This window comes from Astatotilapia calliptera, chromosome 11 (assembly GCF_900246225.1).
Source record: "Astatotilapia calliptera chromosome 11, fAstCal1.2, whole genome shotgun sequence".
Classification (NCBI taxonomy): domain Eukaryota; kingdom Metazoa; phylum Chordata; class Actinopteri; order Cichliformes; family Cichlidae; genus Astatotilapia; species Astatotilapia calliptera.
The window spans coordinates 22,806,339-22,858,934 of record NC_039312.1 but is presented as its reverse complement, the minus strand read 5'-3'; the positions used below and the strand labels follow the sequence as shown (position 1 = coordinate 22,858,934).

Here is a 52,596-nt window from a genome sequence, read left to right as displayed (position 1 = left end):
ACAGGACCGGGGCACCTTTAAATCTTTGAGCTGACCATGAACTCTTTTAGATATAAAAGAGAATCCAATGTGAGGTCATGTTCTTGACAGCTAGAGCTTTTTATAAACTGAGTCACGTAACAGGACAATTGTCCAAAGAACAGCAGGGAATCTACAACACTGTGGCTTAAAAAAGCAAAGAGTCACTGTGTTGCAATGGTCCAGTCAAAGTCCAGAGCTCAACCTGATTGAAATACTGTGCTGAGACCTTAAGAGAGCTGTGCATAAATGAATGCCTACAAGCCTCAACTGTTTAGTTTTTGTTAAATAATGACACGTGGTGGGTTTTTATTCATCTGAGTTTGTTTTTACCTCGTTTTAAGAACTGCTAAGGACTACATTATTTTTTATGTTCTGATATAACGCCTTAGAACTGAAAGAGGGTGTTCTTTCTTTTAACCATAACCAATGTTTTGAAATATCCAAAACGTGCTCAGATTTTTAGAATTTTTGACTATTTTATCATGTATTTGAATTTTTCATGTAAACCTTTAACTAAACTTCCAAAATTGTTATTTCTCTGAGTAGTTCTCTACTCGAGTTACCTTTTTAAAGTATGTCTATTTATTTGTTAGCTGTTGTCTAGAATTGCTGCATGAATGATTTTCTATATTTTTCCAGCACTAAAATCTTTTGTTATTCCACTGATGAAACTTTCTACTGACCTTCCTGTTTCATTTTGATTCTTTTTTGTAATCGGTAAATTATTGCGTGAGCTACTTTTGTTGTTGTTTGTTTGTTTTATGGTTATAGCTTTTGCTTTCTTCTTCAAACATCTGGATACTTCATAAGATATTCTAGTATTGACTGTTTGGTCCTTGTTATGACTTAATGGTTTTTCTGGTGTTGACTGTCAGATTTGTAGTCTTGTCTTTATTATTAGTAATATTAGTTCTAGTTCCCCAGTGTTTCTCTGCCAGGGGCGTAATTTCCAGGGGGGTTAGAATAGAATAGAATTCAACTTTATTGTCATTGCACATGTCACAGGTACAAGGCAACGAAATGCAGTTTGCATCCATCCAGAAGTGCTTTAGCCACGATACAGATATATTACAAATATATATTAGCAATAATATAGATATGTAAGTATATTACAGAAATGGGTCTATTATGGTATGTTATAATGTACATGGTATCGAGGTATGTTATGAATATGCTATAACTATAAGAATGTACAGGCTGTAGTGAGTATAAACTATGTACAGGATATAAATATGAAAAACTATACAGAAATATGAGATATATAGTTATACAGAAATGTGAACTATGCAGGTTATAAACAGCTGTAGAATTAAAAATTATCGTATTGAACAGAATGATTATTTACACAGAGCTATACAGTAGTGCAGTTAAGATAAGTGAGATATGTGGATAATTTCTACAGAGGCTATATAAAGTGCTAGTGGTTGTGAGTGGTGGTTCAGTCCATATTATTGTGTGTTTGAGGGTACAGTTGTGTGTAGGTGGTTGTGGGTGTGTGTAGGTGGTTGTGGGTGTGTGTATGTCCAGTCCATGTGTTTAATGTGAGTCAGATGTCAGGAGGCAGAGTTCAGGAGTCTGACAGCTGTGGGGAAGAAGCTGTTCCGGTACCTGGTGGTCTTAGTCCGGAGGCTCCTGTGGCGCCTCCCAGAGGGCAGGAGGGTGAAGAGTCCATGTGATGGTTGACTGGGGTCTTTGATGATTTTCCCAGCCCTTTTCAGACACCGCTTCCTGTAGATGTCTTTTATGGCAGGAAGTGGTGCTCCGGCGATGCGCTGGGCAGTTTTCACGACCCTCTGCAACGCCTTCCGGTCCGAGGCAGAGCAGTTCCCGTACCAGACTGTTATACAGTTGGTCAGGATGCTCTCGATGGTGCAGTGATAGAAGTTCACTAGGATGTCTGAGGACAGGTGGTTCTTCCTCAGAGTCCTCAAGAAGAAGAGGCGCTGGTGAGCCTTCTTAACCAGCTTGGAGCAGTTGGTCGTCCAGGTGAGATCCTCGGAGATGTGGACTCCCAGGAACTTGAAGCTGCTCACACGCTCCACAGCCGTCCCCTTAATGTGGATGGGTGGATGTGGGTCAGCATTCCTCCTGTAGTCCACGATGAGCTCCTTGGTCTTCTCAGTGTTAAGCAGCAGGTTGTTTGTGTTGTACCACTCAGCCAGACGATCCACCTCCTCACTGTAGGCGGCCTCATCGTTGTCATTGATGAGGCCAATCACCGTGGTGTCATCTGCAAACTTAATGATGGTGTTAGAACCATCGGCAGGTCTGCAGTCATGGGTGAAGAGGGAGTAGAGGAAAGGGCTCATCACACAACCTTGTGGTTATCCAGCCAGACATGTTGGGGGCGGTTGGGTTAGGGGGGTTATGACCCCCCCCGATAATCAGACCCAACCAAAAAAAACCCCCAATAAAATTATAAATTATCTTGCATAAATAGGCTGTTGATTTTCTTTACTCAATTCGGTTAATACCAGCAAAATAGTTGCATGTTTAATCATATGGGAATTTACCCAGATTTATTTATTTATTTATTTAGACAGAGATCTTGATCCCCCCCAATTTTCAGCACAAAGTTATGCTGATGTTCTACAATAGATTTTATAATCATATCATAATCTGTAATATAAGATTCAATCTTCAGGGTTAAATTTCATGTGCAAAGTCATACTTACAATATTGTTATTTCCAAGAAAACCCTCTCATGGAGACGTCATATAGTGTTTTTATTATGAATTTCGCAATGTTTTCCGACAGTTCTCAATAACAATTAGTCAGGATATTCCATGTTGTCATTGTATCAATAATTACAGGTAATGTTTGAATAGTAACATAGTAATAATATAATTTCTTAATCAATGCAATGTTTATTCCTTCTTAACATCACACTCAAAAACAACAGGCTTTTATTTACTGACAGCGTTAGCACTGCACATTGATAGGCTACACAGACGGACAGCAAGAGACACAGAGGGACAGTGAGGGAGAGGTGAAGGGAAAAGGCGGTGGGGTAGGGAAAGGTGAGGAGTAGCACACGGTTGTACATTCATTAAACCGAAAATACCGGATGTGGTGGAAATCAAATTCAAAAAGAAATAATAAAGAAATATTTTGAAATGTGAAAAATAATCGGCAAGAAGTGCGCGAGATGAAATGAGTGAGACGCTTCTTGGTATCACAACAATGTGCCCTCCTTTTTCTGTGATATCGACAAGTTCTTAAATTACAACAATATTACACACAAATTAATAGACACTCATCAAGCCAGGGATTATCATCCTTATCACTACTACTATTATTATTATTATTATTATACTGTTTTTCGATGCTGTTAAGGGTGATTACTCAAATGGGGAAAAGTAAATGATGATCAGCTTTCTCTCCAAATGTGCAGATAAAGAGAAGAGTGGCTGCAATAATAATAGTAATAACAATAATATCATAATAGTCATCATCGTATGTACAGAAAATTCATTACAATCAATACAATCAAAACTGCCCAAGCTGAGCGGACATTCTGGAAACAGCACGGGTAGCGTTATGGAGTGTGTCTGCGTGTTTCTGTTTGTGTGTGCATGTGGCGTCTTGCAGTTACTGTAAGAGCAGTGTGCAGTGAGTCAAACAGTGCAGTCAGAGTCATTTAGAGGCATTGCAGCGGTCACTGTGTGTGTGTGGGAGGGGGGGCTCAGAGGTCAGGTTACACCAGCTTTATTGTACGAGGTGATGTTTTGTCATTTTGTGTCACGAGCTGAAACTTTACGAAGACTCGATTTTGAAGTAGAAACCACACCGAGCGGCTCTCAGTCTGCCTTCTTGGAGAGCTGCAGAAGTGCCAGCTTGGGTTAAGGATGAAGTGGACGCTAAATAAGTTCCTAATAAAACATAAAGTGTTCTCACAGAAACAAAAGCAAAACACCTGCAAGCTTATCATGAATACGTGACCCCGTGATGTCTGACCCCACTGTCTTTACTCTGTGTTTGGACTTGGCCGAGGAATGCGTCAGGAGAGGATGCAAAGAGCGAGAAAAGAGCTTGTGCAGACTTCTCGGGTTAGTCTAATGAACAGATGTGTCAGGATCGAGGCTTGTGTCTACAGATCTACTCGAGGCCTACATGTTGCAACAAATTGTCCCTGTTTCCATTTTGTAAAGATTTCATTCTGTGTTCGAAGACAAAAGATAGAATACAATCTTATTATTACTTTTTTTTTTTTTTTTTTTTAAACAAAACAGTCTTATTCAACCAGTATTACACTATACAGACACATGACCATTTTGTGATTTAGCACTGGTGCACCACATACAAATTTGGTGGGGTTTAATCAGGTGGTTAAATTACATTAGCTGTATACATTGTGCCACTGAACATTTAGGTGGAGGCAGCCTGTTGTCGGCTGTAGGTCACATATGGCGTTGGGTGTCAGGAGTATTACGGTGACTGCATTGTGCGTCGTGTTTGTAAGCTTACATTCCTTATACTAGTCGTTCGTTGATATTAAAAGTGTTGGAGTGTGTGACTGGTGAGCTGGGTTGTGGTTTCCATGAGAACGGGTGCAGAGATACATGTGGCTCAGTAGCGACGGGCGTTGCCGTCTCTGCCCTCCTTCTTGATGATGATTCGCTGGTCATCGCTCGCGTCGTCAGGCGACTCTGCTACCTCCTCATCCTCCTCCCCCTCGCCCTCCGTGTCGGCAGAGATGCCCATACGAGACTCGTAGGACTGGGGGAAAAAAGAAGTGGATGAAGAAGTGTGATCACATCAATAATTATTGTTTTTTTTGGAGGGAATACTCTGAAAAGTTCACGCGTGTGAAGGCAGACGAGCAAACACTTTTGGCAACATAAGACAAAGAATGAAAATCAAACATCTTTATTACCTCCATTGGGTTTACGATGATGGTGAGCGCAGAGTCGTCCCATTGACTGCTGCCCTCCTTAGCCCCGCCTCTGGCTCCTTCACCACGGCGATGGATTGAGCGGATTCGGAAAACTCCCAGGATCACCATTACAACCAGGAAACCTACGCACACCATTATGATGACGGTGGCTGCTCCTGGGACCACTGGAATAAAATAGAGCAATCAGATTAAAGAATCACACCACAATTTTCCAATTATCACCCTTTGAAACAACAAAGTCCCACAGCAATTAACTGATCACAACTACCTGGGCACCAATGCCTCGTGTGGCTGTTGTTCTTCAGAATTATTAAAACATGCGATGGATGGGGTACATGGGGAGCACTGTAGTTCAATTCTGAGTCATGTGTATGTGTGCTGTCCTCCTGCCTTAAATGCTCACTTCCATATGTACAACCTAATTTTGTTCATAGTCATAAAATTAAGTTTGTTTGCTAAATGTTAAAACTATACAGGTGCCGTACAGTCATTTTAGATTATGGTTCAAACACAGGCTAATTTGATCTCAAGAGGGCTGGAGCAGTAAAACCATTACATAACACCCTACAACGAAACATTCATTTACAAAATAGATGACGAATAGCCCGAGGTGTTTTAAAAAAAAAAAGAAAAAGTCAAAGATGTCTCAATTTTTTTCACGTTCAGTCAGTCTACTGTCATTGTAGAAAGAAATCCTGCTGTGGCAAATCACATAAAAGCCTTTGTGTCAGTAAGACGTCTACAAAAGCCATGATGATTCAGACCTTTGAATGGATAAAACAGCACTTTAACCCACTCTCATGACTTGCTCAATCCTTAACAACTTGGAACAAAATGCTCCTGGTGCAAAATACGTGAAACGGTGCCAAATTTGCACCCAGGCCAGATGTTTGACACCGGATTAGGTTACACATTATATCTGTAACCAAATCCAAAGGCTCTTTCATCATATAGATTAAATCCTGGTGATTACATTCAGAGGTCTGCGTGTTTGGACAGACTTTCAAAAACTACTGCAGTATTTTATCACCAGTGTGATTTAGTGTCTGTGACTTTAATTAAGGTAGGAAGTGTTTTTGCCATTGTTTTTTATTAAATTGTAACATCTTTGTAGATCTTAGTCACCTTTAAAAGAAATATTGGAAAAAGTACCCACTGGGCTGTTTTTAAGTCCAATTTATATTTACTTTAGTTTTAATTACTTATATGTTTTGGTATTCAACATTATTTTATCTTTCATGCTGAAAGATTTTAAGACATCTGAAAAAGGTGCTATTAAAAAAAAACCCCAGAAATGTCACCTGAGTTGCGATGTGGATTAGGTAGGGTGTGTCCACTCAACTCTCCAGCATGGTGGGACGGATGGAGGAACTGCTGCTGGGAAGCGAGCAGGTGGGATGGGTGGTACAGACTGTCCAAAGAGTGGAGGAAGTTCACCTACAGAGAATTAAAAACAGAGAAGAAGAAAGAATGACTTCACTGGCTGTGTGGTTAAACTGCGTTGCTCCCTCACAACATCTCCAATTGCAGTTATCATTGGAACATACACTCGGGTGTTGTTAGCTACACCTGATAAACTGCTTGTTAAATAAAATACATATTCAGCCAATCACGTGGCAGCAACTCATTTGGGTACGCAAACATGCTCAAGACGACCTGCTGAAGTTCAAACCGAGCATCAAAATGGGGAAGAAAGATGAAGTGATTTTGAATTTGTCATGGATGTTGGTGCCCAACAGACGAGTATTACAAAAACTGTTGATCTGCTGGAGTTTTCCTACACAACCATAAGTGTCAGTTCTCTGGGAGAAAATGCCTCGTTGATACTAGAAGTCAGTGGAGAATGGTCAGCAGTAACTCCTTATCCACAGTTTTCATTTGATATCAGAGCTACTGGTACACGTCCACCCGGAAGGAAAAAACAGTAATGTTGTCCTTTGCCATCCAGCCATCTGGCACCAAATTGTGAGCACACGTCTCCTAATGCTGCCTTACAGGCAAAATCATGCAAGTCCCTGCTTCTCCACAGCAAATATGGCTGTTGGTGGTGGCTCATTTAAACTGTAAGAATGTAGGTCTAACCTGAATTACAACGGTGTGTGCATGTAATGATACAGACAAGCTTTTTATGTCATTTCAGATGTTACGTGACCATCAGTCTTTGGCATTGTCATCTCTGACAGCTACAAAGACTAATGTGACTGGCTGATGGTTATCTTCACCTCCAGAGTCAGCTCGTTGCTGGTGTATCTGCCATTCATCTCAGAACAGGACAGGCGGAATCGTCTCTCAAAGCGAGCTGAGCCTTTAGCCAGTCGGTAGCGGACAGAGCGAAGGACGTCCTCATACACAGAGATAGATTCAGCACCTGTGGAGGTGCAAAACACAAACAAAGGAAAAAGGACAGCACAGAAATAAAGACAAGAAGTCAATGCAGAGACAAAGGAGAAATAACAGGAGGAGATTAAAAAGGAGTGACTGATTAGTCGCTCTCTCTTATCAGATGGTTAGCTTTTGTTTTAAACTTCATGGCAACCTAATATATTAATTATAATGAGGGTTTTTTATTATAAGGATTGGCACCAATCAAGACTTAGCAATATTTGAATCACAATGCTATGACGTGTTTTCCTTTCCTGTGACATAAACCAAGTTATACCAATAAGAAGGTTAAGTTTGAACTGTGAAATGCTAATATGAGGAACATTAAAACAGAGACATGGGAACAACTAAATTCAAATTATCTAATAAATTATGGTTTTATGGCCCTAAGTCTGCCTAACTTTTCATACCTAATCAAAGCAGGTCTGGTTAAAAACAGAGGTGTATGCACAGCTGTACCTGTGATGGCAATATAAGCAGTAGTATTGATGATTTCTAGTCCTCTCTCTCGCACAACATCCATGTCTACCAGAAGCTCCTCTCTCTCTGGATTTAGCTCCTCCCCCAGTGGTTGGACCTCACAGCCATCCAAAGTGTGAGCGACAGCATCGGACATCAGAGCTAGCAGACAATGTTGGAGGTCAAACTCAAATAATGACACAATTAACGCTTTTCAGACAGAAATGTGTGCAGACTACAGAATCTGCTGTTAAATCTCCTTAAATCAGACTAGAGACGACGGGTGACTCACCTCCACCTTCCATCCCTTGTGCAGCTGTGTTGACAGCATGAGACAGGGAACAGACGATCCGGAGTTCGGGGAAGAGAGGGACGCCGCGGGGACCTTCGAACTCAGGAGCTGGACGGGCCAGATGCGGCCCAACCCCAGACAGAGAGATCTGAGGAGCGTCAGGCTGAAGAACCACCAAGTATCCTTCGAGCTGCTTCAGGGACAGGCAGCTCTCCTCGTTGAAACATCTGTCAGGAAGTCAGAAGGGTAAGAGGGAGGTAATGTCGTTGGTGTATGCTAAATAAACTTCCACTGCTTTGGTCCAGACTCAAATATCTCTGCAGGTAGTGGCCTGGTTTACAGAGGATGAATCTTAAGTTTGATGATATCTTCTCACATTTTGTGTCACCATGTGGCAGATATTTTGTATTTCAGTGAGATTTGATTCACACATTCCTGCCCATCATCCTCACAGGTCACTGGTTATGGAGTACTCCCTGGATAACACTGTCAGACTGACAATCAACACTTTTTAAAAAAATATCTAAACAGATGCATCAGATCCAGATATATTTTTGTTTTTTTATTCCACAATTTCTTTCAGCGCTACATAACACAATGCCTACATTACCCACAAGGCACCTTGACTGCCAATAGTTCAGGTGGAGAGTCAAGGTTCCTTTACTGACATTAAACCTCCATCAGTTATTAAGTGTGCCTCGTTTTTTTTAGAAGTCTTCAGGCTGTTGAACATTCAGTGAAGAGGCTGTGATTCAAATTTGTGTGTAACATGACTTTGCTTCTTTTTAGTTAAATTAAATCATGCAGAGATGCAGCTGAGACTTTTCAGTCCACTAACATCAGTAATTACAAAGGTCTCAGTCACAAAGGCTGAGAGGCCGGTTGGCAACCCCTCGAAACCACCATTCGCAGGGGAATGGCACAACAACTTTTACTTGAAGCTGAACATGCTCTGTTCTTGGTTTGTGTCACACTGTCAAGTTTCAGTGGTGCTTGTGAGTTTTTACAGACAAGTTGGCATTGTTCACACGATTGGGACTATCTGCTAGTGACCAAAGACCTCAAAAGGAGGTTTTTAGCTCATCACCCTCTTTGAAGTAGAAACAACCATAAACCAGCTGGGAAATACAGACTTTTGCCTATGATCTATGGTTGCCAGAGGGTAAACGACCATCCCTCTAGACCTGTGCGACTGAGGCCTACCTCATGTCAAAATGATGTAGTTTATTCCCTAATGTTGCAGTCACTGTAGGAGAAACAGTGACTGGAGACTGCAGCATGGCCACAACTATTGTGAATGTGTACATCGAACTCTCGCTGGCACTGAAATAGTTTCTTTGAAGATGGGGAACAGATCTGTGACCACGTGCAGTCAGTTGCTGTATTCAAAGAAACTTTGGTGTGTCCAAATTGCAACAAACCAGCAATAAGACAGAGTGAGTCTGCCATGAATTCTCAACTGGATGTGATCTGAAATGTAATCTTTTTGTAATATAATATTCATATCTTGCCAAATCATAACAGTTGCCTCAAGATAAAGGCCTTACAGTAATACACAGAAAACACCAACAATGAGGAAGCACTTGGTGACAGGGGGAAGGACAAACTCTCTTTTAATAGGAAATCTGCAACTGAAATACACAGAAACTCAAAGTAACGCCTTTTATTCAGAGTCCAGCAGGAACCTCAGATTTGAAACAAAAAGTCAGAAATTTCTCCTTATTTTTAGACAAATGTTATTAGAATACAACCAGTTCAATCGAATCCTCTGTTGAAAAGAAAAGTGTCATTAACAAGTTTTGCTCATCTGCTTTTATAAATTAGACTGCAAACCTTCTGACTCAGGTTGCCTCCATGAAGGCAACCTGTACCATTTCCCTCTGACTAAAGGAGACTGCATGTTCACTCTATGGGCAACCAGTTGGTTTCTAGCAAAAACATTCAATGCAGTAAGAAACTACTAACGTTTCCTAGTTGCAACTGAGCCGTGCGACTGAGCCATTCAGTACAGTTTAATGGGGCAGAAGTAAGAAGTCTGAGTTTTGCTGTCATTTTTAAATATGTCACTGTGTCCTGTTTTTTTTTTTTCAGGCCATAGTTGTTTCTTTTGACCATACAGTTGTGGACTTCTTACTGATCAGGGGATGTTTTTTTAAAAGTGAAATTCACAAAAAATAGTCGAGGTCCCAAGGGTTTGGGACACTACTGATGCAGACTCTAGTAGCAGGAGTTAAGACAATTTATCAGACATTGTACAGAGTATTCTTTCACTTCACTCATGCAGTAGTTCTCTCACACACCTCTAGAGAAATAAACAACAAGCTCTTTGCGCCCTGCGATAATTGTAGCTAAGAATTAGCTTTATAATTACACAAATTTAACTAAAATAAGTATTTTTTTTTCCTTTGCATAAAGTGTCACTATAACACCAAGATCTTTTTTTTTTTTACTGTTTCAACTTTGCAACATTTCCATGTGCACGGTGTGAACTGATGTCTTGGGTGAACATTGGGCTTGGGCTTTCCTCGACATCAATAAAGAGTGAAGCACCATGGGAATAAAATAAAACAGACTGTGCCACACTTTTTTCCTACTCTTAGATCTACTGTTAGTGATCACCACCTTTCTACAACCCTTGGTGTGCTCTGCTGCTGCACGACTGAATTTGTTCTCTTGTCCTGACATTTTGATCGCCTGGTGTTGAGTCACAATGATTGTGTCAAAAACATCTAAATCTACAGCTATCTCCTTTTGCTATTTCCACCACAGCCGTGTTAACTTCTGTCTGTTTGTGACACTAAAAAAAGAGCAAATGTCAAACTTCAGCGGCTCCGCTCTTACAAATTTAATTTTCCTGCCAGAAAAGAAGAGCAAATCAGATGTATGGCAGACTGATAACACATATTTATTCATCTGCACTAAAATTCGGCATCGTATTTGAAAGGGAATTAAGCTGCACGTAAGTGTGTGTGTGTGTGTGTGTCTGTGTGTTATATTTCCGCTATCAGAGGGAGCAGCTGCTTCTATCAGCCTCTCCAGAAGGGCCTGCTGTTCAGCCATCTGGGTAACTCCTGGCCTCAAATCAGTCTAATCTTCACACACGCAATAAAACATGCTCCAGTAAAGAAAAAATATAAACAACTCCAGCACACTAAAGCAGAAACTAAGAGGGAAAAAAAATCTGTGCATGACCTTGAATCCTTGGGAACTTAAAAGCAGTTAGTTGGGGAAAATAATCTCCAGTGTGACTCTTGGTCTGATAACGATGATAATCTTATAAACAAGTGTCTAAAACAGCAGCCGATAAAGACGGCAACAGGGATATCTGCACTAGAGTTTGATCAGATGGGATTTGTCAGGAAGGACGCTATTTTGAGTATAAATTCACAATATACCACCAAGTATATGTGCCGCTCTGCCTGACTGAATTAAATTTTCATCAGCTAAAAGTGGCTGCTAAAGCCTGGGAGCTGGTTCACAGTTGTTAAGCACAGCGGAGCACTGACCCGGAAACAGAGTTTGTGTGCTTTTCATCTCCAAGCCAGGTGACTCAGTATGATTAACACTGAACCGATGTGGGTTATTTTTCAGGCGGACTATGCAGGAGCTGAGCAGCGGTGTGTTGTGCATATCAACGACAACATCTACAGCAAATAGTAAAGATAACGTTTCCATTTGGGTAATTATTTAATGGCTGCTTTACAATAAAGAACAACGATTAAAACCCCCCCCCCCCCCCCCCCCCCCCCCCCCAAAGATTTCGTTTACCAAAGCAGTTACTGGGTGGCTGAATGGATAAGAGAGATAAGATATTCCCTGTTATCGCTTGTTTTGAGACACCTTGTTCATTACGTAATCGCCTCTTTAATCACACGTCAGTCCTTATCACCGCCGAGGCGTGGTCCACGTTTGATGAGTTCAATGTCAGAGGAGAAGGCAGCAGTGAGTGACACTTCATCTGACAAGTTCAGCTGCTCAAACTCAATTTCTGCTGTTGGGAGATTTCCAGTGTGCTGATTTACATTCCTCTCTGCCTTTGTCATCTTTCACTGCCCCTCTTTGTTTCCTGCTTTTCTCCAATTCTGTTTAAATAGCACGAATGTTTTGTTTCCACTCAAAGGACAATCTGAATGTAGTCAGATAGCAAATTTGTCTTGCAAGAGGTTCCTGATTGCATCCTTGCATTTAAATTACATTCTGGCCTAGGAGTGTGAAACCAGCACGTCTTTATAACTCAGTCTTACATGTAATATTACTGAGGTTCATGCACACTCATCTTTGTGTTTTTGTACCTGAGGGAGGTGGTAAGCTTGAGCGGACGAACGCCAGGGGTGGCGAAGCGTAGAGAGTTTCTGTACGTGACCTGCTGCACTGCACGGTTAAAGCTCTCGATGTCGTCTCCTTCCAGCACTAACACAGACTGGCTGGGATTCACGTGAACCTGGAGGGTCAAAAGAGAAGGACGCTCATATTAATTTACATCAAAGCTCCCGGCAGGTATGGACCGTTCATGTTAACCCTTAAACAACAAGTCTATTTTACTCACTAGAACGACAGAGTGGGCACATTTATGACCATTATCCGACCATTGATTTGATAAAAGAACACTTTTTCATCATAATGTCATTAATTGTTTTCAGCAGTTTTCATACAAAAAGGAGTGACCCCGACTCGTGTCCAGCAGTTGAGCTGTTTTCGTCATCATTTTGGGCATTAAGTATCTGCCTCAGTGCTTTTGCAGCAGTAAATATTCACTGTAAAACAATGTAGGGATGTCAAGTGGAAAATTACAATGAAGTCAAAATGTATAATGTAACAAAAAACAAAAGAAAAGCATTTTCAGGGGTCAGAAATGGTACTACACTTTCCATTATCCTTGCAACATCAGTGGTCAGGTTCCTGTAAATAATATGAAAGGTTGCAGGAGAAATAGAAAAATTCATGGTTGGAATTAATATGCTGAAAAAAAAAGTCACAATGGCACGCAGAGAGTCATGTCCATAAGTATCTGGAGCCTCCTTCACTTGCATCAGCATCCCTTTAGACTTTAGACAATAATGGCTGTAATTCCTAAATGAATGCAGTTCTTTTGTCAAACCACTTGATTTAAAAGTGAAAGTCTGCACTTCAATCACATGCTGATTGTTTGATTTAAACACAATGTAGTGGTGTGCAGAGGCAAAATTACAAAGGAAAAGTGTCATTGTCCAATTACTTATGCAACTAAGTGCAAATATATTGTAGATCAGCGGTCCCCAACCGGTACCGGTCCGTGAGTCGTTTGGTGCCGGGCCACGAGGGTAGAGGCTCAGGTGTGAAATGTATGGTTTTGAGGGTTTTTATCGGTTTTCAGCGTTATTTTGTTATTGTTTTTATCGTTAACTCGGTTTTCCTGGGTCTTTTCACGTGTGTTATGAATAAATCTTCTTTTTCGGTACCGGTACTAGTTTTATTTTGTTGTATTTATCCGCGACACCTTAAAGGCCGGTCCGTGAAAATATTGTCGAGCATAAACCGGCCCGTGGAGCAAAAAAGGTTGGAGACCGCTGTTGTAGAGGACAAAAATCACACTCAGCTCTTTGCTTAGGTGTCTGCAAGCTCTGCTTTCAGCATCAAAGCAAACAACATGCACATGTGTATGGTTGAGCAGTGGCTTGTTTGTAGAGTTAAGTAGCTATTGTTCCTTTGGTTGACATACTACACAAATATCAATGGACCTGGTGCAAAGTATGTTTTTTTTCCCCACATCTTTCAGCTGCTCCCTTCGGTGTCGCCACAGCACATCATCTACCTCCATCTTACCTTATCCCTAGCATCCTCCTAATTATTTAAAGCACATGTTGCTGCTTTTTAGTCTTAAAAGCTACAGAATAGAGGAGAAAATGACTGAATTACCAATTCTGCTTTAAAAGCAAAGACCATAGCATTTAAGGTGGATTTTTTCTTCATAATATTCGTAGTTTCTCACGTGGCCTCTTAGGGAAATTATTTGCCCACCCCTACTTTAGGTCAAAATCATAACTTTGGGCAGTTATTGAACATTTATCTGCTCGCGCATTACAAATGTTTGGTGGTGAATGGAGCTACTAAAGCTTAAAAATCAATATGGATTATCCAACCAGCAAATACATGGTTTCAATTCTTATTGTTTTGTTTCATTTTGTCGTTAAACAGCAAAAAAGTTTAGGAGCATTGCTCAGGTGAGCTGTGAAGATGCTACACCTGTGTCTTCAACCAAGCAAAAAAAAAAAAGACTTAAGTGTGTGCACATTAAGTGTGGGATGACCTCATTTGCAACCTTTTTTTCTGCACCGAAGATGCAACCTGCTTAACAAACTAAACACACAAGTGTGAATTATAAAACATGACGTAACACGCTTGAATTTATACAGTATTTTTCTGGACTTACTGAGCACTTAAAGCACAGCCTAAACATATATTCATTTAGAATCACTAATTAACATGTCTTTGGACTGTGGGAGAAGGTTGGACAAAACCAAGTGTCAAACAGTGAGGCTCCAACTGAGGGTTGAACCAGAAACCTTCTCACGATGAGGCGACATTGCTAACCACTCCAATGCCACGCTGTCCCAAACACAGGGAATGTTGTAAAGATGGATAAACTGATGTGATTTTTCTGTAAATGGTCGATATCCAGATGTTTTCCTCAATAAGTGAACATTTGGGATTTTTATATGAGACACTTTAAGTTTGCAAGGATTTCGGGACTTCAGAAGCCGAAAAAGAGCTGAATTATACTGTATCGTTATTTTGATTTTATTTAAATGCAGGTCTAAAAACTACAGTATTTGTCTTTTATAGAAAAATTAAGATTCATCTTCCACATTTAAGGAATTTTTTATTTTTTACAGTTTACTGTACTGTTATACGATTTGTACTTTCAAGGATAATGTTGTTTATTTCCATGCAGTGTCTCTGTCATATCCCAGCTGCACTGCATATAAAGTAACCATGAACCACAAACAACCTCAGCCATCACGGCATCAGCCAAAAAAGATTTGGAGAAGAGATGTGTTTGAAATGTGGATATTAAGTGACTTTCCCAGACGGGAATAACTGGAGGTGTGTGATCTGGCAGCCTAGAGCTCCCTTAGCTGTTACCTTCATGCCAGAGCCCAAAGTCTCCAGGTCGCCAAAGTCCAGCCCCTCCCTGCATGCGTACAGGCACTCGACCACGCTGTGAGGCTCCACGCTGCCAGGACGCACCGTCACCCCAGACAACAGGCCATGGTAACTGCCAACATACTTCACTAAGGTGTGAACACACATAACATCATCCCATGAAACTTCAACTACACCAGCAATGACACAGCAAAATGGCAGACCGCACACCATCACGCTGACAACAGTGTGAAACAAGAAGGTCACCTGAGTCTTTACCCTCTGGGATGGTGTTGTTTAGTATCTCCTTCTGCTTCTCCTCAGGCTCTGCAGGGAAAGCGGCGCAGCGGGGAGAGAGAGGGGGAAGAGAAAAACAGAAAACAATGAGGCGCTCCAAGAAATACTTTTCAGTCGAGAGGGGCTTGAAGAGCAAGCGAGAGGAAATCTGAGGGTACCAAAGATTGACAGGGAGAATAAAAAAAACACAGGCAGCAAGAAAACTGTTGACAATCTTCAAAAATTGCAGCATCTCCTCATTATCCGGCAGCAGCTGCTGCCACGCAGGAAACGGAGTGACTGTGTGTGTGTTTTTCACTGCTAATTGGCAGCCAGAGCTTCCCATTTTAACCAGCGGCTCGGGTGTAAGTGGCTGATGGCTGTCTGGCCTTCGTGTTGTTCTGCTGCCCTGAATAATTGATAAGTCAGTTATATTATTAGCCCTCAAAGACAAGATGCATCAAGTGAATTATAACTGAGTGAAATGAAAGGGAGAAACGGCGCGGTGTGAAACGTCTCAGAGGCCTGTCTCGAGATGCCTCACGAGGACTCGTAACTTGCCAGAAATTGCATCCTGCTATCTCTGCTGATGTTGGGTTTAAACGACATTTCAGGGATGGAGAAACGGAAACGAGGATTCAAACTGCTGCTAGCAGCTTTCAGACAGGAAGCAAAGCTTTTCTTTGAGCTGAGATGAAACGCGCAGCATGTTAGTCTCACCCCAGCAGGCACCGATGAACATGCGCTGACGCGGGGCGGGGTTCGGGATGGCTCCGTTGTCGTGGATGAGGGCGGGGTCAAAGGTCACTCCATCCACGTAAAGGGTCACTGATGGGAACTGGACGCTGAGTGAAAGATGATGCCACTCGCTGTCACACACCTGTTGGAGGGAGATAACATGGAGTCAGCATGAGTGCATTATCTGGGTGGAATGATTACTCAGACTCTATATTTAAATAAAAGTACCACTACAGCCATGGAAAAATACTGTGAAGCCCTACAACCCTGCAGAGTTTGCATGACTTCTCCTCTCATCAAACAGCTTGGCTCAGGTATTAGCATTAAAATGTATGTGAAACAACACTCTGAAGACGAAAATGTCTCCTATTATTGTTGTAGCTGGTTCAGGAAACAGTTTTAACTAATAAAAATAAAGTAATGCTAGTAATTTGTAAAGTTTAGCTCAGTGGTTCTGAACAAAAAGCTTGGAATCGTTCAAAGGGTCACAAAATGGGGAAAGAACCGTTTTTTATGTTCTAATTCATTTTTATTTTTATTTCTTTTGGACAGTTTAAATTAGTTTAGTTTCATTTAGTTTCCAGAGTGTGTTTGCTTATTTCAGTTTAGCTTAGATTTAGATTTTTATTAGTTTCTACATTGGCTTTAGTCTTTATTATTTATGATGTTATTTTAAAGAAATGCCAGAGGTAAGATTTAGGAAAATCAGTACAGATCCCAAAAATCCCTAATCCCAAAACTAAGGACATTTGTTCTATACTTTTAGTTTAGTTTAGTTTTCCAAGTTTGGTTTTTTTAAATTTTTGAATTTTATTTAAATTTTAGTTAACCTAAATGTTTTGTCCACATCCAGCTTTACCTGTAATATCCTTGGTAGGAACATAGACTGTATAAAAAGACGGGTACACCCCGCTATGACATCACAAACTGGTTTGAGAGACCCTTTCTAAAACGTTAGTGCTGGTGTTGTGTTGGTTTTCTTGGATAAGAAGGAACCACATTTGGATGAGACGGTGGAGTGGTAAGTTTGAACCAGATCCATAGACTGTATGGGTTTAATACACAGACACATATACCTGCTATTTAGCACTAAATAACAGACTAATAAAACCTCACTGACTAAAACCAGGATGGACATATTGTCTGTTATTATAAATAATTACACAACAAGACGTAATACTTGTCAGATAAATCTATTAAATAATGCTTCAAAAGACACCAACAACTCAAAAACAGCAGAGAGGTCCAGTTCAGGGTGAGGCTTAGCAGCTACCAGCTACAGCTGCAGCAACCTCGACCCTCATTTTAAGTCATGATTCAGTACAAAAGTTATAAAGAAATTCACCCCTGTACATGCAATGAAGGAAAAGCTGTAAGGTGAAGTTGGGCATGCTAACATGTGTGTGTGGTGTGACTCGTGTTTCGTGCAGTTTCTTCTGGGGGGGTTTGGGTTGGTTTTCCTATATTTTTAAGCCTTGAAGGTTGCCACGTTGGTAGGAAATGAGATAAATGAAATCCGACTATGCAAATTTTCTTTGCCTTTGTGGCTGTTTTTGCCACTTATTGAATACTTGTTAAAATTCAAGTCAAAGTTTTGAGGTGAAATTTGCTTTTGGAACTTCTGAAATCCAATCAAGTGACAAGTTCCCCTGACAAGACATTTCCTTTTGTAAGCTGCAAGTCAAAATTATAATCCAAATGATTCTACTACTTGAGTATTTATATATATTTATAAATGTACTTTCCACCACAGGTGAATTCCTGCAGACATTTGCTGTGATAAACTTTCTTTATCAGTGATGTGAAACCTGAAGGAATACAGCACACAAATGACAGGGGAATTACAAAGGCAGAGGGAGTAGGAAAGAAAGACAGGGTAATAAGATATTGAGGTCCAGACAGGGGGATTTAACAAATCTTCTCTGTATCAGCTCAGCATCCTTTAATCCATGTGACTTCAATCTGTCTGAGACTGGTGGCTTCCGTCAAAACAAACCCCGATCACCCTCCACCACGTACACCAAACCACAGCCTCGCATGCATCCAGGTATACAGGTGTGCCGAAAGACCTCGCTACTTGTATTCATGTATTCTGATGCATGCTGGACTTTTAACCTCACAGGTAGCTTTATGATGAAAGATATAGATTTAGAGTCGAGAAGTATGTTGTGATACATAAAAGGTTCGTGCAGCGACACAAACATCTTCATGTACTCGGCTGAGACTGCGCGTTTCACCACGGTGCTGAAGATGCGATGTGATCAGAACAGAAAATGAGTTCCATTTTGTTCCATTTCCTTTTTACTGGGAACGGACTGCACAAAATAGTCCGAACAGAAATTGATTTTGTAAATACGGATGACGCACAGATCCTCTTCATGCATGAAACATTTAAATGATCTCGTTAGAGAAAGCCCGGGAGATGAAAGAAAAAGCCTTTTATCTAAATAAACAATAGGGTTGTCATTTCACTCACTCTGCATATATCCTCATCTGTAAAATAGCTAAATTTCCAACGAGGGACGGTTCTGATGTTTGACATGGCACAGACATAAAAAGTAACGACTGAATTTTCTTCTATTTCAGCTTAATTTCGAGCTTGAGAAACAGAAGAAACTGTGCAACCGACAGCATCGAAGCTGAGCATTGCACTTCCCTTCAGTTACCTGCTCCAGTTTCCACAAGAACTTGACGGGGCGAGCGGCTGAGACGTCGGGCCAGTAGAAGAGGGAGAGGCGGCAGCCGTGGACGGAGAGGGAGTAATGGGAGAAGGAGTCATCTGTGGAGCAGGAGAGCAGAAAAACAGAAGATAATTGGCGCAGGCCTGTCAGAACTTCTTAAAATCATCCAGCGTTTCTTTGGGAGAATAAAGAAGAAATGGGAAGAATTACTGGTTTGCTGTGGTGTGGATTCACCAGCCAGTGGAGCGGCCAGTGATTCTGACAGTAGACGGTGCTTCATAATATGGATGTGGTGGCAAATAAGCTGTATTCTAATACATGGAATCTGTATGCACATCCTCAACATGGTAGCACAGAAGATTTACAGTTGGGGCAATCATTTGTTGGTCAAATACCCAGTTTCTGTAGTTTTCCCTCTGCACAGTGGATTATAAATCAATCAAGATGTGATTAAAGTGCAAACTTCCAGCTTTAATTAAAGGGATTTTGCAAGAATTTGCATTAAGTGTTGTTGGATGAAAATCCTTTGCAGTCTAGAACCCATGGACATCACCAAATGCTGCATTTCCTCCCTTGAGATGTTCGGCCAGATTTGGTTGTTGCTGTTTGTGGGTCTTTCTGCCTTTTGCCTTCAGTTGTTACAGTCTCTGGGTCTAAGAATCAAACTTTTGAGTTTTGTGTCTTTTTTTTAGATCATTTCCTGATTTGTTTCTCCGTATTTATGTTCCCAGGTTTAGGTTTCGCATTTAATTCTGTTCTTGGTTTCAGTTTGTTTTCTTGCCTCCCTTATGTTTCTGTGTCTGGTCTAATCCAGCCTCTGTGTTTTGTCTTGTATCCCTTTGTGTCGAGTTAGTTATAATTCCTCAGTGTTTATCCCTTTGTTCTTGGTTTCTGTTCTGATTTAAAGTTTGTTGTTTTTTGTCCTGTCATGTTTTATCGGCCTCGTCTGTGTTCCCTGTGCTTTGTCGAGTTTTCCTCTGCGATTCAGTGTGTAGTATTTTCCCGTTTTATTTTGTTAGTCCTTGGTCTCCTGTGCCCTGTGTCTAGCTTTACTTCCCGTGTCTCGTTATCCATGATTTGTTCCTGTTGTGTCTCCCACCTGTTTACCCCTCACCTAAATGCCTTGTGTTTAAATTGTCCGTGTCTTCCTCCTGGTCCTTTGTCACATCCTTTTGTGATATCCCATTTTGTGATTCTGAAAAGCATTTAGAGTTCACGTTTGCCTCTCGAGTCCTTCATACTGGGTCCAAAACCTGCCTCCTGCACAGTATTAGGTGACATCAGCAAATCAAAAACATACTCTGATGACAAATATCAACTCATTGATATTCTTCAATGAATTGGTCATTGATGAACATAACATTTCTTTGCTTTGAGAAACTCTTTATTTGCTTTGACTCATTATCCATTTGCACTGTGAAGTGCTGTCTGATTAGTTTTGCAGTCTGAATCTAAACGTGTACACTTGATAATTCATCCTGCTACTTCTATCTGTGACCACATCATCAATAAACACTAGCTGCCATGGATGCCCAGGCCGTAACATCGCCTCCACCATGTTTAACAGATGATGCTTCTGTTTTACCGTCATTCTACTACAAGTTCATCTTGGTGTAATCTGGCCAAATTTTCTTTTCAGGCTCTTTTACATGTTTTCTGGGAAAGTCTCACCTGGCCTTCGCGTTCTTTTACCAGTGGTTTGCAGCTTGTATTTACATTAATGAAGGTTTCTCTTGGTTGTGGACCTTTGAGAGTTTTCATGGCTTGGTTGTTCTCCTTAACCATGAAAAAAAAAATACTGTCATCATCCACTTTCATTGGCTTCTGTGGTGTTTCATAACGTGTCAAATTGTCGATTTAAACACTCCTACGGCTTATTTAATCTCTCTGATTTATTTTGGCTTTTCAGCCCAGTGATGGCCTCCCTCCCTCGTACTGATATGTCTTTGGGTCTCATATTTTTTTAAAAATACAGTAAAAAGCCATAAAATACAAGGTAAATGCTTTGAATCAACTTCAGATATTATGTCTGCTTCATTTATTATGAAATAACAGGTGAACAGGCCTCACCTAGCCGTGAAAAAGCTCATCGGTCAATTATCCAATGATTTTAGAGCCTCTGAAAACAGGGCACTGTGTGTAAACATGGCTGTAAAGAGTTAATGTAATACTTTTGTTAAACCCCTTGAATTTAAGCTGAAAGTCTTCACTTTATTTGTCATATATGTACATAGAGTCTTTGTCCAATCTATTATGGCTCTAACTGTATGGAATAATTAGCATATTAATTCTTGAGTAAAACACAAACACATTTATTGAACTTGTTTAAGAACAGACAAAAAAATGTATAATTTCATCTTTGAGTCAAAGTGAATCTTTGTGCCAAATTCCCTCAAACACTGCTAAGACATCACGCTCACGAGAATGGGACACACGGACAGGCGGACGAGGTGAAAAGAAAAAGGACCAGCCAGCTTCTGCTGCTGGTGCAGACGCACGACGTGAGTTTACATTCAATCTGAAACTCCACCATGTTTTTCTCACCTGTGAATTTTATCAAAAAGGAAAGCTTGCTGAAAACTGCACCCATACAAAGTCACACAGCTGAAAATATTCACATTACCCATAATATTGTTCCTGGCACAATTACAGTATTTTACTCTTCTTCTGTTTTCCACTTGGCTGCACAAGCAGAGCAGCTGGAGGTTAAGTGCCTCTCTCAAGAGCACCTTGATAGTAGCTTTAAACAGTTTTTTTTCAGGGCATGATTTTCCCCGAAGCTCACGTGATAAAATGGTGCCCTCTAAGGGTTTAGATGACTGAGGAGTGGATATAAAAGTGAAGAAGCAAAACCATTTCTAACCACAACATCACTCGCAGTCCCAAAGGCTAAATTAATGTGCAAGGGACAGCGCTTACCATTCCTGACGGTGCTGCAGACAATAGTCTCCTCCTCCTTGCGATTTCCTCTGGTTTGCGTGGTCGCAGGCTGGATGTTGGCACCACCTCTGCGCATCCACAGCTGGAGGGTGAAGTGGTCGCCGGATAGTGCGGACACAACCGAATCGGGCACGACAGCAACGTGGTTGGAGCCGTTGAAGGAGAAGATCAGAGATGAGTCGGAAGACGGGAGAGTGGGCAGCGCTGAAGTCCAGTTAGCGGCAGGAGATGGAGGTGGGAGCAGGTCGACTTCGCCCCTGACAGCACCTGATACAAAAAAGAGAGGTGATAGAAATAACGGATCTGATGTCAAAAGGTTAACATGTTTTCAGTCATAAGCCTGAACCCACCACACAGACGTCGCACAGATCTGTCGGAGTAGCTGTCTCTGTCACAGCCTTTCCCGATGTGGCCGGTCTGGAGCTCTACGGTGGCCTGGATGTTCCACACGGTCTCTTCACAGGTCTCCAAATGCAGGCTGGGGAACAGAGGGATGCTGCCTGACCCAGGGGTGTACTCTACACGCTTGGTCCATCCTGAAAAAAAAGTATCAATACCCGCTTCACCTTTAACATCTGAGCCCTTCTGACCTTTTCTACACTCCTTTAGCATCAAACGCAGACGACTCAGACATTAAATGTCTCGAACCATCGACTTCCCCTAGCACAAGGTATGCCTGGTGTCTGATTGCGGCCATGTGAGAATTACCACGGGTAATTTGTGGAGTGATTTCCCAGCGAGGGAGTGGGCGTCATGTCTCGGCTAAACCACGATAGTGAGAATAAATATGACGCAAACATTCCCCTGCTGTGTGATACATGTGAGAGAAGGCAACCTCAGACAATATCCCAACTTGATTCTCCAGTTTTTCCCAGAGTTCATGTCTGAAAACTGCTTTGGAGTTAACTACCCTTATCTTTAAAAAATGTCAAAGCCGACTGACTCCAGCATGCTAAAAAGGGGAAAGTGTGTTAAATTTATACAGCCCATCTATCCCTAACGTCCTCCTTCACTACATCCATGAACCTCCTCTGTGGACTTCCCCTTTTAAACAGGAAATCTACTGTCTGAAAAAGCACGTAACATTGCTGTAGTCGTATGTGTGATCTAAAAATATACTGTCACAGTTTAACTATGCAGTTACCTTCCCTTGATATTACTAAGATTCAACACCGCCTCTTTAAAACACAGTTCTTTTGATCTAAACATGCAAAGGTGATTCATCCAAGTGGCAGCCCACACACTTTCTAAATCAAAGTGAAAGTTTCATCTCCCCCATCACCACAAAAAAAGGAAAATATTAAACAACTAAAGCGCACGTATGTGTAAAGTCTCATCGGCCTTGTTCTGGGATCAGAAAAAGAGAAGTGCGTGTGAAAAATTACCGATCCAGCCGGGTTTGCAGGACGGCTTGACCGTGACAACAACCTGAGCGTCAGCCTGAGCGCGGTTCTTTCCACAGTCGAAGGCTGTCACCCAGAAGGTGTGAATGCGCTGCCGCTTTGAATCCAACGGCTCTGTGTTCTTAATGTTTCCTAGGAGACACAGAAAAATAATGAAACAAAAAATAAACCGGGGAAAAAAATAGAACATTAGTCACCCAACCACAAGGTTGTTGCATAACTGAAGCTCGGGTCAAATAAAGACCCATTGATAAAACCGGCACATTCCCAACAGCAGAGCCACTGCCCTGTTAAACGCGTCATGCTCGGTGATATGAAAGCGAGGACAGATTGCACACAACAGGATAAAAAACTGAAGGGTTTTCCTGTTTTTAGAGATAAAGATGAATAAACAGCGAGTATCCGTGATAGGCTGACAGCACTCAGCATGCCAGCTGACAAACAATGCTAAGGAAAGAAGATGGTGTGACATGGTGAGAGGGAAAAACAGAGGGATGAAAGAGACAGAGGTAGAAACAGGAGCAGAATAGACAAATTGAAACAGAAAATAGACAATAAACAGCCCACAGCGTTTGAGCAAATCTGGAACAAAAGGTTGCTGTGCTGTTGTATCAGTCTGACCCCTAAAGAAAGGAACCGCTCATCCTCGGCAAAGCCCTCCAAGTCTGGGACATTTCTGCACAGTCATACCAAAACAGGGTCCTTCTCAGTTGCTGTGACACTCTGTTAAACAGCTGCACTTGATCCCAAACCAACCAGTCAAAGGATTCAGCCTAAAGCTCCAATATTCATTCATTTTCAAGGTTTTCATTGTTGTTCTAAACAGATTGTTTGGAGCTTTAAATCAAACAGAGACGAGAGACAGCACACAACACGCATTCAACCGCAGGGCAGAAGATATAGATGTGAAGGAGAACGTGCTCTTTGTGGGATCATTTTACATGTAAATGTGACCAAAATCACAAGACAGCTGTTGTTTTCATCTTATTTTTTTAAATTTATGTGTATAGTGATTTTATCGGAGGACCTCATAGTTATAAAATCAAGATTTTAGCAGTGGAGAGTGGCAACATATGGCTTGTTAACAATGTAGTCTTAATAGGCCACATTTGTGTCACTTTTCACAGTCTTTTCACAAACTAACAGCAGAAACAGGAAAAGTATGTGGATGAGATCAGCTTAATGTGAATTAATCTGTATTAAAACACACTATATGTGAGCACAGAAGAAACAAACAGATGTGACCGATGGCAATGAAGCACAACAACCCAAACCCAGCTCTCGCTTTTTGGCCAAATCTGTGCTAAAGTTTGCACGCCTTCTCACGTCATCCCTCCGCATTACAGCTTGGACATAGTGATGGAGCATAATTAGGTCCCACGCCTGAGGAGGAAAAACATCTAATGGCTCTCTTAGGTTTGTTTTGCGTGAAGGTGCCTCCTCGTCGATTCTGTCTGCTGGCAAAAACTGATAAATGTGTAAATGCTTCTGTGCAGCGGGACGGTCTACCAACAAGATAAAAAATATATTTTTAATAAGCTGTCAAACCAAAAACACGAGCCTTGCTCTGTGGAGACCAAAGTTCATAACGCTGGCAATAATACATGGGGCATCAACACCAAGAATGAGAAAGCTTTGGGACTCTGTTACTCAAAATGCCTACACCAGCAACAACACAGCAGCTTGTTAACATATAAATAACCTTCACAGGGTAGTCAAATAATCCTAATATAACTATAATTTCCAGCTACAGAAAGGCACTTTGTCAGGATTCAAACCTCCAGTTAGTGAGTATGGTTTGTGCTCTGCGTTCTTATGAATCAAAGCTAAAGGTAACATCAGCCATATTTACTGCTCCGCCTACCAAGGAAAACAAATCAGTGCCTCCAACCCAACTCCCTAAAAATCAGCTCTTTCTTTTTTGTATAAGAGTTTTAGTTTATTTAATAACGTCACCTGAAATTTGACCGTTATATTCTGATTACTTTTTAACTTTCAGGCTCTCAGAGCACATATGACAGGGTTGAAATTGTTATTGTTTCCAGCTTTATTTACTTAAAAACGTGCAGGAGGTGGTCACATGACATCCTTGGAGCCTTTAAGCTTCACTAAACCAAATCAGTTTTACACCCAGTTCAAGAAGACAAAAACTTGTTTTTGTTCAGCCATATTTAGGCATCAGTTTCATGTCATAGTTCGAAAAGCAAAACTCCAATTTAACACCAATTTAATGTCTATGACAGAGACCAATAAGCACTGGTACCCTCCATGTTTTTGAAGTGAATTCTGGTCAAAACCAGGACTCCTTTTAATCTGCAGTTTGAAAACAGCCTCACGTTCTAGCAGTGATTTATTTGAGTTTATGGATAATTAGCGCAACATCAAATATCCACAGGTCAAATTTATCAAATTATTAAATATTCAGTTTAAGCGATGATCGGTTTTGTACGGCAGCAAATTTCTTTTTAATTAATCCAAAAGGTCCATGGGTTTTATTATTTATTTTACAGAACATGTGCCCGCTGTGCCACAATTTGCTTGTTTTTGGTGCTGTCTGGTTTACTAACTATCAAGTTTTACTATTCAAATTAACATTAGGATACACGTCTGTTTATTAGTTTCATCATATTTTTAAGACAATAATTAAAACATGAGAAAGGTATTTTAAAACTCACTGACAAACCCTCATTATACAGCAGCAGTTTGCCCCAAAGTGGCACAACAGCCAAACAAATGATGGCGGAGGGAATTTAAATGCTTCTTCTCCTCTACAGTATTGTCATCTGTATAGAGACGGTTAATTGCTTGTATTGTATATTTGCTTAAGATGTTATTTTAACAAAAATGCAGAGAAAGTTTATTTAAACAGCTCCTGAGATGACATGTTAGCACTTAGCACTTAGCACAGGGGCCTAAAATGAAAGAAATGGCTAACGTTTTCCATTTGAGATCGTATCAGGATTTGGGCCCACCATCATAGCTTATGCTTTTACTGAGTGTTTCTGATTTTTATAAAATCATTAAATATGAGTTCTTTTTATTAGTGATGCAATTATACAGAAATTACATGTGAAATATAAAAAAAGTGCAATTATATAGTAAACATTACTTTTAGAACAGATTAATATAACTGATCTGAACACTGTTATTGTCTGAGTACAGGATATGGTACACCGAGTAAATAAACTGGACTCAGTATCATTTTCAGCAATACTCAGATCAACAAAGCAATGATTTCATGATACTTGATATAATTCAGTGGTTTGAAAGGTTCAGTAAGGTTGGAAAACTGCAAACTGCTCCTTTAAATCATTGTGATCACACTGCAGTGTTGCATAAACTATTAAACAAAGTGTTTTATGTTTCAGGGAGATGAAGTTATGTTCTGCTGAGAAGCAGCATTAGATAAGGGCTTCATATTTATAGAAACACAGAAAGGAAAATAAAATGTCTTCTATCTGAAATAAGGGTTTCTCTCTTTCTCCTAATGCGTCCTGTTAAATGTGTTACTTTGTCAGCTGTGTAATGTGTGCTTTTTGTGTCATAAATCTTTTAAATGCTGGCTGAACGACAATAAAAATGTTGGGGTACATTTCTAGGGAGGAAAATCTTACAATCTTACATCTGTTGAATAGCTGTAAATTCAGTGTAATGTGGATTTATGTTGAAAACATATGTATCCCTGATGGTATCATGCACAGGAAATCCACTATAAAACTCAAACTTCACATTTTCAAATCAGTTTAACAGAAAACCTCCAAACTCCCAGGTGACAGATTTGAGAACATTCAAACTCAGTTGTTTTTTAAATCTATCGCATAAAATAATGATCTCAATGTTTATTTCCATTTAAATATTTCCCAAATCATTAGCACTTAAGCTAATGAATGGATGTTGTGGAAACAACTCGATAATTAGGCAAAAATAGTTGATATAAAGAGTACCTGTGATTACTGAATCGCTCTTGTATGGGATCACCTCTGAGGATTTTGTCATCAAAACATATGTAATCCACTGGGACACTGAGTCCTCAGGTGTCTGGAGTACATTACACGTTGGTTAGGAAAAGTTGCTTGAGCGAGGGAATAATAGTTGCGCTTATTCATAATTTAAGGGGAAAGGTCTTTTGACTGCTGAGCACTGTGCTTATCTCTTTTTGACATCAAACAGGGCAGTAAATTTTGAGGCTCAGTTCCTGATCTCTGCAGAAAGAAAAGAAGCAAGCAAGCGGTCTTTCTTCACAGTTTTGGGGTTATACAAACCCAAATATACTCAAAAATACAATTAAATAAATAGGTGGATTTTGCACAATAAGCCCCCTTTAAGCCGAACAGCTGTTGCGATGTTGATGCAGAGACAGAACAATCGTCCGCCCACACAAAGTCTATTTTAACATCTTTCGGTTTCTACCTGAGAGGAGAAGAATCATAAGTGCCTGCAAATCTTTTCACTCTGTCGCTATGCAGCAGCGTCTGGTGTGTATGTTCTTCATGTATTGAGGACATCCGGAGTTTAGCAGTTGAATACTGATCCGAATATTGAATTTTGTTATTCTATTTGAAACCACGGCCACCCAAGAAAGAGAGAAAATAAGGAAATAATATGGTGACTGGCAGGCATATTGTATTTTTCTTGGAATCAAAGGGGAAATATGGATTAGTCTATGAGGCTCTAATTTGCAAAATGAGATTCATCTCACCATCGTTGTCAATAGCAAAGGGCACATTGGGAGTGATGATGTCATAGAAGCAAATCTGGCTGTACTGCGGGGAGCAGTCGGCATCCAGAGCCTCCACGCGTACGATTCGGTCAAACAGACGCCCTTCTGGGACAGAGGCCTCGTAGCGACGCTCAACAAACACGGGGGAGAACTCGTTGACGTCGTTCACGCGAACGTGCACGGTGGCCCTGAGGAAAGCAGGAGCGGGAAGACAAACAAGTAGGGAGATTACTGGAACAACAGAAAGCAGTACTGGATGCACAGTTTTTACAATGCATAGCTAGAAGAGCCTCAAACACTGACTTTGATTATTGCTGAAAGGATTAAAAATCTGTCTAAATTAGGGGGGGTGGGGGTCTAACTTGTGGGATTTCTTGCTGTTGACTCCATCAGGTCCCTCTCCGCAGTCGTAGGCCTGGATGGTGAAGCTGTGCTCCCGCTGGCTCTCACAGTCCAGCGGCTCCTTGGACCGAACCAGACCCTCACCGGTGGAGCGGTCTAGGACCACAGCTTCAAACTGGACCGAACCGGATCCCGAGGGGCCATTATGGACCCGGAAGCCACAAATTTCACCTGGGTGAGGGAAAGGGGGGCGGCGACAGATAGTAGAATCAATGATTTATTTATTAAATTCTTTATTAAAAAGAAAAAAGCATTGTCTGAATTGGGAACTCTACACTAATGCGAGGTTACATAACTAAACAGAGCGGCTTTGCATTGGCTTAGCTTTGATTGATGAGCATTGATTGGTTAAGCTTTACTCGTTATCTTTAAAGCACTCCACGCTGTGACTCCATCATACGTTTCTAAGTGTTTGTGAACTATATTCCTCCACAGTACACCTGAGATCCTGCAGCACAGCTCTGCTGCAAATCCCCTGGTCCAGTCTAGACTAAAAATGAAGGCGATCGTGGCGTCTCTGTTCTCTGAAAAAAAGCTTCACCGTTCAAATGTATCTTCCCAGCTTTGAATCTCTGCTAAAAACTGTGCACATCTCCTTCAATCAAACAGTTATTTTAATGTTTTCAGCAGCAAAAATTCAATTTAATCAACCCACTGTCAAGTTTAAATAAGTTATACTGCATAAATTAGGACAAACAGATCACACGTGATCCACAGTGGGAAGGGAAATGTCCCACAGTGCTACATTATTGAACCAACTGTGACAATTTATTGTAATATTCAGCAGATTGTAGGTCACATCATCCATCCTTACACCAGAAATGTGCCGATAACTATCTAGATATTGCTTTAAGTGGCACTTTATCTCACGCTGGGAGTCATGATCAGAATAGAATGAAACAGATTGCAGCTGCGACTCAAAATGAAGCGGATCTTCCCTGGCTGACATAAGTCGAAGGTTCATGCGCAAACAGCTAATTTCCTCTTCATTCTTGACACGGGTCCAATAAATTTCAGGGAGCCCCTGAGTAATTTAAGTTGATCTTTTATAATTTGACTGAACATAGTTATTTCCAGGTCTGCAAGTGCAAACACGATAACCTCATTTCATCAGGCTGCAGAGCGCCGCTGACTGCTCCTGCAACGAAGGGTTGAATTACACTATGATGGTCTAAAAATAGTGGACTCTGTGACTGAATGCATTGCTTTTAATATAGGGACCGTCTGTTGGGAAATATGGCTGGAAATGGCAGCAGTCTGACATCTCGAAGTGAAAAATGAGCACTCGTGTTTACTAGTAAAAGTTCAAGTACGTAAACTGACATAAATAAACCTCAAACTGGCCTCAGAGCTGCAGCATCAATCTGTTCATAAAATTAAAGTCACATCATTTCCAATTTGACCCAGTGAGATGATTTCGGTCCGGCTACTCGAGCAGATGATTTGACCTATTTTACCGCAGGCTTCACATCAAAAATGTTCGCATCAACTTAATGCTCTTCCATGCTTCTTATTGCAGTTGGTGTTACCAGCGTAGTGAAGTGGAGCATCTTTGTCGAGGGCAAAGAGAGGGGGATTGAGCAGCACGGTGTTGTCGTTCTCCATGACAATCCCCTGGTACTCTGTCTCGATCCATGGCTTGTGCTTATTGGCTAAACGGCACAGAGAGGAGGCTTTGGGTTAAATGGAGCAATTAGAAGGAACCAATGCATCTATTTTTAACTCTTCATTATGGGTGAGGACATGGTGAGAGTGTGCACGAGTGGGAAAAATACACGATGGATGTGAGACAGTCTGAGCACGTTCACAATCTCACAGTTCGCCCCCCAACCCCCTTTTTTCTTCTCCATCATGGACCACCTGCCCTTGTTCATGTCAAGCACCACTCTGCACACCTTCCTGTCTGACAGTGTAATTAAAGCCAGTCAGATTTCTCCCTATCACACACACACAGAAATATACTTCTCATATCAATCACCTAAACTGACCTGCCACAGGCGCCTCACAAAAAAAAAAAAACAGAGTCAGAATCAAATGCCTCAGGTTTACTCTGAATTTAACCTTTAATTGCAAATTAATTATTCATCCTGGTGCTGAATGTTCTGTGCTGAGTGATCAAAGGGCGAGTTAATGAGCCAGAAGGATGATGATTTTACACTCCAGCAAAGAGCAAAAACAAAAGCCGGAGTGCCCTCCCTCTGTTGTCCTCAATCTCTTAACACAGAGTCTGAAATCAGACACAGGCAGACTTTTGTTGGCAATCACTTTGTTGTCTTCACAGTGAGTTTTCTCCATAAAGTCTGACTAGAACTAATTTTGCTGTCTCGTCTGAGAGAGGAGAGGGAACAGAGGAAAAATGCTCCTGGTTCTGAATCTGATCGCACCGCTCTCCCTTCAGAGACGGCGCCGGGGTGTCGTGTGAAAGTTTTCTGATTCTTCACAACACAAGACGCTTTTTATTGTCGAACTAGCTTAAGAACATTGGAGGAGGTATTTCCATTGTACTTGCTATTACACTTTTTTAAAAAAGCACGCCGTAATGTATTTTTCATTTAAGCCTGTCACGCTCCGTCGCTGTATCTGAAAATGGGCTCGGACTCACCAGCTATAATGGGCTTTCTGTTAAAACTGAATTTGCTTATGAGGTTTTGTTGTGCTTTAATGAAACTGCATGCAAAGACGTGACTAAAAACAGACTATTTTTAAAAAGATATGCCCGTTTCTGTCAAACCCCTTCATCTTCGGGTGTGACATTATGCTGCTTTGTCTTGAGTGTTTTTGCAGTTAAGTGGTTAATAATTAATCCACATATCAAGAAATTAATCAAGAAATTAGGCAGATTATGTGACAATGAAAGTATTATTAATTGCAGCGATAGCTACATATACTTTAATAGAAGGTTTTTATTTATTTATTTATTTTTACATTTTCACAAATGTCCAAATTATATATGCATGCTTTCATTATTTAATATGACATAAAAGAAAAATTACTGAGCAAAAAAGAAGTAAGGAGCACAAATGTGAGCGTGCCAGACAGTTTGTAACACCAACTGGTTCAAACCAATTTTAGCTGGCACCAAACACATACTGAGGTTTAATACCCAGCCCTAATCAAAGACATTCATCCTCTCCTCCTCCTCTGTTTCCATGGTCCTCTGGTGTGTCTCTTTTTTGGTCATTTATCTCCTGCCCTCTGTCCCCTCTGCTGATCCCCCCTTCCTCCCCTGCCCTGCCCTGCCCTGCCCTGCTATAGCATTAATCTGAGCATCAGGCCTGTGGATTACATCCCGGATTACAGATTGAGAGGCAGCTCACTCCATCTCTCTTCCTTCTCTGTGTCCCCTGGCACTCCTCCCCTCTCTGTCACTCTATCGCTCCACAACATTTACCCACCCCTCCTCACCCACACACAGAAATAGCCCAGTCTCTCACACTTTTCCTCTTCTCTTTTCCCTCGTGTCACCTGATCTCACGTACCACCTCTCTATACCCCCCCCCCCCCCACTTATCAGCATGGATCTTTTCGGCACGTCCTCTCCTGTCACAGCTCCTTCTCCTCTTTCTCTCCTAACACCCCCCTCCCACCACACCTCCCCATCTCTCTGACACTCCATCTCCTTCAATCTCCTCATCTTCCCTGCGTTTCCACTCCTCTACCTTCTTCTCCTCTGACATTCTCCCTCCGCCCGTTTCATCCGCCTTTCCTTCAACACGATAATCACAGGAACAATGATGCTGAAGCAGAGTCATGCTTCTCCAGAATGATAAATCTGCTATAGGCGGGGGAACAGATTTATAATTTTCTCAGAGTCACACCACAGGCGACACAGACACACCGGGTCATGAACATGTATGAGGGCTCAGACGTGCTGCTGAACGAGCGAGGCGTCGAAGCTGTAAATAAAGGAACAGTTCGGGCCAAAACAGCCACGGTCCTGCCTCAAAACCATCATCTCAATACTTCACAATTAACAGTCAAAAGGATGAGGAACTGACCTTTGTTGCCAATGGCAACCGAAGTCAAGCAAAGGAGGAGGAAGGAGAGAAAATTCATTCTGTCCATCTGAGGGAGCAAAGGAAAAAAAAGGAGGGGGGAGAGGGGCAACAGGGTGGGGGTGAGGAGAGAGGGGGAGGAATACAGTACATGCATCAACAACTGATCAGCAGTGAGAGGAGACAGGAACAGTAACAAGACAGAGACAGATCAGGCCTATCAACTGGTGCTGCCTGTGTGTGCAAAAACATCACTGTGCAAGAGTCACGTATGTAAGACCTACACAGCAAAAAAAAAAAAAAAAAAAAGAGGCTACACAAGGAGGAACATGAACGATCGAGAAGCTGTTCACCATCACGAGAGTGGCGTGGTTTCAGCTCGAGAGCCCAGGATAGCCTGTGGATCACATGCATACCTGCTCAGGAGTGTGTGTCAGGAGAAAAGGTGGCATGTGTGTGTGTGGCAGTGTGGGTGTTTTCCCAGGTTTTCATTGTGGATTGTTGGAGCTGAAAACCCCTCAAGGACTCATTCTTCAGATGTGGCTGCAGCTGCATTCCCCCCCCCCTAACCTAACCTGATATAAGAAACCTCTATTATGTTTTCACCTTCACTGCTGCAGTCCTCGAAAAGCTACAGGACAGCACAGATTAAACCAAAAAAAAAAAAAAGAAGGAGGCGGAAATATATCACAGAAGAGTCCATCTGGTCACAGGTTGTTCAAGGCTAGACACACAAACACACACATTCAGGAGCAGAAACATGCGACTATGCGACAATTTGCAGCCGATTTATATCACAGCCTGCCTGCACTGACACACATTACTACACAGCTCCGGGTACATGGCTGCCGATAGCCGTGTTCAGACATCGCATCGGGAACCCGAGCAGGCTGAATGTCGCAGAAATGAGGGTCTGCTTGAGCAGAAACTTGCAGGTCTGACATTACCGTGCTGAGTGCGGTGATGCTCCTGGTTGGTACCCTGCCTCTACGCTCGCAGCATCCGCCTCTCACGCCCCTGCCGCTCGGCACAGCACGGCAATCCCCCCGCAGGCTGCAAACGACCCAGTCCTCCAGGTGGAGACGCACACAGGCGGATGTTCTCAACAACCCAAGACCCGGACAGGAGGGTTAATCTCCAAGGCTGTGTGATGAGATGCGAGGAGGATGAAGACACCGATGGATGCCCTTGTTTTTTTTTTTCTTTTTTCGGCTCTACGGAGGAGGAACGGGACCAAAAAAAAGACGGTAGGAATATTACGCTGACGTCCCCTCCCTCTCGGCGTTTCTTAACCCGCCCACACTGCGTCCTTCTCCCTCTCCATCTCTCTCTCTCCGGCCCCCACCAGCTCCGTACCAGACTGCTGCTCTGGCTGTTTTTTGCTGTTGAACGCACATTGAGAGTGACTCAGACCTCAACACAGCAATCCATCTCATCACGTTTATCCCCCCCCCCCTCCAACAAATAAAAATAAACTCCAGCAGTAGCATCATGGTTAGATGAGTAACACACGAGCTGCCCCATAGGTTTTTTTTTTTCTGTTAAGATTTATTTTCGGATCATTAGTTTTGCCACACAAACCTCCCATGTCCACACTGCAAAATGACGTCATGTCACCCCCCTTTTGCCCCTGTAAGGCACATGAAAGCACAAACATATGAACTACAGCCAGAGGTTGAAAGCAGCATTTTATTTAACATTACAAAAAAATAATAATAATTACCCTCCCCATCTCCTTTGCCACATACATTTTTTTTGTTCCTTTCTACATCTTTTAGGAGTAAGGCATGAAGAAGTCTCTTGGAATAGCAGTTCACATCAATTAATAATCACTGTGTCATGTATAAATATTACCAAAAATCTGGGCTGTCGTTACAGCGAGGTTCGTCCTCTCCATGGGTGTGCGTGTGTGTGCACCGGCCTCAGAGGCAGAGGCCTTTCTCCAGCAATGCATGGATCAGACATAACAGCCCCCCCACCCCTTAGAATAAAGGAGGCTTAGTAGCCAGGACTGTCCCCCCCCCCCCCCCCCCCCCCCCCCCCCACCCCCAAAAAACACCATTTTATTAGTTTGCTTCCAGTTCAAAAAAAGAAAATTGCACCCCCCTCTTAAAAAAAAAAAAAAAAAAGCCTGTTTCTCCCCCTTTTCATATAAAATCAGAACACCAAAAGAAGCAAAACAATTAACTGTAGTGACTGTAGGGCTGTTCACTTTCACAACTGTGCATTTTCAGAGTCGAGGGGCTTGAATCGAGGCAGACAGAAAGACAGATTGGCGTAAACAGAACAGAGGGAGAAGAGGAGATGTGGCGAGAAGAAAACCATCACTGAGGAAAGGCTGGAGAACAATGCAAATCGTTTCATTAAATCTTATCCAAAGCTACAAAAAAGTTCATTTTCAGAAAACATGTTAACTTTATAAAATTCAATTTTTTACCCCCGCCCCCAATAACAAATCAAATTAAATCCAGAACAAATGTACTGTAAAAACATTCATTAATACAAGGCCATTTAGAGTTGGGTGTTAGTGTACAGTGTGTGATTTAGAGTGCTTGTATAACCACTGGCAGCCATTTAGAAAGAAGAAGCCCTGATGATGATGATTACCATCCATCTTCTTATACATGTCGTAGCACAACATCAGAAAGTGCCACATGTGTGCTCACACTTCCTGCTCAATGTGGACGTGAAATAAAGAACGCATTTATAAAAAAAAAAAAAAAAAAAAAAAAAAAAAAAAAGAGCCAAAAACAGACTCTGAACCCATGACTTGTGAGCGTGTGCAGTTCTGTGTCGACAGCAAACGAGTCCCACGTGGTGAAATTTTAAAAAGAAAAGACAAAAAACAGGAAATTGCTCCTGACTGGCTCACAATTAAACCCCTGTGGCACAATGGTAATTTCCTGTAAACATCTCTCCAAATGTTTATAAAAACACCCTCCCCGCCTGAAACACAAAAATATATAGAAATTTATTTATTTTTTTCTTTTCAAACATGGACATATATTACTAAAAGGCCTTAAAATATTTTCCGTTCTGCTCCTTGGAAGTCGCAGTTCCCTTAAGTGAGTATTCAGTCTCAACGATGGATGGACCTGAAGGAAACAGACATGTTAAAAACCAATCCACGCACAACTGAAATGTCTTTATTTGCTTAGCAAAGCTGTTCAAGTTTGCTTACCACGCCAAGTTTTAGTATCAAGTCTTATTCCTGCTTCTTCTCTCTCCCCTCGTTTTTAGGCACCAGCGCCTTACGGAGGTATGGCATTATTAAATATGCTACTAGGAAGAATAGGTGACCACAGAAATAAACAGAAGAATACACCTGAGGGGGGAAAGAGAAAGAAGATGGAACAGTCAAATCACAACCTGCACGTGCAACTCTCAGTTTCTCTCTGCTGAAACCTGCCTGGCTGCTTTCCAGCTCTCAGACCATCTGTGTAACCCACTTAGCCACTCCATTTCCTAAATAAATGCTTTTTTTGTGCTTTGTTGCTGACTGTTCCTTATAAATCTCCTTTAAGGCAGTACAGAAAAGAAAGACGAAAATTCAATCCCATCAGTCTTTTCAGTGGCTTTTCTTTTCATCGACGCAGCGGGAGTTCTGACACGGAGGCCTCTTGGGGGGGGGGGGGGGGGGGGGGGAGAAAAAACAAAACAAAACAAAAAACAACACACAACAAACACCCACCAGCACCACACACACACACACGGTTGTCTGGCAAGAATAGTAACTTGAAACTTTTTGCTGTAACACAATGTGACAACACACCGAAAAAGTGCCAATCGTTGCATCATGAATAGCTGCAGTTTTTTAGCACCCGATAAGCCTTCAAGTTTAAACTTCACCGCCTCCGGTTCTCCTCTAGTCTGAGGTGCTTTGTATGTTGCACAACAAAAGATGTGAAATGGCACAAACAAAAATCGTGTTTGTGTTCCTCACAAATGACCTTCCCGGGGTCGAGTTCACAAAAGAGCTTTCAGTGCAGTACTTAAGGTTTTGTTATTGGCTGCTGCTGAAACGCTGCAGAAAAATTAAACAGACACAGACGTGGTCAGGTTTTCCGCCATCGGGGCAGCACAGCGGTATGTCACAAACAGCAACTTTGTAAACACAGCAACTAGTTAATATCATAAATCCAAAGATCACTGCACACTAAAAAATAGCAGCCTTTGTGGCTCAAAGTGTGTATTAAGCATTTAATATTAAGATAATATTGCACATGTTCATACACGGCATGCTTTAAGGGACTGATGTGGTTGAACTTTAGTCCTACACAGAACTTTGAATACCCGCATCTAAATGTTGTAGCTGTGTACCGTCACCAGGGGGCAGTGTCAAACACACATGGACTGTCTGTTGAGACTACTGTCCTCTGATCAGGAGTTAAGCTAAGGGACCCACAACAGCACAAACACAGTGAAGTGAAACAGTGTTTCAGATAATGAACACCGCTCCCTGCAGCTGCTCATCCTGCTTTTCTGATCTTTGATCATTTTTGCCACTCCCTTTCCTTTGTGGACAACTATGCTCTCTAAATCAGCATTCTACCATCGAGGGTTTTTTGTTTGTTATTTTTTTGAGGACAGCATGTGAGCACATCTATATTTGATAGCTTGACTTTGCATAGCCAAATACAAACACTCGTAGCACAGCCACCACAGGTGGGACGCAGAATCGCTGCAGGTGGGGTGTGGACAAATATGAAAAATAATGAGTGGAACTAATTTGAATAAATGATTTTTTGTGCCTAAGGGAAAGGAAACAAAAGTTAACTCGTGCTATTATGATCATTATACTCATATGCTATTATTTTTTATTGATAGGATTCATAAAACTGTGGTTCTGTCACAAATATCTGTGGGTTTGAATGGAGAATATTCTTATCTTAACTGAGGGCTTGATAAAAAGAGTTTGAGAATCACTGATCCACGGACACAAATGTGGCACCACAAATCCACTGAAGTAGGATTGAAAGACCGAAGGTAGGGTTGGGTTCACATCTACACCTTTACAGGGAATTTTCACCTATTCAGCACAGTTAAATTCCAAATTGTATTTAAAGAGAATTGACTTGAAAAATAACATGTTATAGTTGAAACTTCCTGTTCAGCGTGCGGCTAAAATGCATGAAATGCTGCCCTAAGTCAATGGTAAGTCAAAGAGAAGTGAAAGAAGGAACCAAGAGAACTGTGACTTCTGGATTTACCTTGAGCCATTTGTCATAACTGAAGATGGAGAATGCCACTAGAGGATACCCCATGAAGAGCCAGTGGATAAACTGCTGGACTACATAGATGAGTGGGTAGAGTGCACTGTTGGCCAGCTTTGTCAGCACAGGACTGTCCCTTACTAGTGCCTGGGCCTGTCACACAAACACACACAGGTTACATCAAGATAGAAGAATGAATCTATAACCTTAAGTCACAATTATTCTCATTAGTAATGTGCATTTAATCAATAGTAGCAGACTATTGTAGATTCAATAAGAGCATCACCACTCCGTTTATAACAGAGCTAATGCCACAGTTGTAATCAATAGACATTAAATGCAACACCCTTAGTTTATACAGAGCACAATCACTACTTTCTGAGTAAAACGTGCAGCTCGAGTTACAGGGTGCAGAGCTGGGACTGGGTAACTGACCTGTCGCTCCACGGTGATGATGAAGAACTCCATGGAGAAGCACAGGATGTACCCGGAGTGAAGGCCGTGCCAAATCGATAAAAAGAAGAGCGTGGCCACATGAGATAAAGTCTTATTGCCCAGGAACTTCAACCGCTTGAACACATGTCTTTGTAAAGAGGAAGGAAGAGGAAAAAAACAATAATAAAATGAGCTGGCTGTATCCACAACCACAAATTAAACAATAATTTGTGAATATTCATCCACTTTCCACAAATTGGACACACAGGTTCATGGTTTCTACCACATTACCAACTACTTCGCTCACTTTAGTTAATTCATTTCGACTCATTTTATGACACAGCACTTTATTTTCAAAAGATGACAGACACACACACACACTCTCTCTCTCTCTCTCTCTCTCTCTCTTAATTACTTTTTTCTGTCTTTGAGTTACATATCTGCTGCTCCAGTCATTCCCCGTTAGACGAAAGAGGAGTCTGAGGGTGTGCTGGTTAAAATAGATCTATACAGGTGGATAAAACCACCTGCTGATCTACTGGGATTTTACCACAAAAATCCTCTATGATGGCAGTTCCCAAACTCTGGGCCACAGAGCGGTACTGGTTCTGCAGCAACTATGATGCTAACATGTCAAAATGGACCAAAAATCTCTGAGAAATGTTTCCAGCACCCTCTTGAATCTATACCAAAGTCTAAGAGGGGATGACACCATGGTAGTAGAGTAGAGGTGTACCTAATAATGACTGCTGGTTGAGCTCTCCCTTTTTTCTTTAAAATTCAAGTTCCTGTTTTAATAACAAAACATCATTTTTAGTGGTGTTTTCTTTGATTGACCTCTTTAGGGGACAACCCATTTCTTATAATAGTGTCCGGGTTCTATCCCCACCTATCACAGCTGAGATGGGCTCCACCACCCAGGCACCTGGAATAAGAAGTGTGAAAAGAAACTGATGGAGCTTAGTTTGATCCTTCTGAGATTTTTAGATTTAGTCAGTGTGACATTTTCAGGTTAAATAAACCTTTAACTGTGCGCGTCTTTCATTTAGTCTCTTATAAAGAAGTTAGAGTTATAGATTATCTCTTTAACCGGAAATCCAGGCTGCCAAACATGCTTAATGCATCAGCTGTCACGCTGGCGAGCACTCATTCACCTTGAATTTGTGGTTGCATAGCAACTGAGTTATATTAAAACCCAACAACTTTATGGCCTGTACTAAAAGGACTAACTGTGACCCAAACTGGAACATTATAACAACTTAAAAATCAAACCTCAAACCAGAGTTTCTTCTTCTATACTGCATACAGGTGAGAAGCTGCAGTGTTAGCTGAATGGAACAGGACCAGACCAGGGGGTACATGAGGTGGTGCTGTGTAAAAGCTGATAATAATCAGATATTTAACAGCATCCATCCTCCCCACTGTCAATCGCACAAACACGAACTGAGTGATCGTGAATACCAGGACACAATACTGTTTGGATCCAATAGTAACTGAATATTCAAAGCTTTGGCTAGCTGGAGGGACACAGGTGTCTGATTTTATACTAAGGACCCTATCTAATGTTAAAGGGCCATGCTGTGATTTTGAATAGACTGACATTTCCAAAGGTCACTCAGAGAAAGCTAGAAGTGGTAAAAATGATGGTTGGGAGGTTGGCAGTGATGTGCCACTCAGTGAAATAAGCAAGAACTTGCATGACAGCCAGTAATGTCTATAGACTGTAGACGCACAGAGTAACAAGAAATCAGAACATCAGTGATGCAGCAGCCCATCCAGTTCACAATCATTCACAGTTCAGTTTATTGTAAATGCAACCTTGACCACAATATGGGTAAAGACTTAAATCAGGGTTGGAAAATTAATTTCCCCAAGGGGCCACACGAGAAACTGGGACTGTTGTGGAGGGCCACACAAATAAGCTTATAGGAGAGTTTAGTTTATTGGTGAAGACCTCGACAACAGTCCCAGTTTCCAAAAGTTAATTGTTTAAATTCTGACCAGTGCTGTAGAGGAGCAGTAACTGTGGACAAACGACTGACTGACCGACCGACAACGGACATCTTACCATGGCATATGCTGGTCCTTCAGCCTGCCGAACTAAGTAGTATCTAAAAAGTCTTTGAAACTTTACTAAAGCTAACTAGGTTAGCAACAATGATGTTAACTGAAGGAACGATGGTCACAACTGGGAGTGACAAAAATGATACCAAAGCTGAAAACTCAACACTTCCTTAATGAACAAAAATCCAAACACATGAAGGTTCGTGACAACAAACAGTCAATTCTTTTGCTACTTCTTCCTTTGTGACACCCGTACAGAGGGTGAAACAGTCTTAAAAGAGTAGTTACACAAGCACAAGTCCTGACACAAGCAGGTGTAACAGGCTTTCCTGTGTGTTCTTAAAAACACACACAACCCCCCCCCCCAAGAAACGCAACACTTTCCAAGAAGTCTGTGCTTCAGTTAAGTCACTGAAATTACATTTTACTAGCTTACTATTAGTCTGTGTCAGACACTCATAAAGTTTACTAGCTAAACCTGCTACTGTTGGCTAAGGCAGGAATCCACCATGTGATCCAGATACAGTCACCTCTGGCAGCAGAACATTAAAGATAGCAAAGGGCAAATTGTTATCTTTAAGACTTGAACTTGTGAACCACAAACCAAAAGGTGATGTCACAGTGGCTATGTAGATCTCACTTATAGGGTCTATGGGACAGATATACACTTGTAGCAATTGGGGGAAAAAAAAAGAAAAAAGAAAAAACAAACAACACCACAAAGACTAAACCCCAGATCTGTGTGGCGCAATGAAGACACCAATGATTGTAGTATAATGCACGGTGTTTTTTCAAATCATTTCAGGTCAGACTGGCTTCATTTCATAAGCACATGACCTTGCTGCATGTGTATATATTCAAACCACAGTAGTGGACTGAAACTCCAATTAGCATTTTATTTTGAGGATTTTTCTGGAGGTTTTTTTTTTTCTTCTTTATTTGGTAAATGGCCTGTATTTGTATAGCGCTTTTACTAGTCCCGCCTAGGGACCCCAAAGCGCTTTACACACCCATTCACACACTAGTGGAGGCAAGCTACAGTTGTAGCCACAGCTGCCCTGGGGCAGACTGACAGAAGCGAGGTTGCCATATTGCGCCATCGGCCCTTCTGGCCAACACCAGTAGGCGGTAGGTGAAGAGACTGTCCGAGCCGGGGCTTGAACCGGCAACCTTCCGATTACAAGGCAAACTCCCAACTCTTGAGCCACGGTCGCCCGTTATTTGTTCTAAATTAAAACCTAAAGCCTGACATTTTCTGCCTAGCAGTGTGGCACTTCTGAATCTGAACACTTAACATATGTTCAGACGACCCTTCTGTATAAATATTTTATACGCGTATGAGAACGCTGAACCTTTCGCCTTCGTTTCCCTAAGGTTTGTGACTTCTTGCATCTTTCATGAATTTAATTGCACACCCCTCAAAAAGATCAGCATAACACAGCCTCACATTAACCAGTGCATCTGAAGCCTTTCATTATTAAAACTTCTCATGTGTGCGCCAGGAGTAACTCAGAAGTGGTGCATTTTAGGCTAAAAATACGACTTCCTTTATAGGTTACACAATGAGCCCAGCAAATGTCAAGCCTGTGATACATCTACCAAATGCCTGAAAACGCTCCATCAACTAGTTCCAATATAATACCCCCTTAAGTCCTAATTGACTTTATAGGTTGCATTTCTACATCCCAGCCACTTTAATTTCCATTTGAGCCCGTTTCTACTGCCACTCTACATCTGAAGGAGTGTCGTGGAGTAGAAAGAGAAAGTAAGCGTGGGTTGGTTAATGTTGTTAAAACAGAGCATGAAATAAACTGTATGTTCAGTAAATTGCTTTGCGCACTGCGGCGGTTGTCGTAAAACTGACACGCTTTCAAAGAATTTCACGCATGAATCTTCAGCACCAAAACTGTCAATAATTGTCTTTAATTGCAAAGTTTTAAAATCCTCCCAGCATGCCTTCACCCACCTGTGTGAGGATTCTTTTATTGTTAAACAGCAGAAAGGCAGAGGCTTTGGTAATTTATTTATTCATTTACTGACAGACTGGCAAGTATGCATATTGGATTGGGCTGTTATTCCTCCCTCTTCCCATTATCATCCAAGCAAATATTTAACTTTTATAGCATGGCTTTGCATACCAGCTAGAGAACGTCTCAGATTTCAGACTGCACACTGACCTGGCAGCCCAGGCGTTTGTGTTGATGTTGAAAGAAGAAATGGTTCCTCCAAAGAGTGGCGTCGTCTCAAAGAGCCACACCTTCATATTGGCGCACGCGTTCCACTGGTGCTTACCATCCACTACTCCATTGTATCCCAGTCCAGTTAATATGCATACACCTTCCTGTAACACATAAAGCGTGCACTTTACTGGCTCATGTAAGATCACACCATGAAGCACACAAACCTGATTAACTGGGACTTCACGCTAAATGAGGTGTGCCTTAAAGAAATGTATGAATGCATGCAAAACTGGCGATACTGCCGACACCTTCTGCAGTTTCACATTATTGAAGCTTTATTAGCTTTTAGTTGTTTGCAATGAGGTACTTGCTCAAGATCAAGAGTCTACTTACCGCTATAACCCAACAGCTGACATATTTATACAAAATGATTTTGCCCCACAGGAGAATGAACACACAGCGATACCAGAATGGCTGCGCCTGTGGAAAGCAAATCGTTTTGCAATTAAGACATTAAAAAAAACAAACAAAAAAAGAAATCTTTTCTTTGTTTATATCGTGATTATTGGGAATGCCATTGCTGTTCTCACCTCATACTCATCTGTTAAATAGTAGCTGTCTGGATAATGAGGACTAAATATCGCATATATCACCAGGCAGAGGAAACCAAGAGCAAACCTCTTCATAGCTGGTACAACACTGAGAGAAATAAGGAGAGATAAAGAGACTTTAATAATGTTAACTGAAGGGCTTTGATACTGGGAAGTTGCTTTCCCCCCTTTAAAAGAGATCTAATAAAGGATTATTGTTCAATTCATTTTTCTTTAACCTGTTGGGAACTTTTCCAGGGCAGTCGGTGAGCTCCCTCGCCACAAGTCTTTGGTAGCTGCGCAGTGTAAACTGGGGACCCACAAGGAAACCGCCATAGAAGTAGGAGAAGCCGCACACCTCGAGCAGCGAGGGCACGGACCGCAGAGCTGACTCCTTCTGCTCTGCGCTCAGCTTGGACTGGAATTTAAAGATGTGGCAAGTAAGCAAGAGGGAAAAACAAAATGGACATTAAAAGGCTCAGAATAAAAGGCAGGTTAGCAGACATTAAATTGAATAAAAGACAAATAGGGCTTCACTAAATACTCATTAACTGACATTCAGCTGACGGCTGTAAACAGTGTACTTGAGTATGACCCTTAGCATTCAGCTGCAGTACTGAGTAATGACATCGATGCAGATAAGAGATAAAAACTGAGTTAAAAGCAAAAATCCTCAGATTAGAAAGAGAGAGCAGTGTGGGTAATTAACAGCCATCACAGATGTGCCAACAGCAAAAGAGAGAATTCAAACTAAGCGAAGGAATGAGGAAACAGTAACACCTATTGTTGTAACGTGATTATTAATGGACTGTTAGGTGAAGTCAGGGAAATGGGGAGACGCATTAATGAGTCTGGAGTAACATGAAGAAAACCACTGTAGTGATAGCACTACAGTGCCTACCACAGTACAGAGCTAACAGAGAGCCTGAGCTAAGTGAGACATAAAGCAGAGAAGGCTGAGAAGAAGATCAGCGCAGATCCTCCCCACTATAAAGATTTCTTATTATGTCGCTTTGAGCTGCTGGTAGACCTGCTTTCAGTCCTTTAGTTTCACGTCGTTTTAGTAGTGTAACAGGAATATCTGCTTCCAACTGCCCAATGCTTTGCAGCGCCTGAGGCAGTCCTACTACTATATACCAACTTCTTACAATTGCAACAATTGTTTGTTTTGCAATTAGTCCTCATGTTGCTGAGGACACTGGGCGCTTGGTACCCATTATGCCTCAAGTCCCACTGGATTAAGCCTAAAGCACATGAGCGCACTGTAGTGTAGTGTCATAAAAATGGCATGGAGAGGCATGCAGCTCCGCCTCTGATCATAAACTCTATATCCCTCGTGGAAACTGTAACACTGGCGTATTGTTTGCCGTCTACTTCGGTTACTTCGCTACACATCTGTATGAAACCTGTAGGCACCAAAAGGCATTTCTGATTACTTCCTATTTTACTATAATTATTTAACTAAGTACACCCTTACGTGTAAGTGAATTAAGAGGGCAAGTAGCTGCCACGTGGTGATAATCAAATGTACTTTATTTAACAGACCATCAGTAAGTGAGACTTTGGGTAGGCTGGTATTCTGGAGAACATAGTCTTCCCAGAGGTGGACAGCTCACTAAATTCACCCCAAAGTCAGACTGCGAGATGCTCAGGGAAACTTAAACGTAAAGGTCGTATCACTACGGTTATGAAGAGACTGAACAAGTATGGCTTATCTGGAAAGAGAAAGCCAGGAGAAAGCCTCTTCTCTCTAAAAAGAACATGATGGCACAGGTTAGGCTTGCAAAGTCAGAGCTGAACAAACCACAAGACGCACAGGTAAAACAAGCAGAACGTCAGCCTCATGCCAACTACTAAACACAGTAATGGAGGTGTAACGATTTGGGCTTTTTTGCAGCCACGTGACATGGGCACTTTTAAGTCCGTGAGTCGGCCATGAACTCGTCTGTGTTTTTCAGATTTAAAAAAAAAAAAAAAAAAAAAAAAAAAAAAAAAAAAAGAGTCAAATGTGAGGCCATGTGTCTGACAGCTAAAGGAAACATCGCCCAAGGACGATGTTTCCAGGCAAAGCAAATCTACACTGAAAAAGAAAATAATCAAGGTGTTGCAATGGCCCAAAGTCCAGACCTCAACCGCGTGCTAGGGTGGTGGTGGTGAAATGCTGTGGTGGGACTTTACAGAAGCATAAACAAATGCATGCAAACCTCAATGAACTATAATAATGTTGCAAAAAGAGAGCGCAGCAAAAAGCTCCTCCACAGCGATGTGAGAGTCTGATATAGTTACACAGAAAACAATCATTTCAAATTATTTTTGCCACAGGTGGTTCTACAAGCTGCTGAATCACGGGGTGAACTTTTTCCACAGGACTGCACAGCATACAATGAAAAGTCTTTTTCACATGACTAAATATTTTCTATAATTAACTTTTTACGCAAACAGCCCTGCTCGGGTAAACAAAACAAAAAAAACGAACTTAGAGACGTGACTCTGCTGATGCAGAGATTAAACCCTCCCCCACAAAAAACCCAATACAGAAATGACTGTTACATGGTCTAACAAAGATAAATGTTAAGAAAGCCTCTAAGCTAAAGCAAGACAGAGCAATAACTCACTGGTTCCTTCCCGCCATCATAGTAATCAAACGCCAAACCTGCAATCAGAAAAACACAAATTTGTCTATGAGACTATGGTAAAGGCACCGTTACTGTCAGCAGTACTTGATTAAAAACAGCTTAAAGCATGTAAAGGCCCCGCGTGCAGCCTTTCAGGAGGTTGTAATGACATCAGCAGGAAAAAAGGAAAACGATTACTGGGCTACATCAACTCACCGATAAGTTTAAGTGTGAGGACACAGTGTGGCATAGTCCACTTGATGTCATACTCCTCTGTGGCTGTGTAATAATACCCCGCTAGTAGGTATAACTGTAGGAAGATGGCATTCAGGTATCAGATATAGGGTGAGCAGCTGTTTTATTTTTTTAGATTTACAGAAAACCTGAGGAAAGAAAGGACTCACAGGAAGCTGCTTAAAGTTTGAAAATAGAGTTGGCACATTTCTTTTTATGAACGTACTCGTAGTTTGTCAGACTATGGGCATCATAAAGCATGTAAAAAGTGCCACTTCCTTACAGGAAGCGTGTGAATGTGTTGTAAGATTACAGACCTACTTCAATAAATGGAACAAACAGTAGTTAGACATCAACAAGACAAAGAGTAGACCAGAAAATGCAGATAAAGAAATCAGATTTTAAACTTGTGGAACAAACTGCATTAAAAGCGTCCTGTGGATAAAGGAGGGGGCTGGTGCTACAAAGTAAGCCTGAATCACAATTTAGTACCTGCGAGAAAACTAGCAGTGCAGAGATAAACCCAATAAAACCTCACCATTTGAAAGGTAAAGCTGCACAGGATGGCTGTTACCGTCCTTCCCATGAGCCTCAGCATCAGAAATTGGACAAGGACGCATACTACGGAGTGATAGAGCTGAGAGCCTGGAAAAAGAAAAAGAGACGGACACGGTGAGTGGGGGGAAATGGAGAGTGTAGTCAAGTGTGACATGACAACAGTGTTCTTCTTCTACAGTTGAGAATTGGCAGAGACAGAGAGAGGACAACAAGACGATGACATGACAACATCTGACTTGAAACGAACTCGAGGAGAAAGGTAAAGCAACAGACCTGCTGTAAAATCCAAGTGCAGCAACAACAAAATAAAGAAAAGAGAAAGAAATCAATGTTGGCAGTTTGTTTACTACTCCAGCAGACCACTCTCCCAACAGCAAGCACAAGCCACTCAGTTTCTTGGTCTACCAGCAACAGACCTCAAACTGAGGGGCAGGCCCCACTGGGGGTACAAACAGCCTACTGTGGTGGACAGGAGGGGGTGCAGAAGACCTTGCTGCTGCCACAGGAAATTACAGCCTGGATTATTTCTTAGTATTAATTATTTATAAATATTGTGGTAGTTGAGGTATAAACTTTATGCTTTTTAAAGTGGATGTGCCAAAAAAACTGGTCTACAAAAGGTACACTGAGTGTTATGAGTTTGACATTTGTCCTGATGAGCTTTCTGTTTGCCTGAAATAACGTGTTGTTTATTAGTTATCAGACTGAATACGAGCTGGTTTTCTTTTAATAATAATGTAATGGCTGCAACTAATGATTATTTTCAGTTTTGTATTTTTTATTTTTGAAAAACACAAACAAGAAAATGTAAAATGTAAATGTAATATCTTTTGTTTTATTCCAAAAATATTGAAATATTAAAAAATGTTAACTCAGTTTACTATTTTATGAAGGCAAAGAAGAACATCAAATAACTGCGTCGAGCATTTGAGATGCTTTGGCATTTTTACTTGTCCAATAATTGGTGGATCACCTTGGGCTCTGAGAAGCTTTTTATTGCTACTGATTGGAGCAAGAAAACAACTGCCAGGTATGTTTTAATAATAAGTGGCAGCTCGCTGCATCATATGCTACACACGGGTAACAAAGCTGGTTACATACAGGAAATCAATCTACTGTCATAGCTGAAGGGGGGGATGTTTTACTTCCCTGTGACTTGACAAAACTTGATGACTAATCCATAAAAGCGTCAGTGTGGTTTTAAAAGAGGCATTCAAACCGCACTGCATTTAAAAGAAAATGAGGCAAAAGTGCTTTCTGTTCAAGTCCAGCTTCTCCTTTTTTCTTTTTTAAGTCAAAGTGTCTCCGTTCTTAGTCATAAATTTGGACAGCTGCAATTTTAAGGCGTACTTCAACATGTCCACACCTCCGATTTTTTCCTCAGTGTGAAATAATAAATGTGTTCAATTTCAGAGTAAACCTGACAGCTGCAAATTATGATTTGCAAGTAATGGAGAAAATGATAATACCATCAAAATAATCATAAGTAAATGTAACAACTCTAATACCGGTAAAATGAATTAAAAAGGGTAGCATCACTCCAAACATTCAATTTCGAAATTAGAAACATTTTTTAATGTTATAATATTCCTACTCAATTCACATTCAGATTACTCTGCAACTACTTTTATAATTTGCTCATTGTTTTATCCCACGCCAGTCCCGTCCCAGGCACAGTGCCAAACTTTTTCTAGTGTTAGATGATAGAAAACTGAATAATTTCACCCTTTTTCTTGTTGGAAAAATTTAAAAAAAAGCAATGATTGACTTAACAGATAAAACAACTTGACTCTGAACATCCTGAAAACATGTTGAGAGCCTTAACCTTAGAAATTCTGGCTCGATTCATCCTCAGACTGCTATTTGTTACAATTACACAAAAAAGAGACACAGAAAAGCTTAACCAAAATAAAGGAACAAGATCACTGTCAGCGATTCAACAGGAATGTTAACAATACAGAATTCAAAATCAGGTTAAAAACAAATCTCTAAAAAGAGCACAATCAACAGACTGTTAGATGTAAGAGACACAGATACCACGTTTTGGTTAATAACAGCAAATGTATAGATCCTTTTATGCATTTACGATAAACATACATGAGAGCAATTCACTTCAAATCATAAAAGATAAATCAGGTCTTTGGAGACATGCCACTTCATCTCACCAAAGTTGAATGCTGCTAGAGCCAATCCAGAGAACGTGTGGAATAAATGGATAACTGTGGGAGTCTGGTTGAACAAGAACGACCGGTACACCACAGCAAAGGGATACCCTGCAGAACACACAAGGAGAAACAGGAAAATATGTTAATGGGAATTAGAGTGTGGTTCTTCATATCAGCCGAGTGGGCTACTTTTAATCTCTCCTGGCGCTAGCACCGACCTTCTAGGTTAAACACATGACGTGAGGTAGCGCATAACTAACACTGGTGGGTTTGTGTGCCACGTTGTGAGAAGTCAGGCATCTCAAGGAGAGAGATTACCTCCACGGCGAAAGACCAATTCTTTTATATAGCGTGAACCCTTTTGAGGTGAGGTAACAAAAACGTAAAGATATTTATATGATATAAATCTGAAATGTAAAAGGCTACAAACTGAAAAATTTCTGCATGTTAACTTTTTCTCTGCATTTGAAGGATAATGAATAACAGCAAACCACCATCTGTGTCAGCTGTAATCTGTGAGACGCAAAGATCAAGTCCATCCATCCACTTTCATAGCAAAAAAAAATAACAGAAAATAAAACCCACAAAAACAAATAAACTCAAAGTTCTTATTCAGACCGAGTCAGGATATCCACATATTCATTTCACTAATTACTAGTCTAATTCTGGGTCGTGGAACCTATCCCACCTGTCACAGGGAATATCCCGGGCAGGTCACCAGACGACCTGACGGCTCTTCTTGCTTCTTATTTGTACTCGATACACAGTTTTTGTTAAGGTGGTAGAAGAGGTTTGTTGTGTCAGTGTCTGTGGTGGGGACCAATTTTCTGCAGAAGTTGCAGCAACTCAAGTACGGTTTTCTGCTCTGTGTCTGACTTTTCATAATCGAACCATGTCTAAGCTACAGAGGAAGCCCCTCGTTTAGGAACGAGGTCATCTATTTGTTTTGGCTGGTCCTTCTGTGGTGCTGTGGCAACTATTGCAAAATGTAATCTCAAGCAATTAAAAAAAAATATTCCAGTAAACAGTGTCTGAAGAGTGAAGCCAAGGCAAAAGTGCCTTAAATTGGCTACCAAGGGGCAACTGCTGGCTGCAAGAAGCGGTCCGACTGTAGAACTCTGGGGTAAAATTAACCTCAGATTCTTTTTAAAGCATCATTTGTATCCATCTATTTGCTCAGGCTAATTTAGGGCTGTGGGAGCTGGAACCTATCCCAGGTGTTAAAGGCCAAAAAGGTGAGATGCACATGAAACCAATCACTTGCCCATCGCAAAGCTAACAAAGAGACAGACAACCACACATTCTCAGAAACACACGTATGGTCAACATGATCAATTTAGAATCACCTATGAGAAACCAGAGTACCCCGAGGAAAAAGCACACACGTACAAGGAGAACATGCAAACCTTGTTCCTGTTCTGCCCTACAACACGGCATTCACTTTGTGTTTATGGTGCTTATTAAAGGCAAACATGGAGGACAAACAGGGTATGTTTTAGGACCTGGCTAGCTCAGCTCAAAGCTTCAGGAATTTAACGTAGCAGTGACAATGTTGCTCTTTTATATCAAGCCTACATTCTGGTTATACTTTTATTAAGCCGAACACGCAACATCTTGCTGCCATACACGTTTACTACCATCTGATAACAGCAGCAGTTTAATACTAAGCTGTACTTTATACACCTCTGTGAGAGAAACATTGGCTTCCAGTGTCTGGTGGCTTAAGAGTTTAAAAATTAAACTGCACACCACTGATCTGTTTAATCCAAAGACTCCAGGAGGACCAAAAAGAACTTTGGGCAGAGTGCCACAGATGGGGTAAGGAAGTCAGAAAGCACTGAAAGACAGATTAACACATTGTTTTTTCCAGGGGTATTTGTAGAAAAGTAAGTAATAGCACCAGCTTTATCCTTTTAAACTTTTGCAATCTGAAGAATCGGGTGAAAAGCCGTTGAATCCCTTGAATGTAAAATCCTACATGCTTCAAGTAGAAACCAAAAGCCCCATTAAGGAAAAGTTTTAACTTTTGTGATGTCCTACACAGCAGTTTATTATAAGTTACTTGACCTACACACAAAAGGATGCACAAGAATGGAACAGATGAGGCAACTTTCGTTGTAGTGTGCAGCTGTTGAAGCAACGCACATGAAGCAACTTCAGGACCGGGGATCGTGCAACAGGTTAGGTGACAAGTTTCCAAACAAAGACTCGTCTGAATAGCCCCTTTCTTTCAGTCTATAGCAGGGCTGGAGTCAGGCGAGGAAAAACAGACGTGTCCATGTGTTGGAGCAAAGTTCAGCAAGGACAGTGTGGAGCATCCTCCCCCACACCATTCACACACCCACATAGGGCTTATTTTGGTGAGGACCCACACGTTCCCCTGCACAGCTTCAGCAACATAGTCTTAAGTTTGAACCCAAAACAGGTAAAAGGTTGGAAAAAAGAAGACCAGCTAAAATGTCCTTACAATTCCAAGGTTTGCAACTGGTCCTCACAAGGACAACTACACGTGAACGCGCGCGCACACACACACCTCTGACAGCTCTAAAGTAGTGCTATGTGTTAATCCCAAAGCACTAAACCAACAAATGTAAAGCTAGACTTGTCAAATGAAATTGAGCACTTGTTCCAGTGTTCAGCTCCCTCCTCAGAGTGTGTCTCCTCTCTGCACAGCTTTGTGTGGAAAAAGGGGAGTAAGGGGGCATATTTTGGCAGCCTGTGCTTCTCCCTCCCAACAACACTGCAGCTATTATTGTCGACCTCGGTGCCCCCCAAAACCCCAATCCCATACAACAACGAGCAGGCCACACATAGCTCCAAAAAAAGGGCAGAAGAATGCATTTTGCTGCACAATCCTAGCTTCCCGTTAGGCAGTCCCAACAGGTAGAAAATGAATGTAGTTCAGCTGAAAGCCACATGTTAGCCGTTTGTGGTGAGGCTGTGCAGGAAACTATTCTGAGGGTGTGTGCTTCCTGGAAATAAAGCTACTGTTTGAGGGGCAGCCTGAAATTTAAATATAAAGCTAATGTTTTCGCTACCAACACCAGCAGCCCGACAGATAACTGGATAGTGTCACAGCTGAGTGAGCGTTATGTTAGCTGAAACTATTTAACAGTTACACCACCACAGGAGCAGCTCACACCTAACGTACAGGTTGGTGTGATGACCTCTGACCGCGACAACAACCTGTAAGTGAATCGTGGGTAGAAACTCACCGATTAAAATAGATAAAATGAGTCGAATCGCTGGTTCCGGGGAACCTAAAGACTCCGACAGTTGCTCCAGCAAGGGGGCCGCCATCTTTCTTGTGGGCGGAAACGTCTTTTCGCCACAGTTCGGAGAGCTGTGTGGACGCAAACCTCAACTTTTTAAAGGATCCCTCAACGCCTCCTCTCTTCACCTCCCCTTTATGATGTCAACTTTTTTTTTTTCGTTTGCTTTCTGAGTTTGTTAAATGAAGATATACTTAATTTATCAAAAAAGGTGGGCATTTGCGAAAAATAAGAAAATAAAGCTAAAATATCAGACGAAAAATATAGTAAAGTAAGATAAATATACATTTAATTATGTTTTTGTTTATGTTTTTTAAGATTTCCATATGTTATTAGCTTTATTACTGCAAGGATTTGTTTTAGTTTAATGTATATAGTGTGGATGTATAAACAAAATATAAACAAAAAGAACAACTGCACAAACATTTATGATAATAGAATAGAATAGAATAGAATAGAATGTCTTTATTGTCACTATACAGTTGTACAATGAGATACAGAGCATCTCCTACTCAGTGTAAACATGCTTGGGGGGGGGGGGGGGGGGTACAGTTCTGCAGCGCTATGTACATATGGACAGTATTAACATAGGGAAATACATACATATATATATATATATATATATATATATATATATATATATATATATATATATATATATATATATATATATATATAATGTACAATATACAAGACGTAAGTAATATGTAATAAATAGTGTTTTGTATATACAGTTGAGTTATTGCACATAGAATTGGTATTGCACAGTGGTGGTCCTTAGAGGAAGTGGGAAGTGGGGGCTGAACTCACACATGCACAGATAACACAATCTGTGCATGTGTGAGTTCAGGGTGGTTATCGCTTTGGGGAAGAAACTGTTTTTGAGTCTGTGGGTTTTGGTGCTGATGCACCTGTAGCGCTTCCCTGAGGGAAGCAGGCTGA

The 52,596-nt window shown here is 41.3% G+C and overlaps 2 protein-coding genes across 4 annotated transcripts; both read right to left on the bottom strand.

The window, feature by feature from the left end:
- Nucleotides 1-2,868: 2,868 nt before the first annotated feature.
- Nucleotides 2,869-33,691, bottom strand: clstn3 (calsyntenin 3). 3 transcript variants are annotated; one of them, XM_026184357.1, is made up of 19 exons: nucleotides 33,276-33,691; nucleotides 32,332-32,398; nucleotides 29,863-29,985; nucleotides 28,294-28,504; nucleotides 27,911-28,119; nucleotides 23,194-23,343; nucleotides 22,159-22,344; nucleotides 21,788-22,075; nucleotides 18,854-18,966; nucleotides 16,170-16,329; nucleotides 15,441-15,500; nucleotides 15,174-15,322; nucleotides 12,344-12,492; nucleotides 8,052-8,278; nucleotides 7,760-7,921; nucleotides 7,141-7,286; nucleotides 6,220-6,355; nucleotides 4,898-5,082; nucleotides 2,869-4,740 (listed from the first exon to the last, which is right to left on the bottom strand). In XM_026184357.1, the coding sequence occupies exons 2-19, from the start codon at nucleotides 32,396-32,398 to the stop codon at nucleotides 4,591-4,593; spliced, it is 2,871 nt and encodes a 956-aa protein (XP_026040142.1). In that variant the 5' UTR covers nucleotides 33,276-33,691; the 3' UTR covers nucleotides 2,869-4,590. The 3 variants fall into 3 exon arrangements, with proteins under 3 accessions (XP_026040142.1, XP_026040143.1, XP_026040144.1); XM_026184358.1 differs by having other exon boundaries at nucleotides 15,453-15,500; XM_026184359.1 differs by lacking the exon at nucleotides 32,332-32,398.
- Nucleotides 33,692-35,286: 1,595 nt separating this feature from the next.
- On the bottom strand, nucleotides 35,287-51,734 carry lpcat3 (lysophosphatidylcholine acyltransferase 3). Its single transcript, XM_026185349.1, has 13 exons — nucleotides 51,598-51,734; nucleotides 48,383-48,490; nucleotides 46,198-46,304; nucleotides 45,642-45,735; nucleotides 45,426-45,463; nucleotides 43,050-43,228; nucleotides 42,811-42,919; nucleotides 42,614-42,700; nucleotides 42,218-42,381; nucleotides 37,977-38,124; nucleotides 37,539-37,694; nucleotides 35,510-35,653; nucleotides 35,287-35,423 (listed from the first exon to the last, which is right to left on the bottom strand). The coding sequence occupies exons 1-12, from the start codon at nucleotides 51,680-51,682 to the stop codon at nucleotides 35,534-35,536; spliced, it is 1,395 nt and encodes a 464-aa protein (XP_026041134.1). The 5' UTR covers nucleotides 51,683-51,734; the 3' UTR covers nucleotides 35,287-35,423; nucleotides 35,510-35,533.
- Nucleotides 51,735-52,596: the final 862 nt, after the last annotated feature.

Excerpts from the sequence above, each read along its gene's own strand:
- clstn3 (XM_026184357.1), bottom strand. The coding sequence starts at position 32,398 with ATGGACAGAATGAATTTTCTCTCCTTCCTCCTCCTTTGCTTGACTTCG. Across the intron at positions 28,120-28,293 it reads AACAGCAAGAAATCCCACAA|GGCCACCGTGCACGTTCGCG; the intron begins GTTAGACCCCCA and ends TGCTTTCCTCAG. Across the intron at positions 12,493-15,173 it reads CTTTGGGCTCTGGCATGAAG|GTTCACGTGAATCCCAGCCA; the intron begins GTAACAGCTAAG and ends TTGACCCTCCAG.
- lpcat3 (XM_026185349.1), bottom strand. The coding sequence starts at position 51,682 with ATGGCGGCCCCCTTGCTGGAGCAACTGTCGGAGTCTTTAGGTTCCCCG. Across the intron at positions 45,736-46,197 it reads GCAGCTTTACCTTTCAAATG|TTATACCTACTAGCGGGGTA; the intron begins GTGAGGTTTTAT and ends ATCTTCCTACAG. Across the intron at positions 45,464-45,641 it reads CCTCACACTTAAACTTATCG|GTTTGGCGTTTGATTACTAT; the intron begins GTGAGTTGATGT and ends TTCTGATTGCAG.